The sequence below is a fragment of the Quercus robur genome, chromosome 10, assembly GCF_932294415.1.
Source record: "Quercus robur chromosome 10, dhQueRobu3.1, whole genome shotgun sequence".
NCBI lineage: Eukaryota > Viridiplantae > Streptophyta > Magnoliopsida > Fagales > Fagaceae > Quercus > Quercus robur.
The window spans coordinates 17390345-17462433 of NC_065543.1; the positions used below are offsets into that span (position 1 = coordinate 17390345).

The following is a 72089-nucleotide window of genomic DNA, read 5'->3' on the forward strand; positions in this document are numbered from 1 at the left end:
ATTAGATAAGTCTTTGGGTTTGGAACTCTGTAACTGAGTTTAGTAGTGTATTTTGACGATAATATTTTTTGAAGTGAGTTACATCTTCAATATTTTAAATAGCTATTAAAATGGTGATAATTAATTTGAATTTTTTTGAGTGGAAACTGAGCTATGGGTTTAAATTTGTTTAGTGGTAGTCTATGGTTGGTCTGCATTTATGCTTGCTTTCAATCAATTTAATGTTAGAATTATGACTTAGGATCTGATCTGCTTTTGTTTACTTCAAATTAATTTACTTCGAATTAGTTCACTACAATGTAGTTTACTTTGATTAAGTGCACTTTGAGTTAGTCTGTTTAGGAATAGTTCACTTTAAGTCAGTTTGTTTTGAATCAAGTTTTTTTCGAATCAATAGCATTGGAATATGAGTTAGACTTAGAAATTGAAAATTAGTCTCTTGAGGATTGTAGTCACTTTAGTTTCTTATCTATCCTTGTACTTACATTGCAACAAAAAGTCTTCTTAAGTGAGGTATTTTGAACTTCTGCAAAATCAAATTTTACTTTGAATTGGGTTTTCACTTCAATCCTAATGTTTAAATCTTCTTTAAAAAGTTATGTTCGCAAAATATTTGGATTGCTAAAATCTATGAATCTAATGATCATTTAATGCTCTCTTCTAAAAGTTATGTTTGGTATTCGTTTGCTGTTTTAAATCTGCTTTTATTCTTGGAGTTTTAATATCTTATTTTAACCTTATAAATATTTATCTATCTAATAATATAGTATTTTTTTCCCCTGTGTATGTTCAATAATTACAGCAAATATATGGTTGATGTTTTAAATCTGCTTTTATGCTTGGAGTTTTAATATCATTGAAAATTTTCTTATTCTTTGACATAGTTGATGTTAAGCTCTTTTGGAAAGTAAAAAAATCAAAACTTGATGATTTAAGATGCATTCACTAATCTTATGCATTTAATTGTAGGAAAAGGAAACTGGTAGCTGATTATTTCAAGAAACAACAAAGGATCCTTGAAGGTTGTTTGGGTATGCTATTTTCTAAACACACAACAAATATATGGTTGCTGTTTTGAATCAATATTCTGTTTTTATTGTTTGATTGAAGGAACATGAGAGAGCTTGAAAGTAATTTCTCTAGAAGTGAACATGAGCAGAAACGCAATTAGAATATATCACTAAAATCAATTACCTATTTAAATAATCTTACTTTTTTGGCGAGTTTTTTAATTCTTGGTAATTCATGTTGATAATGACACTGATTTTGGGTTTTGCTCATTTAATTGGATGTCTAATACCATCCTATCTTAGTAACTTGATTCATCAGAAAGTCAGGAATTGTTGGAACTACCTTGCTTGAGATGGTTTTGTAAAAATTATAGGGAAATTAAATCTGAATTTTCTATTTTTAGTGAGTTTAAATCTGGATTAGCATAAAATCTATGTTTTACATCTAAAATTTGCACTTTTTTACAACCAAAATTTGCTCTGCACTGCACTATTTCACAAAAATCTACACTACACTGTTTCATTGAAATCTGCACTACACTGCACTGTTTCAAACTTTCTGCACTACACTATTTCTCTTCTATTAATGTTTCTTGGCTGAAAATTGAATTCTTACTATTTTGTAGGTAGGGATTTTTAGTATTTTGATATCTGGCTTATTTGGTAATACAACTACAAGACGAGGAAATGAGTTGTATTGAAATTATATACAAACAAACAAAAGAAAACTATTAGATTATTAGATAGAAGCTAAGGATAAAACATAATGATGAGACATTTGAATTTAAATAAAATACAATAGTTTGAACCAAATCCACTGCAAGTTTATCTGAAAGTTGTAGAAGCATTTGAATTGGAATTTTGATTTGCAACATGATCTGTAGAGGCAACGTGAGCTGTAGATCAAAGGAATTTATCTTAACAAGGTCTAGAGCTTACAAGTAAATAAGTAATCAAATTCAAATAGCACATTATGCATTTCTGTATAAACAGAGAAATTGTATCCTCGAATCATGTACCTATGTAAAAATTAGAACACTGATCACACTCCAAACAGATTGAGTAATGAATTTTGCTTTTGATTTTGGTGAGTGAGTGATTCTACTCTAGGTTTTGATTTTTAGTTTTCTAAAATTTAGCCGCTGTTAATTATTAAACAAAGAGTTAGAGATGGAATTTGAGAAGTTGCTTAATTAATGCTTTGTTAGTGCTCTTTGATTCATCTTTTCTTTTTCTGCTCACAATTTGTACATGGTTTTTTTCCTTAATGATTTTGTATAGCTATTTAATTGATTGGTTTAGAATTGTTATGGTTTCAATGATGTCCAGTAGTTATTTGACTTATTTCTGACTATGATGTTGCTAACTAATTGTCATGTAAGCCAAATATAAGTTTAATGTTATAATTTTCATCTACCATTCAAAGATGTTGCATAATAAATATATTCAAGCCTAATTCATACACTGTCCAATCCTCTAACATAATTTTAACATGTTCTATTGACAGGCTTATATCGATGATAATTGAGATGTTATGGATTGGAATCCTATTTTAATTTAAATTTAATTTGATTGATATTTTCCATTCACTAATTTAATGTTTCCTATGAAGGATAGGAATTTTTAAGATTGAAATCCTAATGTACAATTAAAGAGCAAGAAACAAAGAATTGTTTAAATCTGTAGACAAAATAGTTTTTTAGTCGCTAACCCGTGCGATGCACAGGAAAGTTCATAGAAATACTAAAATTTTCCAATTAAGGTGTGGTCAATTCAGTGAGAAAATGAATGTCACTATTAATTTTTTTGGAGGGTTGAGAGAAATTTAGTTAAGGTAAATGGACCTTTTTGCTATGGATTTTAAGGAATAAGTCACAAAAATGGTTAATTACGACACTAATATTCAAAGGAATACACATAATTCATTAGAATGTAAAGGATTTGAGTTGGTCAACCAAGGTGTGTGTGTTTGTGTGTGTGTGTGTGTGTGTGTATGGTGATCTCATCTCATATTTCTTAGTCTACCGACAAAATTCTGAAAAATAATATGATGTTTAAACATTGGTTATTGCCTACACAACAAAAAGGGTAAAATTTCAAATCAAAATATTACATATCACATCTAAAAGAAACACTAACAAAAAGTAAAAATATACGACATGCACTAATAACAAAAATTTATAACATTTGAAGAGTTTTGCAAATCAACTCAACAAAATCTTATTAAATTGGTCAAGGGCAGCTTCACTAACTATATTTTATCAATATAAATAACCTTCTTCATAAGACTTTTGCTTAAATTATCATACTAAATATGAGAAAATAGGTGCAAGCATATTGTTGTTGACTCTACATTGTATCCCAAAGAGTTTCTCTTGGATTGCTTCATTTTTCTCTCTGGCTTTACAACTAAAGCTCCCCCATCATAACGTTGTTGGCTCTACATTGTATCCCAAAGAGTTTCTCTTGGATTGCTTTGTTCTTCTCTTTGGCTTTACAGCTAAAGCTCCCCCAACATAACTACACATTTCCAAAATTTTCTTTTTCTACTTTTGCAGCCCCCAAAAAAAGTTGTCCTGATTTTATCAAAAGCTTGCCTACCATTAGTATTAAAATTCTTAGTATATACACCATTAGCATAGATACAAATTAATTCAAGAGTAGCCTTGTTTTAAAAAGGCCATAAAGCTCAAATATCACCAGCAACCAAATAAATGAAATCATTGCTCAGTACTAACAGTAAAATTCTCATTAATCTAGTGCAATATAGAACAAATGTAGATTTTATAAAAAATATCCTATAATACATATACAATACATCTTACTCCCATATTCATGTGCTAAATGGTTTTGCTTTAATATATGACATAATAAGGATTTGTGTCAATACTAATATGCTACAAACCTAATGTAGATTTTGCTCTCATATATTTTGTGCCTTAGTGACAAAATTCACAAAAGTCTCATCCAGTAGTTTAGGCTATTATTTCTATGTTTTGAAAAAGGAATGAAATATAAAATAATTAAAAATCACAAAATGAAGAACCAAAAATCAAGAACATTGAGAGAGATTTTGGAAGCAGAATTAACGAACCTAGCATGAATTGTGAAGAGTCATATAAAACCGAAACCTCTGGAACTTCCACAATTTTCCACCTCACCACTATTTTCTTTTTCTTTTTATTTTAGGTTTTATATCTTGTATATTTATTATTTCTCTTGAACGTGTAATTATCTTCTTCTCCTATAATTTCTAAGTTGATAAAAATCTTAATTTGATTACAATCCAAATTCTATTACAATTTATTTGTTCATATCCTATCAAATTTTTTTTTTTTGGTTCTCCCTTTTTTTAAGCAAAAGCGAAAAGTCAGACTGGTGGGCCTTTATAGTGTTGAGCTTGGCCCATTTGAATCTGTATATTAAAATAAAGCCGGTTTCGTTCTTCATCTTCAACTATAAGTCTGTTTTGTATATAAAGCTTTTATCTTACAACATAGTCATGTGTGTTAAACAGAGTTGGTATCAAAGAAAAATAGTTCACTTTGCTACTTCATTATAGGTATGATCTCTCTCTTGCATAAAGTACTTTTGAATAATTTTCTTTTCTGGGTTTATTTTTTTGCTGAATGATATAGACATATAGTATATTGCTCAATACTTGGTTTTGTTCAAGGAAAAAAAGAAAAGAAAAGAAAAGTTCACAGATTAAAAACTAATATAGATATTAATTTACTGACATGATTACAATACTCTTGGAAGGAATTGTTAGAGTAGTTTGTTTGTTTTTTTTTTTTTTTTTTTTTTTTTGTTTGCTTTTGCTGAGTGCAAGAGTAGTTTTAGTTAGTGCTTGTCACTACTTGGTGTAATTTGTACTACTATGTATGTTATATATAAAACCCTCAATAAAAAAAAAAATTTGTCATCAATAACAAGAAGAAGAGCTTATTCCTGACCATCAAAACCACAAATTTCCTGTCATCAATAATCAATTTTATATTAATGTTGTGATATAGTCCATAGGAATTTTTTTTTTGTTTTTTTTTAAAGGAGAAGTATAGTCCATATGGGAATGGTTTAGATGTTTCATACTTGATTTTGGAATCTCAGATTGATTAGTAGAATAATATGGAGTGAGGAGGTGCATTATTCATATTAAAAGTGGCAATTCACATTGATAAGAAACTAAATAAGGGTGTGTAATAACCTCTATGCATATGGTGGTGGTATAGCGTTGGAGCATGTGAGAGTTAGAAGACAAAGTTTTGTCTTTTTTATTTATTTAAGATATGCATCCTACTTGGTTGATACCTATACAATACCTATGGGAAACTATTTTAAATTATAAAATAATTTTTCTATTAACTTTTAATTAATAGTTTTTTCATACAGGACTCTCTATTTGTTTTTTTAAAATATATGTGATTTTAAACTTAACTATCCCGTGAGATGCATGGGTTAGCGACTAGTATATATAAAACCGAAGCCTTTGACTTTTTATTGACCTCTCTAGAGCTTGCCACATCATTATCATTTTTTTTTTTAAATAAAATTATTTTTGTTTAGTCCAAATTTAACTAGGAGTGAGACTCTATCTTTCTAACAAGTCCAACTTAAACTCAAACTCAAACGTTGATAATTTATCTCCAAATTTGCGAGGTTAATCATGAACACTATAAAAGCAATGCTGATGATGCACAAAAATCGTTAGTGAATTAATGGTTCTTGATCGCATCGATGGGTACCTAGAGAATAAAAAAATAAGAACCAAACAGAAGGTATTGGTGGGATACCATCCAAAGGCACTCTGAAAGTTAAGTCAATGAATGAGAAATCTCCAAGAACTCTATAGTAAGAGAGCTAGGGATTTTCTACGTACCTGGGAAAGGAGAAGGCATGTTGCTTATATAGTGATGTGGAGGAGACCTAGATCCCAGGAATATAGGGATTTTCCTTATAGGGAGAAGGTGGAGTTAATGTCATCAAGATCTTGGGGATACTTTTCATTCTAGGAAGGTGAAAATCGCGTGGTAGGGTCTTTGTGCGTGGTGCGCAAGATGTTTCCATATAAGAATATGCGTGTAGATTACGTAAGGCCACGTAGGACCCGTCAGTATGCTTCTCCATCTATTAGGGTCATCTGTCGGCCTGGTAAGGAGATGCACCCGTCAACTTCATATGGATATGTCCATGTAGTCGTCGGCCTCTTACTAGTGTAAGGTACAAGGTTTCAGTCAGATTCTTTTGAGACCGAAGGTTCCTTTGGGGCTGACGATTCTTTTAAGGTCGTCGGCTTTGGTCGATATGATACCTTTGCATTGACAGGCTTGTCGTTTAAGGATCCTGATCTTATTACAGAAATACCCTTATCAACTGCCCCTACTCCGCAATTCCTTCGGCTATTCCTAAGGGGTCTTAGAGTAATAAGGGTTTTTATGGGCATTAATTGTGTCATTAATAGGGTAGGTAGTTTTTAAAATGAATGCTAAGTGACACATGGCTCTTATGGATTGGCCTCATTTCTAATCAGAAGCATTGCTTCATATACCACGCCCCTTCGCCCTATAAATAGTTCTTCTTCCTCAGTTTTTTATTTTTTACTTTATTTTCATCTCTTGAGAGCTGTGATCCTAAGTTGTTCCGTCACTGCTTCCGTGTTCATTTGTCGTCTTGACGAGCAAGTAACCATCGACTCCCTTTGTAAGTTTTCTTTTCTCTACTTCAATTTATTGCTTTTCTAGCTGGTCGTCGTTTTTAGAGACCCGTCACATGAATAGGTTCTTAGAATACATCTGTCGCTTGTAGGTGAATAAATGTCAGGTGATAGAGAAGTGACGAGTGAATAGTCGTCGTCAGTCTGTGAAGGTGCGGGCTACTATGAAGTCTATTAGTCGTGGCATGAGCCTGTGGAGGATTTGACATGGTCCCTAGAAAGGGAACCATCTGCCCATTCTCTTATTAAGGAGGAAGAGGAGGAATACGAAGGGGATGAGGAGGAAGGAGAAGAGGAGGATAAGGATGGGGAAAAGGGTGAGGGTGAAGAAGAAGAAGGTGACGGTGATGAGGGAGAAAATCATGGGGAAGGTGATGGGGCTATAGGCCAAGTAGACAGAGGCAGTCATAGACCCTTCATCCTTCCCTTGATACGGACGGTGAATGACTTCAACCCAACCATGTCCTTGAAGGTTTTCAACAATCTCCGCAACCGTTATCAAATTCCTGAACACATCCCCCTGCAGTTGCCAAGAAGTTTGAGAAATGTTACTCAGGTAGGATAGCGGACGTTGGCATGTACAATGCTATTCACCGCTGGATTGAGGTTGCCATTGACGGAGCTACACCATCAGCTCGCTAACTATTTAGGCCTATTCGTTAGCCAGATTGCTCTGAATACATGGAGGATCTTTATTAGGGTCGAAGTGATATGGGAGCAGTTAAGTGGTGGCAACCGTCGCCTCACTCCTGACGAGTTTTTCTACTACTATAAGCCTTAGCAAATACACTCATCCAAGGGTATTTATCACTTTCTGGCCAGGAAACCGTCATTTAGGTTGGTGTCAGACATGCCCGACTCTAATAGGAATTGGAAGAATAGATATTTCTTTATATAGGGTACGGACTAGGTATGTATACCTGAAGAGTGGGATAGTATGCCTGATGGGTTTGATAACACTTTGGGTTTTTTAATCAAGTCTGGTGAGTCGTCGGCGTCTGTTTTCTTTTATCCCATTAGTTTTGATTATGTAACTAACCTACTACCTTTGATTTGTTTTCATCTCTAGTCCGTCTGGAAATAAGTGAAGAACATAAGAGTTTTCTCAAGTGAGTTTGGGCAATTTTGCATGAGAAGAGAAAGTGGAAGGATTTGGTCACACTTAACACCCTTTACGCTTTCTGTGGTGGTCTAGAGTCAACGGTCGAAGCCAGACGAACACTTTTGCTCATTAATGTAAGTTCTTTTCCGTCCATTTGCTCATTTTTGACAATCTATTCTAGTCCATTCGTTTCCCTTGTTTCTTTCGTTATCTTTTTTTTTTAAGAGATGGATGCTGGTAGACGAAGGGCCATGGTGAGGAAGTCCATTGCTGCTCGCCTTTAGCAGCAAAGGGAAGCGTCAGCTTCTACTCCTAAGGCAACACTCCCTTCCAAAGCTACTCCCAAGAGGAAGGGCGCGGGCAAAGATGACCGTCCTACCAAGAAGGCGACGGGTCAATCCGCTGAGACAAACTAAGAGGATTAGCCACAAAAATCTCCTCCGCCTCCCTATCATGGCGCCGGCAAGGGCCTCATGTCGACCCATGGTCCCATCGTCTCTAGCCTCGTCCAAAGACTAGTGAACCACAAGGCGTATGTCGTTGAGATGGTTAACTCAATCATCAAGGACACAGACTTGGACGAATGTGGTGAGCATGCCACTAAGGACTTGGGGGTTTCTAGCCGTTTTAACCTAGCAAAGGTAAATTACGTCAGGTTGACTTTTCTTTTTTCTTTTCTTTTTCCCTATTATAATTGTCGTCTTCTTGTAGGCAATGGTGAGGATGAAGACTCTCCAGGACACATATGAGGCCAAGGAAGGGGTGGTCCGTCGGCAGTGCCAGCACCTGGAATACGAAGTGAAGTAGCTGGAGCAATACAAGGAAGCTTCCCGTATTCTCAACGTTAAGCTGATGGTGAAGATTGCCTTGCTAGAGAAGGAGACCCATTGCTATGAAGATTTCGCTAAGGCGAACACCAATTTGACGACGGAGTTAGCTGCCCTTTAGGAGCAAATGGAGCAAGTCAAGGCTGACGTTGGGGCGAGGTTTCGAACCTCTCAACTGTACTATGATAAGCGCGGCAACTTCTACGGTGATGGCTTCAACGACTACCTTAAACAGGTGGCTGCCCTTTACCCTCACCTGGACCTATCTCAGGTAGTCATTAAAGACACCATCCTACCAAATTTTAGTGGTGCCGAAGCTATCATGGACAAAGTTGGCGGCTCCTTCACATTGATGGCTCCATTCACATGGTTGAGGAAGAGGTGAAGGAGCCTGCTGATGTTGAGGCAGTCGACCAGACCGCTCTTAGGGGCCAAACCGTTCCTAATGGTTTGACTACTCTCGACAATTCGTCTGCCCCTAAAGGTTCGTCTACTCCTTAAGATTAGCCTTCTCCCGATGTTCCTCTATTTTAGCTCTACACCTTTTTTTTTTTTTTTTTTTACTATGACATTTTGTAAGAATAATTTTAAGACAATAAAATGCCCTATTTTGGGTTTTATGTATAAATGTTTATCCCCGTCAGGTTTGTCGGGTTTATATTTATTGCTCTCTTATCTATTGTAAAGACTTGACTATGCTTGTGTGTTTGCTTACCCATTGGCACTATATATTCTTTTTACATCCGTCCGCCTCGTAGGTAATACCTTGCGTTCCTTAGGACATAAAATAATTTAGGCCTGTGGGTAGGACTTAGTAATCTTTTGGACTCAGGCACCTGTCAGTGTCCTTAAGGAATCCATCCTTTAGGTACGACTCAAGTTTTATGTTACCAGGTACCCGTCGGTATCTGTTCACCTCATAGGTGGGACTCAGGTTTTTTGTGACCAGGTATCCGTCGGTATCCTTGTTCATTCGTCCATCCTGTAAGTAGGACTTTGTAATTTTTTATGACTAGATACTCGTCAGTATCCTTAGTCATCCGTCCATCCCGTAGGTAGGACTTAGGTTTTTTGTGACCAGGTACCCGTCGGTATCCTTGGTCATCCATCCACCCTATAGGTAGGACTTAGAATTTTTGTGAACAATCTCTTAAAGGATAGATCTGTAAAAAGTACAAATAATGTAGAAAAATTTAGATAGTGTGTCTGATAATCCTCAAGAGTCTTATTTCAATAATTGAAAAACTTAATATCTTACTTTAACAACATAAAGAAAAGAAAAGCAATAACATAGTTTGTAGTCATCCACTACTGGTAGTATCTACGTAGGTGTTTAGTGTTCCATGGGTGGTGGAGTCTTTGTTTGTCTAGGGTCTCTAGGTGGTAGGTTCCATTTATATGGCAATCGATTCTGTAGGGTCCTTCCCAGTTGGAGCCTAACTTGCCTTGTGTGGAGTCTTTAGTAGCTGTCATCACCTTCCATAAAACTAGGTCCTTGACCTGAAAGTGTCAAGGTTTGACCTTGGTATTATAGTGCTTTGCCATTAGGTCCTGATAACGTGTGATCTGTTGTTCAACCATCGTCCTAACTTCATCTAAAAGGTCCAATTATAGTTGCATTCCCTCTTTGTTCCTACACTCGTCATGGTGGGCCACCCTGTAGCAAGTTAACCTAATTTTCTGCCAAGATGACGGCTTCACCTCCGAATGCAAGGCGGAAGGGTGTTTCCCCTGTAGGTGTGCGAGCCATCGCCTGATATGCCCATAATACACTTGTTGTTAGGACGTATTTGTTTCAATTGTTAAGAACATATGTCATGATTTTATATAATTGACTTATCCTTTGACAAAACGCACTTTACTTATATTTGGGTAGATTTAGGATGTTTTAAATACTTCAAGAAATCTTGTTTCAAGATCAAGTATTAAACCTTTCAAGTCTGTTCAAGAAAACAAGTTCAGAGTGCAAAATCATTAAAGCTCGACAAATAGTCGACAGCTGCATCTATCGAGCTTAAGGAAGCTGTTCTTCATTCGGTGTGCTCGACACCTGATTGACACCTGCTCGACACCTGCTATCTGTCGAGGTTTAATATTTTCAGAATTTCAATCTGATTTTCTTGGGATCCATGAATATGTCTTTGGACCTTCTTTTCACCTAAACCTAGACATATAAAAGGATCAGTTTAAGAGCTGTCAAAGTGTTCACAAGTTGCACAAGCTTTGAGCAAACTTTGTTCAAGCAAATTGTGACCGGAGACGAAGTTCTTGCCCTAATTCATCTCTTTCTCTTGAAGAAGTTTCTGTGTATTTGCATGTAGGGTTTTATGACCAAGCATCTTCTTGATCTTCATCGTTTGGATGAACTAAAGAACTTTGTAACCAACAACCTTCTTAGTTGGTGATTGAAGTCGCATACTGAGATCCACACAATTGGTTAGTCACGTACTGAGAGTCGTGCATCTGAAAGGGGAACTGTCACTACAGAACAAGTCCAATTGGGTATTGGGGTAAGGGTTCAACTGTAGGTTGGTAAGGTACTTGGATTCCTTTACTTATAACCGCTTGTTGTGATAATAGTAGAGTTTCGGGAGTGGTGACCTGAAAATCACCCGGTGAGGTTTTTGCCGTTAGGTTTTCCCCATTCGTAAACAAATCACCGTGTTATTTATTTTCCGCTGCATTATTAGTTTATTGGTGATTTGTTTATGCTATCACGCGTTAGCATGATAAATTGATTAATTAATAACTTGGCTAATTAATTAATTAATTTCTATCACAAGGGGTCATTCAGTTTGTGGCCTATCAAGTGGTATTAGAGCAGGCACACTCAGATTAGGGTTTAATCTTTGCTGTGTTGATCCATTGACCCCTGTTTGTCATGGATAGAGGACAGTCATTAATCATACCTCCTTTATTTGATGGCACTAACTATGCATATTGGAAAGTACGCATGAGAGCTTTCTTGCAGTCTTTAGATGAGAAAGTGTGGCAAGCTGTGGAGATAAACTAGACTAAGCCTACAGAAGCGCCAGCCGATTGGGATGATGCCAAGATTAAGGCGGCAAACTTCAACAGTAGAGCTTTGAATGCATTGTTCAGTGCTGTCACCAATGAGGAGTTCAAGAAGATATCCTCCACTGAAACTGCCAAGGAGGCTTGGACCATTCTCCAGACAACCTATGAGGGTACTAAGGCTGTCAAGGACTCAAAGTTTCAGAGGCTTACTACAAGCTTTGAAGAGATAAAGATGGAGGAGGATGAGTCTTTCGATGAGTTCTATGCCAAGCTAAAGGACATAGTGAACTCAGCCTTCAATCTTGGGGAAACCATTCCTGAACCCAAGATTGTGAGGAAAGTGCTCAGATCTCTGCCCAAGAGATTTCATGCCAAGATTGCGGCAATAGAGGAATCAAAGGATATTGATAAGATTCGTCTGACTGAGCTGGTTAGAAACTTGCAGACCTACGAGCTAGGGTTGACAAGAATAGGTAAGTCGGGTAAAAGCAAGAGTATGGCACTGAAGGCCAAGAGCAGTGAAACAGATGAATCTTCTGATGATGAAGATTCCAAGATGAAGTCCTACATCACCAGGCCGTTCAAGAAGTTTATGAAGAACGCCAATGGAAAGGGTTTCGACAAGGACCGCAGGCAATCCAGTTCTTCTCAGTTTAAAGGCCAAGACAAAAGAAAGAAGGATGCTAAGGAAGGTGGTCAGTACACTGTTCCATCAGGACCTAAGTGCATTGGGTGTCAAGGCTTCAGTCACATGAAGCATAAGTGTCCTACATACCTCAAGAGCATTGGGAAGAGCAAGGCACCTGCTGTTACCTTAAGTGACACTAAGCCTGAGGATGATTCCGACAATGAGGATGACGGAATCTTAAATGCCTTCACGGCCACGGTCAATCCTACTGATGGGATTGTTGAGAAGATGGATGATCAAGATGACATCCATACAGCCTATGAGAAGCTGTATAAGCTTTCTGAGAAGCATGAGAAATTATATAGGCAAACCACCAAAAAGCTCAGTGATGTGGAACTTGATCGTGAGGAGCTTTCCACAAAGTTTGATGAAGTCAATCAGACTATTGGAGCACTGAGATTCGAGAATAATTTCTTGGCTGAGAAGACCAAAAAGCTTGAAGCGGAGTTGTTTCAAGTTAGAGCTCAATTGGAGAGGACTTCAAGCGCAAAGCTGGATGAGATGTTAAGCCTTCAGAAATCTGCTTCAGATCGAACAGGCTTAGGGTATGGTCTTTCTTCCTCTAATACTGCTTCTTCTAGTACTACTATTTTTGTTCCTCCTGCTAACAATGTTAAAACTGAATTAGCTAGTGAGAACTTAGACAAGGGTAAATCTATCTTAAGAGCACCCCCTAAGCTTGAGAAGAAAGATGTTAAAAACCCTAGGGCTAAGAAGGCTAACTCTCAAAAGCCTAAACAAAAGAAGCAGCATCTCTGTCATCATTGTGGAGCTGCCGGTCATACTCAACCAAATTGCTACAAATGGCTTGCCACTCAACAGAGCAACGGCTTGATAGCATCTGGGAACCAGAATCAGCTTCAATCCTCTCTCACTCCCCTTGGTGATCTTCTTAAAGCCCTCATGTTCCTTTCGAACTTGAATGGTTTTAATTCTTCCCCTTCATCACCGGTTCAAAGGTTTGCTAGACGGAAAGGTTTTTCCAAGGTGTGGAAGGAAAATGGCTCCAAGTGATTCTATCACTTCTCTCTCTCTCTCTCTCTTCTTGTTTTTGTGTGTGCATTACTTATGTGTTTTGCTTTCATGTTTTGAGTCAGTCTAGTTTTTATGCTTTGTTTGTTTAACATGTTTTTGTTTGGTTATTTTTCAGTTTTTGCTTTGTTTTTTTTTCTTTATAAAAATTTTTTAAAAAATTGAAAAATCAGAAAAATACAAAAACAGTGTATGTTTTGTACATTGGTCATTGAAACAAAGTCTTCTAAACTTTGTATCGTTTGTAGCTTAGATGAGCATCTCTATGCACAACTAAGCAAGTGAGTTTTGTGGCTCGTGTTTGTGATGAGTAGTTGTCTCTTAAACTTAACATGCATATCACTCTTTTTGACGGGAAGGACTAAAAAATCCTAAGAGAAAGGCATAAATAACCATCTCATCACTGTTGCCCGCCAATAATAATAAGACACCTGTATGCTTCGGCATAGCAAAAGTGCCGTGTCAATGACATTTGTGTGCTTAGTCATAGCAAAATTTGAATGTCAAATATCATTGGGTATTTCTTTTCTCTCTCTAATAAGCCCATGCATGATATGTTTAAAAGAAAAATATGCAAAGAAAGTTCAAAAGCAAAAAGATCAAAAATGCTTTAAACATGATTGCAAGCGTGTATTCTAGGAGATGTGGGAGTTATAGGATGTACCTCAAAGGTGATAGTCCCCATCAAGCAGTTATGATTGTGTGTGAGTTAAAGTGATTTTATTATATCTCAAATCGTCATAACATGTATACACTTATGCAATCTTGCAATATTTTTCGCACACAATACGCAATATTCTTTGCTACTCTTGATACATGTGCAGGTACAATGTGATTTGGCCATCACGAGGTTTTACATGTATTAATGTATGCTCACTAAACTGTCTAGACTTGTTTTTGAAATATAAAATTGGTTAGACTTGTTTAGTGTGTGTGTGTGTTTGTGGAGATCCATGTGCTTCAATTTTCATTTGAGAGATGATTTTAAGAGCTTAATATGCTGATTGGATCGTTGGTTGAGTTGCATGTTGGATTGCATTCATGTTTGTATTTTTCACATCTCGAAAAACTGTTTTTAAAAGCTAGCTCGACACCTCCTCGATACCTCCTCGATAGCTAGCTATCTATCGAGCTTCCTTAAGCTTTTTCTTATCGCAATCTCACCTACACCTCGATACCTGGTGGATCTATCGAGATTGGGTCTGTATGCTCGACAGCTTCTCGATACTTGGTGGATCGATCGAGCTTCTGTTCTAAAAACTGGTGTGTTGATCCTCGATACCTCCTTAACACCTCAGCTGTCGACGAATATTTTCTCGACACCTCCTCAACAGATCCCTCAATACCTGTCGATACCTTCATCTGTTGAGAATTACTGGCTTTCCTATATAAAGCCGCTGCGCGATCCGGATCTCATTTCCATCGATCTCTCTCTCGATACTTCTCTGTTTCTCTCCCAAAAACACTCCAATCTCACTCCTATCTTGGTTCTCAAGGGATTTCCAAGGCTTTTCAAGTTTTTCTTCACTTGGTAAGCTTTTAATCCTTTCTCATTCATGCATTTCATGTTTTGAAACCTAGGATTTGGGGTTTTTGGAAATTTTTGGGGTTTTTAAAAATTGATGAGATTTCATTGAAATTTTGGGTTGGGTTTTCACTTAAATGTGTTTAAAACCTCATACATTGCATCACATTAGCATTATAATGGTCTTGCCATGCATTTAGATGTGTGCTATATGGTTGTGTGCTGCTAGGTTTGGATTGGGCTAAATCCATGATGTAATTTCTTTTGCATGTCACATGTTCATGCATTTCCCATGCATACGTATTTTTTTCAATATATTTGATATATTTGAAAATGTTTGGGACTTTTCTGATTGTCTTTCTTTCTCTCCCTCTCTGTTGTTTACGTTAGTCGTGTCTATGGCACCTAAGCGTAAATCCACTCCAGCCCGGAACCCTCTTTGTTCCGGTGCTTCTTCTTCGTCTGATCCTACCTTATCTCATATCTGGTTCCGTGATGATGATGCCTTTAAGGCATTTTCGGAGAACTTTTCTAGATGAGGCATTCATTCGTAACGCCAAGTCATCTTGACAGATTTTGCAAATACCGACCTTCCCTCTGTCATTCACAGTAAGGGATGGGAGTCATTGTGTGACGCCCCGGTCACCTGTCCTCTCATGCTTATCCAGGAGTTCTACTCCAACATGCACGGGATTGATCAGTCAGTACCTCTTTTCTTCACTCGCGTTCGAGGTACGCGCATTCCTATCACACCGCAGTTAGTTGCAAATGTGCTTCGGGTTCCTAGGATAGAGTTTCCTAACTATCCTGATTGTGAGCATCTGAGGACTGTGTCTAGGGATGAGCTCATGTTTGCTTTTTGTGAGCGCCCTACTTCTTGGGGTGAGCGTCTTTTTACACCATGTCGACCTTTTGCTAAAGGTCCTAGATTCATGAACATGGTAATGACTTTTGTTTTGCATCCCCTCTCTCACTATAACTCCATCACAGAGCCTCGTGCTCGGTTTTTGTTGTCTCTTCTTGAGCATCTTACCATAAACTTCCCTTCTCATTTCATTCTGTCTATTATAGATGTTTATCTAGATTCGGCGACCTGTGATAAGCTCATCTTTCCTTCCGCTATCACGAGGATTCTATGCCAATTTTTTGTTCCTTTTCCCTCATTTGACCATTTTACCGTCATGTGTGCCATAGATTACGCTACCGTTAAACGTAGCAAGGCCCAGCTTCGGTCACGGCAGTCGGATTCAGCAGCTCCTTCCTCTCGTTCGGCTCCATCCCGTTCGGCTCCATCCACATCGGCTCCTCTTTCCTCTTCGAGCGATGTGTCTCTAGGAGATATTATGGCGCAGCTACAGCGCATGGATGCTTGCCTCGATACACTCTCTACGGAGTTGTATCAAGTGAACGTTCGTGTCGGTCGTATTGCACAAGGCGTCTATGAGTGGCTTTGCTCCTGAGGCTACTCCTTCACCACCTTCTCCTATGGCTTCTGCTTCTGAGGATGAGGTTGTTAATGATGGTGATAACGATGATGCTTCAGATGATGATGATGGAGATGCTAGCTCTGCCGATGAGATGTCTACTTGACACTCTTACCCTTTGTCATTCGTTACAAAAAGGGGGAGTAGTTTTGGTATGAGAGTAGTCTATCTTAAGGGGAGAGTTAGTATAGGATCATTTTGTTAGGGGGAGTGTTGATATATTTTTTTTAGGGATGTAGTGAGGATAGTATGTATCTTTTCTTTTCTTTCCTTTTAGATACATTACTCTTGTACATGAGGTCTTGTGATCGTTTCTAGACATATTGATTTATGTTTTTCTTTCACCTACCCCTTCATGTGTTGTTTCTTTTCGCTCTTTATACACATGTTTTTTATACTTGTATGCAATCTATTATTTCTATTTTACACAAAGATGTCTTGATGAGTTTTGTTTAAAGTGTTTCAGAAATACAGGTTGTCAAAGTCTACTTGCCATAAACTCTCTTCTTGCAAAGTTTTTCAAAAGTTTGTATTAGGATAGATTTTATTGTATTCAACATGTGAATATGAGTTGAGTGATTTATGACTTCTCTCATATGTTCATTTGTTTGTTGTGGTTTTGTCACGAATTGCCAAAGGGGGAGATTGTTAGGACATATGTGTTTCAATTGTTAAGAACATATGTCATGATTTTATGTAATTGGCTTATCCTTTGACAAAACGCACTTTACTTGTATTTGGGTAGATTTAGGATGTTTTAAATACTTCAAGAAACCTTATTTCAAGATCAAGTATTGAACCTTTCAAGTCTGTTCAAGAAAACAAGTTCAGAGTGCAAAATCATTAAAGCTCGACAGCTGGTCGACAGCCGCATCTATCGAGCTTAAGGAAGCTGTTCTTCATTCGGTGTGCTCGACACCTAATCGACAGTTGCTCGACACTTGCTATCTGTCGAGGTTTAAGATTTTCAGAATTTCAATCTGATTTTCTTGGGATCCTTGAATATGTCTTTGGGCCTTCTTTTCTCCTAAACCTAGACATATAAAAGGATCAGTTTAAGGGCTGTCAAAGTGTTCACAAGTTGCACAAGCTTTGAGCAAACTTTGTTCAAGCAAATTGTGACCGAAGACGAAGTTCTTGCCCTAATTCATCTCTTTCTCTTGAAGAAGTTGCTGTGTATGTGCACCGTAGGGTTTTGTGACCAAGCATCTTCTTGATCTTCATCGTTTGGATGAACTGAAGAACTTTGCAACCAACAACCTTCTTAGTTGGTTATTGAAGTCACATACTGGGATCCACGCAATTGGTTAGTCACGTACTGGGAGTCGTGCATCTGAAAGGGGTACTGTCACTACAGAACAAGTCTAATTGGGTATTGGGGTAAGGGTTCAACTGTAGGTTGGTAAGGTACTTGGATTCCTTTTCTTGTAACCGCTTGTTGTAATAATAGTGGAGTTTCAGGAGTGGTGACCTGAAAATCACCTGGTGGGGTTTTTGCCGTTAGGTTTTCCCCATTCGTAAACAAATCACCGTGTTATTTATTTTCCGCTGCATTATTAGTTTATTGGTGATTTGTTTGTGCTACCACGCGTTAGCATGATAAATTGATTAATTAATAACTTGGCTAATTAATTAATTAATTTCTATCACAAGGGGTCATTCAGTTTGTGGCCTATCAGTTGTATACATAAAAAAGTTTTGATCATTACCTAAGTCAAATCTTACAAAACTTTTGCCATTGTTCAGGCCAAATCATGAGTACTCACAAATCCCGAATATGGTTTTCACCTAACACCCCTTGACGAACAAAAGATCAAGTGGTAGGAATATTTGGCATTCCAACCACAGAGCATCTAGGCACCTATTTAGGGACCCCCATTTTCACCACCTGCCGGACGGCCAGTGCATACCAATATTTAGTTGACAAAATTCAAAAGAAAATTGAAGGGTGGCAGGCCAAATATCTTTCAATGGCTGACCGTGCCACACTACTCTATGTCATGCAAACAACGCAGCTTCCTTAAAAAGTTAGTCAGCAATTAGACAAAATTAAGTTGCCAATTCTTATAGGGAGATACAAACTAGCAGCAGAGCTGCCATATGGTTAGTTGGGACATAATAACCCTTCCGAAGGACACAGGGGGTTTGGGCATACAATCGATCCAACATAGAAATTGGGCAATCCTTATGAACTAGGCCTGGCACTTGTATCATTAGCCTAATATGCTCTGGGCCCAAGTCTTAAAAGCCAAATATTTCCCATGTACAAGCCTATTTGAGAGTGCTAGAACCCCTAGAGGGTCCCATATTTGGAAAGCCCTGTTTGACGGAATACAATGGTTACGAAATGGTATGAAATGGATAGTAGGGGATGGGCAAACTATCAGGGTATGGGATGACCACTGGATCCCTGGGGGCACCCTTTGAAATCGCATTGTAGGACCGTTAATGCAAAATGCAGAAAACCGCCGAGTTAGCTCATTGCGAAATAATAATACTTGGACTTTCAACTCTCTCCATGTTCCTCTCCCAGCACAACTTGAGCAACTTATTAGAGGTATTCCAGTGGCACGGATTACCAGGCTCCCAAATTCCTTTATATGGCCCTATAATAATGGTATTTGCTCGGTTAGTTCAGCATCAAAATTTTTATACCAACAAAAACAAGTGCCTCTGGATAAACAATTATGGAACTGGATATGGAAATTGCATTGCCCTAAAAAGATCCAACTATTCCTTTGGAAAGCCATGTGCAATCGGGTTCCCACAAGGCAGTATTTAGCCTTTTCTCGCCTAAATATTAATGAACAATGTCCTAGATGCAACAATATGGAAACAACAATTCATATATTACGTGATTGCCCCTAGGCTAAGGAGGTTCAGGATCAATCCCCGGGGATCCTGCCACTTTCCTTTTTTCACATGCCCTTACAAGCTTGACTATGGAGTAATGCTACTGTAGATAGTATAATTCTACACCAACAACTCCCTTGGAAAATATATTTTCCCTTCCTATGTTAGAACTTAGGGTGTGTTTGGTTGGGGTGAAAACAGGGAGGATGGAAAATAGGGAGAGGAAAATAGGGTGGAAAATGTTGTTTTCTACTATTTGATTGAGAAAAGAAAATAGGAGAGACAGAATGGGGGAGAAAGTTTTCCCTCCTAGGCCCACTTTTTTTATTCTCCCAAATTGAGAGAAAAATAAGGAGAGAAAAGTGATGAGAAATGCATTTTACACAAATACCCCCACTTTATTACACTCACCTACCCCTCTCACTTTCCCACTATTATATAACAAGGACATAATAGTTAATTTATATCAACTACATTTTCCATCCTCCCCTTTTTCTCTCCAACCAAACAAAAAAGTTTTCCACCCCTCCAACCAAACACACGAGGGAAAACCAAATCTTTTCTATTCTTTCACTTTTCCATCCTCCCACTTTTCCACTCCTCCAACCAAACGGACCCTTATAGTTAGCCAGAAATGAACGAATTTTTAAGAACCAATCTTGATCCCAGCATAGCTTAGTCTACACAACGATACAAGCAGCAACATAATATTTTTTCTTAGCTAGTTTTGATAGACCAGTACGAGTTAAGACCCTGCAAATTATTAGATGGGCCACACCAAATGAACCCTATATAAAGCTAAATATGGATGGTAGTTCCATAAGTAACCCAGGGATGGCCAACGCAAGGGGACTACTGCGTGATAGCTCAAGCTTATGGATAACATGATTCTCTCTAAATATGGGTTTAGCAACTAACAATATGGCAGAGTTGGAAGCAGTTAGGCAAGGTCTCTTGTTAGCATTGGAATTAGGATTCAAATTTATCCAGCTTGAGATTGATTCTGTAATAGTTTTATCCTAATTAACTGATACAAATTCTACTTACCCTCCTGATGTATTGTTTTTAATATGTGATTGTAGGCGCCTTTTGGGGTAGGCATGGGAGGTGCAAGCGCGCCACATATATCATGAAGGAAACAAATGCACAGATGGCCTAGCAAAACAGGGAACCCACCGACAACATCTTCTATCTATCTATAATACCTATCCCAGTTTTGTATATCATTGCTTAGTAAGAGATTTGGCTGGCCTCAGGAGTAGTAGACTATGTGCCCAAAAGTCAAAAAATGATGTTGTTGTATGAACTTTTGTTATAAGTAAATAATACCTCCTATTTCTACCAATATATATATATATATATATTAGGCAAGCTCTCAAATTAAGTTGGCTGACTAGTGAGATGGCTTGAGTGAAAATTATATATCTATATTTTACCTCGGCTGACCACGACCAAAATATATATATTTTTTATTTTTTATTTTTTATTTTGAGGGGATATATTTTTTTAGTTAAGTGGGAAACTTTATGGCATTGCTTTGTGGTCAGAATAAGTTCAATGACATTAATTCCCTAGCTTCTTTTCATATATAGGGTCCGTTTGGATTGAGCTTATTGTTACTGAAACTGAAAACTGAAAATACTGTAGCAAAATAATTTTTAAATGTGTGAAAAGTACCGTGAGACCCATTTTTAATATTTTTTAGTACGTGAACAGTGACAAACAGTGTTGCTACAGTACTGCTACAGTGCGCTACAGTTTTTATTGCCCCTGGAACACGTGAAGTGAGGAAAAAAGAAAAAAAAAGAAAAAAAAAAAAGGAAAAACGCAGCTTGGATTCAGCGGAAAACGTTGAATCCAAACGGCCTCCAAATACATTAAAACTTTTCCTTTCAAATGTCAATTTGCCATATAAGTCTAGTCATATTATGAGGCCGTTTGGATTCAGCGTTTTCCGCTGAATCCAAGCTGCGTTTTTCCTTTTTTTTTTTTTCTTTTTTCCTCACTTCATGTGTTCCAGGGACAATAAACACTGTAGCGCACTGTAGCAGTACTGTAGCAACACTGTTTGTCACTGTTCACGTACTAAAAAATATTAAAAATGGGTCCCACGGTATTTTTCACACATTTAAAAATTATTTTGCTACAGTGTTTTCAGTTTTCAGTTTTCAGTTTTCAGTTTCAGCAACAATAAGCTCAATCCAAACGGACCCTTGGTAAGGAAATATTGCCATATACATTAAGCCACTATCATTCATTTAGTCAATAGTATTTATATCAGCCAACTCATAATAGAAGGTTTTTATTTTCAAAAATAAAGTTTGTCATAAAGAGAATAAAACTGACAATTATTTGAATTTATTAGCATTATATTTAAATTTCAATTGTGTAACAAAGAAACTCATATAGCCATCAACGTAACAATTATGGTAAAAGAAAATTTAATATTTTTATCAAAATAATCCAAGTATCCAACACATAGTGTTTATCAAAATATATAAATTTTGGTAAATTTTTTTTTTTTAATGTGTGACAAAAAGACTAAAACCTAAGGTAAAAGTTAGATTATTTATTGAAAAACTGAGATAAAAAGTAAAAAAACAAGAGACTTTTGAACTCTTAAAGGGCGTTGGGTTCGCTATGATAAGCCATTGATGTGATGCACATTATGATAATATGATATTAAGGTTTTTGGTTTATTTTATTTTTTTAACATTGCCATAATCTAAAATTACAAAATATATAATATTACCTTAATCTCATCATCTTCCTAAATAATGTAATGTTGTATTCTTATATTGAAATTACATTAATGTAAGATTATAATTAATAATATAATATTACGATATAATATAATATCACGGAGAACCAAACGCAGCTTAATGCATCCTAACCACCTTCCTCCCTTCTAAGGCTGTTAAAAGTCAAATTGTTTGTGTCCTACTATGAACTGGTCAGTTCTATAATTTTTTTTTTTTTTTTTTTAATCCATCCCTCTGTGGCTAAAGTCAAATGTTGCTTTTATCTTACTAATTGGCCAATTTTGAAAATAAAGCTAAGTCGGCCCCAAGATAACAATTAAACTGGTTAGTTCTATAAATTTTTATGTTAACCGTGTCCACTAAATACTTCATAGTTTAAGGGGCAAATAACAATTAAACAAAATAAATCCTACTAGGCTACTTTGTAAAAAAGATGAGGGTTAATTTCACTTTTTCCTCAATTATTTCGTCCATTTCAATCCACCTTTTAAACTTTAAAATCGATCAATGTCCTCCTTAAACTTTTTAAAATAGTTAAATTACCTCTTGCCATTACTAAATTTTGCTAAAATTCCAAATTTTTTTAAACGACATGGAATAATTTGCTTACTTTCAATACAATAGGAAACACTACTTGGTTTTAAAGTTTAAGGAAAGATTGAAGTGTACCTAATAATTAAGGAGTATTTGATAATAGGTCCTAGTCATGACACTGTTTTTTTGAGGGGGGTGAGGGGGGAATAGAGGGAGTCGTTGGATTCAAACCAGAAAAGGCCATATACGTCATTGACAGTTTCAAAGGAGGTGAGCTCAGAGAAAGGGGATGAAAGAGAGGGACAACGGTAAAAAACATGGATGCCCTTTGTTTCCAAGGATGCTGAATTTTTGAGCAATCACCACCATCAGGATTCATAGGGTTAAATCATAGAGTACTTGCTGAATGGTTTTGAAGATATAGACACGATCGAGTTGTAAAGGTGTTTGGACTTTTTTGGGGGTTTTGATTTGTTAATTAGTGGGATTTCATAGTTATAATTAGGTTATGAATTGAAAATGTTTTATGAAGAGTATTTTTTTTTTTTTTTTTTTTTTTTTTTTTTTACTTTAAATGATGATTTTTTAGAATTGTTGTCATACTTTTGCTAATTATTCTTCCTCTTTAGGAACTAAGATAATGATTCACATATTTTATGAATTTTTCTTTTTTTTGAAACTGAAATCAGACTTTCATTTAAATCAAGGAAGCATCAAAGTTTACAAAATCCAAAGCAACTGATGGAACCTCTTCCATCCAAAATAAATCAGAACTAACGTGATGTGCATATCTAGCAAGTGCATGGGCCACCCTATTACCATTCCTCTTAATGCAACTCACAAAACTCCACTCCACAGCTCCCATCAAATGCCTAATGTCCCCAATGACATGCCCAAGAGCTGACTAGTTTTCCTTTCCTGATACAATACCCCTCATAGCGTTGACACTATCCCCTTCTATTATTAGCACCGTGAAGCCAGCATCAATTGCAAATTCCATCGCCTTTCGACATGCGAGCAGTTCCGCCTCATCACTGTCCCGGACTGCCGGACCCTTGACTGTCATTGCTACCATGACTTCACCACTTGAGTTTCTGATCACAGCACCAAACCCAGAGCTGGCAGAATCCGCAAACACAGCTGCATCGTAATTCAGCTTATACACGGATTCTGGTGGAGGTTGCCAACCCACCTCAGCGTTCTACAGCACCTGCCTATTCGCATTCAACACCGCCTCAGCTTGTAAACTGTTCTGTGACTGCTAGAATTCCTCAAGCAACTCAGCAGCACGCTTATTCAACCAACCCGGTTCTAGAAATTTGCCTTCATGCACCACTCTGTTTCGTTGATTCCAAATCAACCATGCTTGTACTAACATTAGCTCCACCTCTGTTTTGTCGATCCGATGCAGCAGATACTCCAATAGAGCTACAAAGTCAGGTTGCCCCGTTCCACACTTCTGCAAGGCCCTAACACTACCATGCCAAATATCCTGGGCTGCTGTACATTCCCATAACACATGAATGGTTGATTCCTGGAATAAGCCACAGAATGGACACGACTCATCCGCTAAAACCCTTTTCTTTTTGAGGTTCCTTCTGGTTGGGAGAATATCATGACATGCCCTCCACCCAAACACCTTTATCTTATTGGGGATCCGTAGCTTCCATAAAGCAGCCCACACCCTACTAACTCCACTTCCTGATGATGGTTCAGCCCAATCATCCTTCTTCAAGAGAGCCCGTGAACCTTGTAAGCCGACTTTACTGTGAAGATGCCATCCTTACTATGCTTCCAAAAAACAGAATCAGGGACTTGCCTTCGACTTAGAGGAATATCACAGATAGCCTCCCCCTCTTCCCGAGTGAATCTAGCCATAATAACATCTCTGCACCACACATGGAGGTCTTGGTTAATCAAACTTGACACCCATACTTCCTCTTCATCATCTCTTACCGACAAGAAAGGTTTATTTGTAGGGTACTTTGGAATCCACCTATCCCGATAGACATTAATAGATAGTCCATCACCCACCCGCCAACAATGTCCAGCTCTCAAAATAGATAAGGCTGCCATTAAGCTCCTCCATACAAACGAACAATTGGGTGATTCTGAAGCCTCAAGTATTGAAGTTCTAGGGAAATACCGTGCTTTAAAGCACTTATAGAGAAGGGAATTTTCATCCTTTAACAACCTCCACCCTTGCTTGGCCAACATGACTAAATTAAATGATCTAAGGTCCCGAAATCCCATTCCACCATCCTTCTTCGCCAAAGTCAGTTTATCCCAACTTTTCCAATGAATTTTCCGTTATTCCCAACTTGACCCCACCAAAACCTAGCACATAACCCTTCCAACTCCTCACATAATTTTGATGGGAGTTGAAAAACACTCATTGTATACGTTGGTATAGCCTGAGCAACCGCCTTGATGAGAACTTCTTTCCCATCTCTAGAGAGAAACATCCCCTTCCACCCCTGTAATTTTTTCCACACCCTATCTTTAATGAAAGAAAAAGTATGATACTTTGCCCTTCCAATCAAAGTGGGCAAACCCAAATATGATTCAAACCGAGACACTTCCTTCACTCCAAGAGTCCCCAAAACCTCCTGCTTCTGGCAGTCAGTGGTGTTATTACTGAAATACATTGAAGACTTTTCCAAATTTATGCACTGCCCAGAGGCTTTGGCATAAACTTGAAGGATCTCAACAATAGCATGAATTTTAGCAGATGAAGCCCTGCTAAAAATCAATGAATCATCGGCAAATAGAAGATTAGTAATCTTTGGTGCATTTCTACAAATAGACACCCCATGCAAAGTCCCTCCTATCTCTGCCCTGTCCAGTAAAGAAGTAAACCCTTCTGTGCATAACAGAAATAAATATGGTGAGAGAGGATCCCCCTGACGAATTCCCCTAAAAGGCAAAACATTACCATACGGTCTCCCATTCACAAGAATAGAGAAAGAAGTCGTAGTGACACAACTCATCACTCTTTCTATCCATGTTTTAGGAAAACCCAATCGTTGCATAACCCCCTGAAGGAAAGGCCACTCCACCCTATCATAAGCTTTACTAACATTGAGTTTCAAAGCCATAAACCCTTTCTTCCCTTTCTTCCTACAGTGCATAGTTTGCAATGTTTCATATGCTAGCAACACATTATCAGTAATAAGACGCCCAGGGACAAAAGCACTCTGAGTGGGAGATATGATACTAGGTAACACTTGCTTTAGTCTATTGGCTAACACTTTAGAAATTATTTTGTAAATCACATTACACAAGCTTATGGGCCTAAAATCAGACATTTTCTCTGGGTTCTTCACTTTAAGGATCAGCACAATGTAAGTATGATTAATATCAGGCAACAGATAACCATTATTCAGAAAATCCAACACAGCATCAACTACAGTATCACCCACAACATGCCAAAATCTTTGGAAAAATAGAGCATTCATACCATCAAGTCTAGGTGCCTTTGTTGGTCCCATTTGGAACAACGCCACTCTAACTTCTTCAGCAATAAACTCATTGGACAGGGTATCATGCATCTCAGGTGTCACCTTCCTTGGGACTGCATTAAGACATTCCTCCATCTGGTCACATGTACCTGCACAAAACAAATTGTCAAAATAACCAGTAGCCACATTAGCTATATCCTCCACCTCCTCCACCCAATTCCCTTGTGCACATTGGATCCCCTTAATAAGGTTCCGCCTTCTTCTCTGGGAAGCTTTTGAGTGAAAGAATTTAGTGTTCTTATCACCATGTTTAAGCCACGGGATCTGAGACCGTTGTGCCCAGTAAATTTTCTGCTTTAAAAGCAAGTTATCTAACTGTTTACTGACACACAAATATTCGGCCTTGGATTCTTCAGTCACCACTTCAGCACTGTTTAGCACCTCAAGCCGATTTTGAAGGGCTTTTATGGCTGCTTCATTCGGCTCTGATTTAGAACAACCCCATGCTTGCAACTCCTCCCCATAGAACTTAATCTTCTCCTTGATTAAAGCCAAACCGGACTCCCCTCCTCCCCCCATATCCCAAGCATCTTTAACCACTGCACCACAATCCTCCCATAATAACCAAGCTTCTTCAAATTTAAAACCCTTCTTAAACTTCTGCTAAAACCTCTGAACACTCTTCACATGCACCAAGATTGGCAAATGATCCGAAGCATGGGGTGGAAGATGAGATACTGTAGTTAACTGGAATTTAGCTCGCCACTCCATAGTTGCCACAGCCCTATCAAGTCTCAATTTAGTATTAGCATCACCAGGCCTCTTATTAGACCACGTGTAGGTATACCCTCTGTACCCCAAATCCTCAAAATTACAAGAGTCAAGCACACATCTAAAGGCATCAATCTCAGCTGAATTAGGTGGCCTCAGACTTAATTTCTCTGCACTATTTAGGATTGCATTGAAATCTCCCGCACAAAGCCATGCCCCATTAACAAAGCTTCTCAGATGTTCTAGTAGCCGCCAAGACTTTTCTTTATGCTGCGACTCAGGCCAACCATAAAATCCAGTAAAAAACCAGACAAAACCATCCTCTTCAGTCACCTTCATTAGTATGTGATTAGGCGAATAATTAATCAAGTCCATCACCACATCATTCTTCCATAATAAAGCCAAACCACCCCCTGCATTCGGTTGTTTAACTATAATTTTATTCTGAAACTGTAAATCCCCATACAAACTATCAAAACCTTCTTTATCCAGGCGTGTCTCCATAAGAAAACACACAGTGGGAGCTTGTTCCCTCACAAGTTTGCGAAGGCTTCGACCTGTCCAAGGGTTCCCAAGCCCTTGGCAGTTCCAACATAAAAGCCTCATTGCTCCCGGCAAGGGTGATCATCCACCCCCGCCGTTCTCTCAATAATAGTAGCTTCCTCATTCTCAAATTTCCCCCTCTTAATTCTTCCCTTCTCTTCCATACTACTTTGGTTACCTTCCAAATCTGATGGACATTGCCTTTTTCCTATAGACGGCAACAACACATTTTGCAATCCCCCCAACCCAAAATCCATCCTATTGAATCTAGTCCAAGATGACTTAGGCTTCATAGCATTCAGCCCAGCTGAAAAGGCTTCTGTAAAAGCATCAGAGACATTTAAGCCCATCACTTGACTCACATTCTCCCCACCATTCAGCCCATTATGTAACTCGTCCTTCTTTTGTGCTAAATTTTCATTCAACTCAGCTACTGACTTGTACACATCAGCATTGCAACTCACTCCAGAATCTGCATGGGCGAGATCATCTCCATCACGTTCCTGAACATGTGGAGTGGTTCCTGAAATTGCGGGCTGTCCTTCTGCATCATTCCTAGGGTTTCTACACTGCCCATCCTCTGCCGTCACAGCCCTATTCTGTTGCAGCAATGCTCCAGACCTGATCGGACTCCTCTCAGACCTGTAAGAACCCGCACCGGACTGTTCACCACCCTCCTCTGAACTATATTTCGACCTCCCTTGTTTCCCTACAAACGAATTCTCTTTTGGACGTCCCCCCATAGCTTTTAGGCAGTCACCATATTGATACACTACCGTACCACCATTATTTGTCTCAGCAAAGTAAGTAGCAGAGTTCTTGACATCATGGCCAAGCATGCCACAAAAATGGCAAAACAACGGTAGTTGTTCGTATTTAAACTTTACCTAATGTCTTTCTCCATCAGACCCCGCAATAAAACTTCCCCTATGAATGGGCTTCGAGATAGGTAAAGCAACCCTAACCCTCATAAAATAGTTTAACTCATCCTGCCCTCGTCTTTGCTCTACTTCCTCAACAGCCCCAAGTCTATTTCCGACTTCCTTAGCAACTTGCGGAGTAAACATGTCCAACGGTGCCCCCAGATCTGAACCCAGAGAGTGGCCGTCTCCATTCTAATATTCTCAACAGTCATCCCTTTCCTCCATCGCTTTAGTAGTAATAATTGATTATCAAAGGTCCACGGACCACCTCGTAAAATTCTGCTCAGATCAAATTCAGATGTGAATTTAAACTGAAAAAGATTCGGCCCTACCTCTGTGGTATGTAGGCTATTCTCTAAACCCCAAGCCCGTCTCATAGTATTCTTGGCTGCTCTCTTGTTAAAGGATTTGCACGTCAAAAACTTGCCCATCAAACTTAAAGTGCAATCCTCAATGGCTTCCAATCGTCCTTCATCAGAGATGGTAATCACTTCCTCCTCTTCCGTAGTCAGCTTCATGTTCTCCATACTATAAACAACATCATCAGCCATGGTAAACTAGTGATATACGCTCAGGTAGATACTGACAAGAGAAAAGGTGCCCTAGACCTAAGTCAAGGGAGGAAGAAACTCGTATGCACGAGAGCATATTTTATGATTATTCTCACTCTTCAAATTAAGAAATCGGGTTCAAGATTTTTTTTTTTTTTTTTTTTTTTTTTTTTTTTTAAATTGGGCATTTGATCCTAATAATTCTTAACATTTTTTTTTTTTTAACTCGGTTTGATCTATTTAGAAAAATTGGTATCTTTGTGCTTATGAAGGGTTTATTGGGCATTCTAATATATACAATGCACTAACTTTTTTTTTTAAAAAAAATTATCAATTAGTTAACTATGAGTACACTTCAATCCATTCTAGAATTTAAAATCGAGCAGTATCCATCATAAGTATTAAAAATTAGCAAATTACCCCATACTACTAAAAGAAAAAAAAAAATTTGAATTTAACCGAATTTATTAAAAACAGTGGATAATTTGATAGTTTCCAATTCTTTAGGACATTGGTCGATTTTAAAATTTTCGGGATTTAAGTGTAACCCATAGTGAAGTGGGGAAATGTTTGTGTGTGTGTGTGTAATGACTAATGAGACAGAGGTGAAATGCAATTAACCCAAAAGATAATGGCCTTCAAGCGGCCGAACCACTCAACAAGTTACAGTACTTGCGAAGTTCGCTATGAGCACATGGGAGTCATGACAACCCACGTGAAAATAGTAGATGCTTTTGCCGTTAAAACTTAAAAGATTAGATTATGGGTATAGCTGGACAGAGTTGAAAGTCCAACTGGCTTGTGGACGCACGCTATAATATGAATACAAAACAGCACAATAGCCAGCCCAACACACAAATAAAATAATCCGAAGCCGAGTCCACGATGGACAGCAACAAAGTAAGCAATTTTTCCACGATAAGCAACGTCAACGCCAAAAAGTCACCTTTTTTATTTTTTATTTATAAAGAGCTAGTTCTATCTAGCTGTACAAAACTGTGAATAACATTGAATCTCTTTTCTTCCTCATCTTCATTCTTAGTGTTACAGGTAATCGGACTCTCTCTCCCTCTCTGTTTCTCTTTTCATATTTTAGCTTTGTTATTCTTCTTCTTCTTCTTCTTATTATAGTCTTCTTGGTTTGACTACAATGAATTGCAATCAAAACTAGATATATGGACTCTGTTGTGCTTTTTTTTTTTTGTTCTTTTTGAAATTGTAGGTATCTTGAATTTGATATTGTGGAAAGGTGTGTAGATATGTTTTCTGGTAAATTAACAAACTTTTGGTATTCTGTTTCAATTTGGACATGGACCACCATTGAAAACCATGAATTCTAATATATGTGTGTTGTATATTGCATTAGTCTATCAACAAATGCTCTCTTTGATTGCAAAACATAGAACTTTCAAGTGCTACTATTTATTTTTAATGGGTATGCACTTATATGGTTGGAGAACTATGCTTGTTTAAGAATCCTAATATTGAGCAGTTGAATATGAAAGAAGTTATTTGTTATGCACTCTGTTTAGAAATTTGGAGGATGGTTTCTCTGAAATAAATTATCCATTTCCGTTTGGCATTTTGAGCTATGCAAAGTTTATCACCTCAGTATTACAGGTTGATTCTTATTGGCTTGGTTCATGTGCCTAAATTTGGGCCACAATATTGATTTTATGTATAGGACCCAGGTAAATCTTGTCTTCAAGACTAGCAGTAAATTTTGTTGTGTCTAATTTATTGACTCCCAGTGCTGTCGAGGTCTTCAGTGAGGAACGCAAGGGTAGAACTCACCCTTGAAAAGGGGCTTGCAAGGGGAGGTTGTCCAAGAGCTTATATCCATGTGGGTCACTATGATTTATGCCCAAGAGCTTATAAACACATTGTTAAGCTTATACTTAATCCACGTGGGACACTAAAATTATAACATAAATGTTACAAACTCAGCGGTAGATCTCACATTTGAAAACGTGCTTGCAAGAGGAGAGTCTCCAAGAGTTTATAAACACATGGTTAAGATGTGGGACGCTAGGATCATAACATACCGTCCATGACGGCTTACTCTAGCAACACTAACCCGATGGTAGCCCTTTCTCTTTTGGTAAAAATACTCACCTATCAGTTATTTTAATCTAGCCTCTAAGTTGCCCTCTCCAGGATCTGACTACAAAGTCGCAACTCATTTAATCCAATACTCAATGAGCTACAAAATGTTACAAACCCAGGGGTAGAACTCACCCTTGAAAACCAGCTTGCAAGGGGATGGTGTCCAAGAGCTTATAAACACATAGTTAAGCTTATATTTAATCCATGTGGGACACTAAGATCATAACAGGAAAGATAGTTCATGACAGAAGGTTTTATGCATAACTCATATCTGTTCCAATTGATAATGTTATTTTCCTTCTTCTTTTTTGTGTGTATTTTCTGATTTTATTTAAGAATTGAATGATTTGAAACAAAATTATGATTTGCACACTATGTTGAGGTATATTTTTCTTGAAATCAGTAGGTGATAATCAACATATGGGAAATGGGGAATCAACATCTGATGATCCCCCCACTGCTTTTCAGCATTATCCACCTTCTTATGCAGGAAGTTCAATGGATGCACACCATCAACATCAGCCACACACTTCATATATAGCCGATAATTTCACCTCTTTGGATCAGGTTTTCACTGTTACTTAGACTTGCTGATTGGATTTGTGAAGCCATTAAATATTAAATATTGCTGGACGCCAGTTCATTGTTAGCAAAATGTTTTTCAATGTTTTATTCATCTATTTTCACTAGACATTTAAGGTGCCCCTTCAGTAATTGAACAGCATGGAGCATCAGGAAGTGAGACCATACAATTCAAATAAAATGGCGATGATCATCCTGGAAGTTAGCGGTCATCTAAATTATCATCAATATTGACTTTCCATTTACATCTGAAAATCTTCTGAATTATACATATAGGTTCTTCTTTTCTTGATTAACAAGGAAAAACCTATGAGAGTTTTCCATTGTATGTTTTTGTGCGGAATTTATCTTAAAAGAAGAAATTAATTTTGTAATTTGGATATAAAAAACAACATGAGCATTACTCTTTTTAAATGACCCTACCCCACTTCTTGAATTTTCTCCAGTCTGTCCACATTTTCTTTGTCCTGTTCTCTCAACAAAATCTATAAGGCACATGTAGGTGTTTTCTAAGAGGCTACTGCCAAACTAAGCCAACAACCAACCAAGCTTTAGCTCAAAAGCATCAAATGAGTCCACCTTTGCATTCATTTTAATTGCTGTTGTAATTAACAGAATGCAACTTGTTTCAGGTTGGAGTGGTTTAAACCATAAAACCAAAATCGTTCCTTGTTTCTTGTGTGTTGTGAACCTGACCCTACTAAGCCTTAAACTGATTACTTCTACTAAACCTAGGCCTGAAGGTTTTTCTCCCTAGTTGAGGTTACCATATAGGGGAGATTGCTTTGAGTTTTACGAGAAATCAAACCTCGTCTGCCGGGATCTAGTCCATTTGTCTACACAACAAGCATTTAAAAAGCATTTAGTAATCATCATGCTATCACTATTCACCCCTAATTAATCTACTTTTAACCAATAACACTAGAGATTGATCAGTTAAGATTACTTCACTGAGGGGTGAGCAATTTTCAGTTCCATGCTTTCATCAATACAAGAAATCATTAATTTCTTGCAATATTCTCTTTCACTAATCGGGCTTCTGTTAGTCATCTTTCTTTTTAGAATATATGGTCTGAGCATTGGGTGGTAGGAAGTGATTCCATCTGGAGGAACATACTGTAATGTGATAGAGTTTTCAAAAGAAAGTATGCTCTCAGTAAGAGAGCGTATGAGTCTAACTAAGCTACAAAACAGTTGGTACAAAGAAGTTGATCCTCTTGATAATTTCTTGCGTTCTATCAGACCCCTGCTTTAATGGCATAATAGCTGGAATGGTCGATGTGAAAGACATTTGTAAGCAATCTGGGAAACTTATGTGTTATCCAGTGAAATGGAAAGTTGTTTTGTCATAAGATGACACTTTCCAATTTAAGCAGGTTTTGTCTGGAAATTGGATTGGTCTGAGCTTCAGGATGATACTTTAAGGATGGGGAGCTTTGGAACTGTTTGGAAGTTCTATTTGTTAGAATGGTCCATATATCTTGCAAACATTTGATTGATGAGTTTGTTAAGCTTGGCTATAGATTCTATAATGTGATAGGGAACTGCTTCATTTAGTATGGTTGGACTTACACATGCACATAGGGTTCTTGAACCCACGACCTCACTCTCCACCTTGCTCTTACATGAAGAGGACGTATCATTTTAGCGAGAGGTCATTGGCATGGTTGGACTGCTATTCTTTGAATATGTTTGAGTCTTGAGACATTGGTGGAAGAAAAACATCATAAGGTCTGCAAGAATTTTATTTTGAAGCACCTTTAGAGTAAATGGCATGTCCCATATCAATGAGGACTGTCCCCCCAAATATCAATAATCAAATTTTTTTTTTAAGTACTGTATATGGTACTCTAGTTACCTAGTAGGTACTCTATTTATATGAATCAATGGAAGAATGATTGTGCCCGAGTCCATTACTAAAGGAAATGTATATGACAGATCTAGTAATGATAAGGTTGAAACTATAATTATAGCCATACGGTCCATCTTCATGGTGCACGTCCAATTATATGTTAAATAGGTAATTTAGAGCCTGAAGATATTTTTAGAGAAAACTGGAATTCTGGAAAGTTAAAACAGGCAAAAACCTGGATAAGACTGTAAATAAATTTTGTGAAGACTATGCGTAGTGATTGTAGTCATAATATATAGTCCTTGATTTGCCTCCTGTATTTGTAGACTCAAATCTTCCAAGGAACTGTTATGAAATTAGTATTACAATGTACATCATATTAAGAGATTCCCTCTGGTTCAATTATATATCTAGTAATTTAAAAAGTTTGCAATTTCATTATCTTCCAAGACGAACAGTGCTAGATATTTTAATTGATATTTTTTTAAGTATAGAAAAGATATAGAACCAAGTATAAAGAAAAGTACAGTAGAGGAATTACCTTTTTAAATAACAGCTGCGTGTGTTTTTTCAAATAGATAATCATGAGACTTGGTTATATATATATATATATATATATAGGGAAAAAACTTAGATATAGTTCTTTAGGTGTTGTACCTAAAGTTCACCAATTGAATTTGAACACATGGCTACATTGACCAATGCAATACAAATAATATTCTCTTTGCGAAGGACAATTAACTTCAATAAAGTCATGTATTTGAATATAATTGGGAACCTAAGATAACATCTATAAACTATACCTATGTTTTATCCAATATATATGCATGCTATTTATCATAATTATTTTTTTTGTTTTAATGGAACAAGCATAGTAACCAGGAGTGGCACCAAAATTTTCAGGTAATCTCTGCATTAAGAGAAGCTGGTCTTGAATCATCAAATTTGATACTTGGTATTGACTTCACAAAGAGCAATGAGTGGACAGGTGTTTCTTTTTCTCAAAAATATGAAGGTATCTGTTAATATTATGAATTTCCAAAGTGAATATTAAAGCCACATTCAATTATTGTAGGCAAGCATTCATTTGGCAGGAAAAGCCTTCACACAATTGGCAACGAACCTAATCCGTATGAGCAAGCAATTTCTATCATCGGTCGCACTTTGTCTCCTTTCGATGAAGATAATTTGATACCTTGTTTTGGATTTGGCGATTGTTAGTATCTATTTATGCCTCTGCTTTTTTTAGAAGATATTAAAAAATACATATATTCCATGGAAAAATTAACTAATTGTCTTCTTTTTTTTTTTTTGTAGCAACAACGCATGATCAAAATGTATTCAGCTTTTATCCTAATCACCGATGTTGTAATGGTTTTGAGGAAGCTCTTGCACGTTATAGGGAGATTGTTCCACGCTTAAAGCTGTCAGGTTTTCATGAGTTTCCCTTCTTACTTTATATTTATGTTCTGCTTTTTCTTATCAGCTGCTGAATGTGGTTCATATAATGGTTCATATATTATGTATGGTAAGATAGACAAACATTTTATAAAATTTATAAAAAAAAAAACTATAGATATACATATATAAAATGTATATTTATTATAAATTTGGGAATGTTTATTATATATTTGGAAACATTCATCTAATGACTAATTCAATCATCACTCATGTAATAATTTTTGAAAGCTCAATAGTGCAAAACACTAAAGCTTGTTTAGACCCCCAATTTTAAACTTACGGCTAAATTGCTTTTAAACTACTTAATTTAGTGCAGAACAAGAGTAAATAAAACGCAATTAACCAAAACTACACTCTAGTGCATAGGCATACATAGTAAATAATAAATGTAAAGCACAAAGAGTACGGGAAGAGAGATGCAAACACGAGATAACACCGAAACATATTATTGAAAAAGAAAACCGAAGTACCCAGTATAAAAACCTCTCTGCGGCCCTCCAAATCGAAATGATCTACTAGTGAATAACGTTGAACTACAAGGATATCAAAAAGACCCTCCAAGCCTACCATCCACTGTACTTGAACCTTCCGAGTTCCAACTCCCAACGGACTTCACTGAGTCTTGTTTTCACTAGTTACTTGGATCCCACAATTAACTCCAAATTGCATCCACCAAAGAATGGCTTCATCCAATGCTTCTCATAGGCACCAAAACAACTCACAACACTTAGATTGGGTGAGGTATGTGCTTAGGCTAAGAACCTCTTAAGAATATGTAATTGGAGAGGTAAGAGTAAAGGAAATATAAGAGAAATGTGTAGATAATTGTGGGTTTACAATCTCTAACTCTCAAGTGTATTTGTAGGGTTTTTTTTATGAGATTCTCCGTACAATTTTGTGGGTAATGTGGGCTTTTATAGTGTGGCTAAAGAAATAAGGAAAGTTCACTTAACAGGGCAGTGCATCTCGCGAGTCATCTCATGAGTTGGCCTAGTCGCGAGATGAGTCGCGAGATGCCTCCTGGCACTGGACTCTTCAACTTCTGATATGTGCTCCCCACATGACCTTTCGCGAGTTGTCCACTTGCGAGCCAGTCGCGAAATGCTTTGTTCTTCACAGTTGTTCACTAATCTCTCACACTAACCCTTATATTAAATCCCACAAATATACTGGGAAATGATTGACTAAATACAATCAAATTTGACACGAAATTAAGCCAACAAAACATAATTGAAAATTACAACTTTACAATTTTAACAAAGCTAACCAAATAAATCAAACAAAAATATATTTATAGCATCCACAATCAAGTTGGTCCAATTTTGATATATATAAGTCAAAATAATAACTTCTCTCTCATCATATTTATCGTCTTTCTTAATCAACTTCATCTCCATAGTCCAAGTCAATAGTATAAGGATTTTCATCATCTTGTAAAATTATTGATATCTTCTTCATCCTCTCCTACATGTACTATATCGTCTTGTTCTTCTAATTCAATAACCTTTTTTCTTTATAATTCTTCGTGGCACTTGTTTCTTAAACTTATAACAATGATAACAAAAATAAAAAATAATTTTTTTTTTTTTTTTCAATCTAGTTTCTGGGGTAAACGCCTTTGGATTACACAACAATTAGTTCTAGCGAGTGGAGCTAGTTGCTTGTAGGTTTTATTGGCTAAAGACTAGTTCAAAAAGGCTCTTCTATAGAAGATTCCCTACATTATTAAAAATGAAAAGAAAAAAAATGCAAATGCGAAACTGAAGTGTCACATGTGTGATCCAAATTTTGAAGAGAGAGAGAGAGAGAGAATCTCAGGGACATGCTTTATTTGACTCAATCAAGTACCCAATAAATTTGTGTTAAAAACAAGTCTAATGATTTGTTAGACCCAAGTCAAAGCACAAATTATAAACCCCCCATACTCACATACATACAATTCATACAATATGATATGCATCTATTTATTGTATAGTATGATGGTCAATACATATTTAAGATACAATACTTATTTCATTAGATACACTACGTATCATGTATACAACAATATTAACAACTATGATTGTTTGTACATGCATGCATGTGTGCGCTTGTGTGCATGTGTTGCTCTACTTCTACAAACAACTCAACTAAGCCTTATCCTCAATTAATAAGGGTTAGCTTCATTAATCGGAGTTAACAAAAATGTAACTTTTTTGTCTTCTTTGTATCTTTATTTATCTTGTCCTCCATTTCTTTTGTCCATGTGATTATTTAGCAGTGTCATCATTCTTCAACCCAGTGTTCATGATAAGCTTGTCATGAAAATTTGCACTCTTATGCATTGCTATATATATGTGAAAATTTTGATATGATCTTTATGATGGCTGCTAGTCAAATATGCTCCCTTTTTTGTGATGGAGGGGGAGGGGGGATGAATAAATTAGAGATTGATCATTTTTCCTAACCTTATTTGTAGGTCCAACCTCATTTGCCCCGATAATTGATGCGGCAATTGACATTGTGGAGAAAAACAATGGGCAATATCATGTTCTTGTCATTATTGCAGATGGACAGGTTCATGGAACATGTTTTACCCCATGCTTTATTTTATTCTCATCCAGGGTTCACTTCTTCTAAGTTTCTCCTTATGTTCTGGGATTTTACATAGCTTCCCTCGAGTTCTGATAAAGCACCTGGAAGGCTCAGTCCACAAGAACAAGCAACTGTAAACTCCTTAGTTACTGCTAGGTAATGAAATTCCATTCATATTCCTGATTTGTTACATTGTGTTAATGCTTTGTTCACATTGGCATTTTAATAAATAGCCAATATCCTCTCTCAATAATTTTGGTTGGAGTGGGAGATGGACCATGGGATGCAATGCAGCAATTTGATGATAACATCCCCCAGCGCTTATTTGACAATTTCCAGGTATTTAGTAAATGTTTGATTACAAATTATTTCTACCTTTCTTTTCCATTTGAACTTCATCAGAGTCTAGATAAAGTCACATAATTTTTTCTTTTAATAAGTAAATACTTCTATTAAAAAAGTGCTAGATAGGGTTCCAACCTTAATAAATGGGAAGTACACAAAGGAAGAGCGGAACAAAAGGGTAAATTACACTGACAGCCCCGAAGTTTGATGATACTAGACTTGTTATACCCAATTCTCCATGAATGAAATTTTCCTCCAAATTCCAAAAATAATTCACATTCTTCCCCCTAATCCCCCCCCCCCCCCCCCCCCCAAGGTTGAAGGTTGTTGAAACTTGATGTGGAATATTCCTTTTCTAAAGAATATCCCTAATAAAACAAGCCAAGTATCCCAAACACCATCTTTAATGTAACCAAACACACCACTTTTTTTTTTAATTACAACCTTGAAAATCAAATAAAAAGGTCAAAATTGATTGGAATTGGACTTTTTCTTGAACATCTTCCATAGGATTGGGAAAATTAATGTCGCCGAATGGTCAGCAACAACAAAATCCCCACTCTAGTATGTGATGAACTAGTTGATGATGATCACAAAGAAAAGCAGCCATTGCAATCTTGATCTCTCACCATGACAGGACTATAATCTCTAGCAATGTTCAATCATCATCACAAAAGTTTTTTTTTTTTTTTAAACATTATTATAAAACTCAAATTAGAGAAAATTATTCTCAGAAAAGCAAAAGCCAGTACAGAATATCTCCTAGGTTTGTGGAAACAAAGATCAAGAATTATTAGAGAATTTTCTAAAATGATGCACAAAACCCAACTGGTCATGAATCAAATATTCCTATAACCGCTCCCAATTGCATTACCAAGCACCTCTAAAACTCTCAAATCAACCACAATCCACTGCCAGTGGCAAGCAAGCCAAATCCCCGTCTGCTTGTTGTCAAACCTCTTCATGCAGCTGCCAATCAAAATGCAGCCATCACCACCACTATGAACCCCAACCCAACCCAAAATTGCCGCCCCAAGCCGTCTTTAACCCCGTTCCTACCATCGTTGGCTGTCTTGGATGTCTATCATTTCTCTTACACATTTTGCTCTTCTGTTTTTTTCTACTTGTTGGTTGCTGAGAAAAGGAAAGTAGCATTAGTCTTTCTTCAGATTTTAAAATTTTGAACTCTAGTCTTCCAAATAAAGAGAGGTTATAGAGGCAGACAAATATCATTAAACTTTAGGTTTGGGATTCTCAGAAAGCAGTGAAAATATGTGAGGTTCAAGCTGAAGAAATTTGGTGTCATCCATTGGAATTAAATATTCATCTAGAGATGTTCTTGGATAAGAAGTGAGATATTGTAATGTAGCCAAAGAAGTGTCAGCTACCTTGGGAGTGTCCTTCCTGTAGGATAGTTACTACATGGAGGCATAGAATGCTTTCTAAACAAGTTTTTTGTTTTTTTGCTATGAGATAGATTGACATTATCTATTATTTTATCAATCAAATCAAAAAAAAAAAAAAAAAAATTATCTATTATTTTTTTCTTCACGTCTTCTCTATTTTCTTCCTATCCTTGTTAAATTATAAATATATCTTTTAAAAAAAGAACAGAATCTGTTTTAATTTTTTTTTTTTTGATAAGAAATGAGTTATTTTATTGCTGCGAAAACTAAGAGATTACATCAATGTGAACCAAATAAGCTATGTCTGGTGGCACCGACTCCATCCAAACCAAGAGGGGGAAAGACTTCCTTGCTCTTTTGGCTAAGGCATGGGCTACTGCATTGCCCTGCCGCCTAGTATGAGAGAAGGAATGAGTTTGAAACAAACCCGAAATAGATTTGCAGTCTTTGATGATGTGGCCAATACAAGAGCAATCTGAACGGACTTCGGATACTGCCTTAAATACAATTTCAGAATCTCCCTCAATGATGACCCGTTGTAGCCCCAATTCTGTTGCAAAGAGTATTGCTCTCCTAGCTGCCAAGGCCTCCAGAACTTCAACACTATCTGGTTTTTTAATTTTTTCTGCTAGAGATCCCATGACTTCCCCTTTCTCATTTCTAATCACCACACCGATTCCTGCTTCACCCGAATCCTTCAACACAGCCCCATCATAATTTACTTTGTAAAAGTCTGACCTTGTTGGTTTCCACTTCACAGTAACAGAGGGAGCCATGGGTTGCCTTGGTGTTGTCTTGGTCTGATACTCAGAGAGAGTTAAATGAGCTGCTTCGAAAATCTTGTCTAAAGGTGTGCATGGTTCATTAACTCTGCTTTTGTTTCTTGTAAGCCAAATGGACCATGCCACCACCACGAAGAGCTCCAAATTTTCCTGGTGCAGTTCAACCAAGCCTACCAGATCCGACAAAGATGAAATACCATGAGAATCATTTTGAATGGCCTTAAAATTAAGGCCCCATACTGACTAGATGGCAGTGCAGTCCCATAGGGCGTGAAGAGTAGTTTCTTCATGCTGTCCACATGTACTACATACTGGTGAACCAATCACTTTGCATCGGTATAGATTCTGCAAGGTAGGTAAGGCTTCAGAGCAGGTCCTCCAACAGAACAATCTCATTTTGTTTGGAATATTTAACTTCCAAATATGGTTCCAAGAGGCCTTCTTACTTGCTGTGTTGGAGCTCAACGCATCTTCAGCTTTTTCTAACTCACATAGGAGTTGATAGCCTGTTTTGACCGTGTAGGATCCATCCTTGCTGTGTGGCCAGAATAGTATGTCATCTTGGTTTGTTCTGCAGATCGGAATGGCCAGGATTTTTTGTATCAAAAATGGGGCAACACAATTTTCCAGCGACTCCACATTCCATTCTCTTGAGTCCGGATCAATCATGGAGGAGACTTTGGCTTCACTGATGGCTTCTAATCTGTTAGGGACTGCTTTTGTTGGAAACTGTCCAGGGATCCAGTTATCATGAAACAACCGAACGTGATTCCCATCCCCAATTCTCCATTGCATACCTTTCTCTATAACATTCCTTGCCTTCCATATACTCTGCCATGCATAAGATCCTTGTGATTTTTTTGCATTGAACACCGAACCAGATGGAAAGTATTTGGTGCTGAACACTATAAAAAATAATGAGGATCTGTCAGTATGTAGCCTCCACACTTGTTTGGCCAACATCACCTCATTGAACTTGACCAATTCTTTGAAACCCAATCCTCCCTCAAATTTGTGTTTGCATAAGTCTCCCAATTTTTCCAATGTATTTTTCTGCGATCACCACACTCCCCCCACCAGAATTTCTAGATAAGCTTTTCAATATCCTCACATAATCCCATCGGCAACTTGAAGCGACTCATTTCATAAGTGGGTGGGTATGGCCTACACTACTGCTTTTAAAAGGACTTCTCTCCCGGCTTGGGAAAGTAATCTCTCTTTCCATCCTTGAAGCTGGTTCCACACCCTTTCTTTTATGTAATTAAGGCTAGCTTTCTTCTTTCTTCCCACAACTGCAGGAAGTCCAAGATATTTTTCATACTCATTTACCTCCAGCACACCTAGAAGATTAATGATCTCCTCCTTTGTCTCTTCGGCAACAGCCTTGCTAAAAAAGAGAGTGGTTTTTCCTCGGTTGATTTGCTGCCCCGAGGCTTGTTCATACACCGCCAAGATGTCTTGAACTACTTCCAACTCCGTCAATCTTGCCCGGCAAAATAACAAGCTGTCGTCTGCAAAAAAGAGGTGAGTAACCTTGGGACCATTTTTGCACAAGGAATATCCTCGAATCTGGTTGCCTTGGGCTGCCCTTTGCAACAATCTATTCAGCCCTTCAAAACACAATAAGAATAAGTATGGAGAAAGAGGGTCTCCCTGTCTGATTCCGCGTGATGGAACTATGTTGCCTCTTGGTTCACTATTCATCAAGATTGAATAGGAGGCTGAACTGGTGCAATTAAAGATGAGTTTTATCCATGTCTCACAAAATCCCATCTTGTTCATGATTTCCGTCAAGAAACGCCACTCCACTCTGTCATGTGCTTTGCTCATGTCCAATTTTAGCGTCATGAAGTTTGCTTTCTTTGACTTCCGATTCTTCATGTGGTGAAGCATCTCAAATGCTATCAAAATATTATCTATGATAGCCTTGTTAGTTTGAAATGTGCTTTGAGATTTGGAGATGATATGGGGAAGTTTTGAACCTGTTAGCAATGACTTTTGACACAAGCTTATAAATAGTATTGCATAAAGCAATGGGTCTAAATTCAGAGACTTTAGATGGACTTTTAACTTTAGGAATCAATGTGATAAAAGTGTGATTTATTGAGGGTGGGATAGAACTTGTATTCAAGCAGGTCAGCATTGCTTGAGAAATTTCCTCCCCCATATTCGGCCAGAATTTTTAAAAGAACAATGGAGGTAAACCATCGGGCCCAAGTGATTTAAGAGACTCCATATGCTTTAGTGCTTCATCAACTTCGTCTTGCACATATTCTGCCATGAGCATGGAGTTCATCTCATCCGTGATTACCTTCGGTATAGTTGCTAAGACTTCCTCCAAGTGTTGAGGTGTGACCGAAGTGAACAATGTTTGGTAGTACTGAATCAGTATATTGGTGATTTCTTCCTCACCCGTGCAAACCACTCCCTCAAAATTTTCCAACTCTACAATCCGATTTCATCTAAATCTTTGAGAAGCACGGCTATGGAAGAATCTAGTGTTTTGGTCACCCTCATGCAACCATAGGGTCCTAGATCTCTGTTTCCGCATCTTCTCTTCCTTGATCAGCAGCCTCTTTATTTCCCATTTCAAATTTCACACTCTACCCATTGGACCTCCCTGCATTGCCCTTTCCTCCGCCAACTTTAATTGGTTTTTTTTCTTTGTCAAAGCCCTTGTAATATTACCAAAGGCAAGCCGGCTCCACCTACTCAATCTTGCTTGGCAAATTTTGAATTTTTCTTCCACTTGATCCATCGGTCTGCCACTTGCTGCCTCCAAACCGAGTCTACAATGTCTTTACACCCATCATCGTCTAACCACATTTGTTCGAATCTCCATGGCTTTCTTCTTTTCTTAGGCACCCCCATATGTAGGATGACCAAAGGTTTGTGATCGAACAACCTGCATTCTAAGTGAAGGACTTTTGTTGCTGGAAACCTTGCCACCCAATTTGTAGTTGCAACAGCTCTGTCCAACCTTTCCCATATCATGTACCCCTCCTTGTGACCATTGCACCATGTAAATTTATTCCCTATAAACCCTAGATCTTGGAACCCACATTCATCCAACACTTCTTTGAAATCCTCGATTTGTTTGAGTGGCCTTAACCTGCCTCCCAATTTTTCATGAGCTCTACAAATCTTGTTGAAATCTCCTACGCATAGCCATGGCATCGAATATTTATTTTTCAAACATCGCAGCTTCGCCCATGATTCATGACACTTAGCTATGTCCAGCTCTCCATAAGAACATGTAAACCTCCATTCGCCTTCCTTACCTTTGTTAACTATTGCATCAATATGGTTTATTGAGTATGTTTCAACGGAAAGATCATAGTCTGCTTTCCAAAAAATTGCTACACCACCACCTCAACTCTCCTTTGAGACTTCAATCAAACCACCAAATTTGTATTGAACCCTAATTTCTTCTAACCTCGCTTTATCAAGCCATGTTTCGGTCAAGAACACGACTGAGGGATCTTGTGCATGGATCAAATCTCCAAGCTCCTGATCTGTCTGTGGGTTCCCAAGCCCACAACAGTTCCAGCACAGGAGACTCATTGTTCCTGGCCGGGCTGGAATGCAGCCTCTGCCAATTCATAAAATTTTTCTTGATCATCATGGTACACCTGCCTCCATTTATAATATTTTCCTTCTCCTTCAATTTCAGGGCCTGATCGTTTTAGTGAAGTAGAATGCAATACCTCCTGGTCTTTGTGATTTTGTTTTCTCTCCAATCTCTTCCACTTTGGTGCGGTGTAACTTTCAGTCTCACTGGATACCTGTTTTTGATTTTTTCCTTTGCCCATGTGACTGGCATGCTCCTCGTCCTTTCCTTGTGGAGTTAATAGGTTGGGTGGACTTTGGCTGACCACTTCAATTGTTTCCGTTATTTGGATTGGATGCGTTTTCCTTATCTGTTTCTGCCCCTTGATTTCCTCCCTCACCTATTTCATACCGCAATAACTCCTAATCAATCTCCATGATTTTCGCATTAAAATACTCTTCCTGAAATATCATGTCCTTCCTTATTGGGTTTGCATTATCATTATCACCAATAATATGCGTATCCGTTACCCCATTTGTAATGCTTCCCACTGGCTGCATTGCATTCAATTTTTGTGGCTGCGTTTCAGAGGTGCTTGCACCGTGAGCTCCACCCTATTTCGGCGGTGTTGATTTCCCCCGATGCATGTTCCCAGCAGCTCACTCCTTTCTTTTGGATTCATAATATCCAGGAACCACCATAACTGAATCATTCTTGCTAAGCAATGGGGCTGCCCGAATCTAGGGGCCATAGTGTTGGTCTGCTTGAGTCAATGAAGCATTACTTTCTATCCATAGATCGCAATCCTTATCGAAGTGATTCAGGCATCCACTCCAGTAGCAAATATTGGGGAGGTGTTCGTACCTGAAGGAAACCCACCCCTTGGAACCATTCTCTAATGAAATAACTCTGCCTCTACATAAGGGGAGAGATACGTCCACCCTGGCTCAGACTCTCATGACACATCCCTTGTCAACCTCTACATCACTCGAATTTTTGTTCACTGTCCCCACGGCTGCACACAGATCTTCAGCCACCCTACGACTTAGGTAGCAAAAGGGAATGTCATGCACTTGCACCCACAAGGATACTTGATCAAAAACTAACTCACATGCCGGGATGCTATAATCATATCTTTGGATTAACACCAAATGTTTGTCGAAACTCCATGGTTCGCCTTCAAAGATTTTTTCCACTTCCTCCTTGTTGTCGAAAGTAAACAGTATGATGTGATTTCCAGCAATACATACCTTAAAGCCATTGACTGATCTCCAAATGGCATTGAAAGTTCTGACAACAGACTCAGTGTTTAGTGCCCTTTTTGTAAGAAATTTTGCTGCAATGGTATACTCCGCTACACTTTTGTCTTCACTAGTTGAAAGTCTCCACCTTCCCTATCATTCAGTGATAATTCGCCCCAATGTTTCATTAGGTTCTCCATGGTGAAGGAATGAAAATCTAAAATAAACTATAAGTATTTCCCAGACCCCATGAAATAATCCCCACTAGCCTCCAAGTAACACTGTTACTTGAGGAATGACAACGCCTTACTGGAAGGAACAGAATCTAAATGACCTGAATGACTCTGTGCTCTTTTTTCTTTATCTCATGGTTTACAATATATGGTGGTACATATCTAGATATATAGAAGTACTATATACCTGAAGTTCTCAAAACATATTAGCTGCATCCTTCAGGAAATTATTTTTCCACCTTGCTTTTAATATACTCAATTTTTTTCTAAGCATCTGATCATGGTATGTTTGTACCTTGCATATATGTTACTGTAAAAGCTTGATTGTTATGGATAATAATATAAACAGTGACAAGATTGGCCTAGGAAATTCGACTAGCAAATAGTCTTTCTCAATGAAGAATTTGTTTTGGGATAATCTCTTTAAGGGTTGAGAGGATGACTGACTTTCATTTTCATGTCAGCTTGTTCTTACTTCTCACTAGTTCAATCCTAACTAGTATGAAACCAACACCTTGAAAGATTTTCCTATGCAGAGTACTAATGCAGGCAACCAGAACGATTCAAGGATAAAATTGAAAGACAGGAAAATAAAAGGATAGGAACCTAGAAGTCAGCACTTAGGCTTGCTTGGAGTAAACACCAAATGTGAAAACCACTAGGAATCAACACCTAGGGTTGGTTGCAGTCAGCACCAGGCCAAAGAAACTGAGAGAAACTTTTCAATTTTCATTTATCAAAATCATCTCCAAAAGTAGTACAATTTTTTGCTTATATAGGAACTAAACCCTAATTCTAATTGGTGTAGGAAACCCTACTTATTGAATGACAGAAATACCCTATTCTTTAAATAAAAATTCTAATTAACCTAATTAAATGCTAGGGCCAAAAATAAAAATACAATCGATGTCCAAAAATAAATAAAACTAAATTATAAACAAATACTCCTTGTGCATCCCATATCAAGTACTCTCTTTGGATAATGGATATCACTGTCCATTTTAGATAATCCCTGTCAATTAATGGACAACAATATGATACCATTTTTCCCCCTTTTTTACTCCCTCCTGCAGTTTGTCAACTTTACAAAAATCATGTCTGATAACATAGAGGCATCAAAGAAGGAAACAGCCTTTGCACTTGCTGCCCTCATGGAAATCCCATTTCAGTACAGGGCTACCCAAACTCTTGTCAAGTAAGGCCAGCAGTTGCAGTTCTCAGTAAATATTTGATTTCAGTTTAAAGTTTTCTGAACATGAAACACTTCCACCTGGCAGTAGAGAAATAGTAGGTGTTCCACGTACAAGACCTCTTCCGCCACCACGGGAAGTGATTGATCATGATAATGCACTCAGATCAATCCCACTTGTGACAAACATCAAAACAGTTGAGCCAACAGCTGCAGTGGAACCAGTAATTACCTTTTCCCTTAATACTTCATCTTTACATTTATGTTGAAATCAGAATGGTTTTGAGATATGTCTTTTCTTTTTCAAGGTCTGCCCCATTTGCCTGACAAATCCTAAGGACATGGCTTTTGGATGCGGTCATACGGTAAGTTCAAGCAAATTGAGTTTTCATGTAGATTAATATCCTAATATGGTCTAGTGGATGGATATGCTATTGTACCCGAAATTAAAAATCCAAACAAAACCTTTCAAAAGAAAGAAGTTATATTCACTGTCACCCTACTGGCTTATCCTATTTTAGAACAATAACTTAAAGCGGGTACTACCTAATCTTGATCAGTGAAAAAGGAATCATTAAGATGGTTCATCAAAATATTGTTAGGTATTGCTGCGATTTATTTTTGTCTTCACAAAAGCCTCCCTTATTCTCCAGGTTTTTATGTTTTAGATGAAAAAAAATTTCAAAGATGGGTACTTTTTGGACCATTTCAATGCTTTTTTTTTTTTTTTTCCCCAAGAGATTGCTTTCTAAAGCAACTCAAAGTACACAAACAAACTGCAGATATGCCACATATATTTGTTGCTCGGACTGCTCAGCTTCACAATGATGTTATGCTTGCTTCCTTAATTAGTAAATTGATGGATGGCTTATGAGTGTTGGATAAGTAATTGATAGGCAGTTAATCCGCTACATATTTAATGTATATTGAAAATGTCAATTCATGTAACGGTTTCAATGTCCCATCATTATCTGTTCATGGTAAAACCTAGAGTGCCTCTCTCGGAAGACCACTCAAATTCCATTGTTGAGGATTAAAACATTTCTGATTACCCTGCTGTAACTTTTTGAAGCTTATATGGGCACCACATTTGGTTTCTTAGCATTTGGTCGTCACATAATGTTTCTTCCATGCTATTTCCTTTACTTAACTGGAAAAGAAAGTTCAAAGAAGGGAAAATGGATAAGGTAATCAACCCCCGTTTTCACCAAAACACAGATAAATAAATAAATAAAATGGAGAAGAGATGTCATACATTATCTTTGCATATTGCAAATAATTTTATGCATGCAAAATCCTTGGTAAATCAAACTCTAGCATGTATAGTTCTACAATCAACAAAATAGACTGATCCTCAATGGTGTTTTCTCATTTCTTTCACTTAGTCTGACTTGCCTTCCTATATGTGCCTCTCATACTTTATCATTTTGTTTTCTTGTTCAAGACTTGCAAGAATTGTGGTGAGAACATTTCGACATGCCCTATGTGCCGGGAGCCCATAACAGTACGCCTAAAACTCTATACTTGATTGCTTCCCCAATGCCAAATGCTTGAAAGTTTATGAGGACATCATGAGGCTGTGGCATGTTAAGATATATAGAAGAGGTTGGGCACGTTTTGTCACAAAATCATGTATTTATCCTCGTCATAACACAGACACACACTGAAAATTATTGTCCTCATAATTTATGTCCACACGTTCACTTTGCATGTTAAGTTCTTGGTTGGTAATGTTACATTGAAAGCTTGGCTTAATTTTTTGAGAGTTTCAATTTATGGTGGAAGCTTGAATTAATTTGAGTGTAATGTTACATACACAACTCTTTTTGCAGAATAAGAGATAGCAAGTTATTATTGATTTTCATGTTCACCCACAATTGAAATCATTTTATTGTCTATCATTCACAACATTTATGAAAAATCCGTGTATGTAGCAGACTTATTGTTAATTTCATAGGATAATTATTGAGTACTCCCGGAGTACCATAAATGCGTGTTTCTCTTTCTCACATAATCGTGGGTCCCACTAATTAAATTTATGATAGACCCACGATTCATGTGAGAGAGAGAAGTACACATTTATAGTACTCTTAGAGTATTCAATAATTTTCCTTTAGAGGGGAAAAATGAAAAGATTCTCTTTTGTTTTGAAGTGTTACGTTGTGTTGAACTTGTAACATGGTGCGTTGCAATCATTGCAATGGCCTTTTCAGCACTGCACTGCATAAGGTTGGTTTGTCCAAATTCTAGAAGGGGTATCTTGACCAATTGCTGTCGATCAAGTTTTGTGGTGTTAGTGGGTCGATTCAAGCGATTTTAGCATCATCATCAAGAAAACATAGTAATTTTCAAGTTCCACATCATAATCAACATGGCATCATTTTGAGCAAACCGATCAATACAATCAATCAAACCCATCCTAATCTGCCAAAACTCTAGAATTCAAAAACAATGGATTTGTCCAATGTGAACAATGACTGTGCTTGATCATGGCAAAGAGAATGGCGAGTGGTAACTGGTAAGTGGCTAAGCTGAATGTCCATATCAAAGCTAAGCTTTGTTCAAATGTCCCTTAAATTTCAAAATTGAGGAATATTCCCCTTTAATCTTGTAATGAGCACTTTTTTTTTCTTTTTTTTTTTTTATTTTATTTTATGGGAAGATTAAACTTTCATTAAATTAATGGAGAGAAGTTATATCATGAATAAGAGCTTGTTATAGAAAACAAGGATTCTCTTCAATTCACGTACAGTAATCATCAATGCCCTTGGTATATTTTGCTAACAAATGGGCTGGTCTACTTCCTTGGCGACGAACATGAGAAAACCCAATCTGTTGAAACTTCGCAATTGAATCTTGCATGCCCATAATCACAATGTCCATTGGGGGGGGGGATGCCAATTCAAGTAAAGCTCGTTGTACTGTGAGGGAGTCCCCTTCCATAATGAGGTCTCGTATACCCACATCCTTTGCAAACTACAACCCCACCTTGATAGCCTTGGCTTCTACTTCAATTGCACGTAAAGGTGCCTGGATTTTCTTGCTCAAAGCCGCTATGACACTCCATCTGTTATCCTTGATGACCACACCCACGCCCACAGCTTTCAGGTCAGAAAATACCGCTCCATCTATGCTAGCCTTGTACATGGGATATTGAGGAGGGACCCATGTGACTTCTTGTGTGCCCGAAGGTGTAGTGTATAGTCTGGAGTTCGTCGCTGCATAATACTCCTCCAAATATTGTGCTACCCATTGAACCAGTGCCTGCCCCGATTTTCGTTGTCCACCCACCCGAATCTCATTCCTATTGCCCTATAGTGCCCACGCACAAGTTACCACCATCACAATCGTCTTGGGGGAACTCTCCACTTCCATAAGTAAGCACCATAGTAAATCCTTAAAGGTACATTCCTGATCTAGTTTCAGCGACAACACCACCATCGAACATTCCCACATCTCTCAAGCACGCTTGCATGTCTAGAACATGTGGCTCGAATTTTCCACAACTACGTTGCACACTTCACACTTATCATCCTGCACCACCTGTCGTCCCCTCAAGTTGGTCTTTGATGGGAGAATATCATGACATGCCCGCCAAGTGAAATGCCTGATTTTATGAAGGACTAAAATCTTCCATATCTTCGTTCAAAATCTCCTATTGCTAACTCTCATCTGAACAAGACCCGGCTACCTTCACCCTCACCAATTCCTTCGCAACCCCGTACGCACTACGCACCGTAAACAGACCATTTAGACTGCATGCCCAAACTTGCCTGTCAGCGGGAAGATGAGCACTTAGTAGGATGCGTGTTATCTCCTCTACTTCATGTGGTAAAAACAAAGCCTCAACTGCCTCCTTGTTCCAGCTAGCATTTTCTTTGTCGATCAATTTGCTCACCATTGTCTTAAGTGTGCATGAACAACCTTAGAGACTTAACTCTATAAGTAGAGGGAGTAGGCTACCATTTGTTACCCTAGACCCACACCTTCTCACCATTGCCAATCCTCCAACGCAACCCATGGTTCACTACTACCTGAGCCAACATTATACTTCTCCACGTGAATGATGAGTTACTACCTAGTGTGGCTTGAGAAAACTTGCAAGTAGGAAAATATTTAGCCTTTAGCACACAGTAAGCCAGTGAATTTTGCTCTTGTTGCAACCTCCACTTCTGCTTTGCTAATAGGGCCATATTAAACTCTTTTAAACTCTTAAAACCCATACCTCCGCAAGCTTTGGGAGAACATAATTTCTCCCAACTCAGCCACACCACCTTCTTTTCTTCCTGCTTCTAACCCCACCAAAAATTCCTGATCATACTTGTTAATTCCTCACAAAGAGTATCAGGCAGTTTAAAGCAACTCATAGTGTAAATTAGGATTGCTTGGGCCATTGCTTTGATGAAAATCTCTTTACTTGCTTTGGACAGCAACTTCTTTTTCCAAACAACTAACTTCTTCCTCAATTTATCCTTGATGTCATTAAATGTATAACGTTTGTTCTTACCTACCAAAGAAGGCAAGCCTAGGTACTTCTCATGCTACTTAATTACTTGAGCCCCAAACATGTTCTTTATCTCCTCCTAGATCACCCTAGAAGTATTACTACTGAAAAGTAGCGAAGTCTTGGCTCGGTTCAATTGTTGACCCAATGCATCCTTATAGACTTGTAAAATCTTTTGGAGCTCACTACATTCTTTGGTGAAAGCTTTACAAAAGATCAAACTATCATTAGCAAAGAACAGATGAGATAGCTTGGGGCCTCCCCAACTGACTGCAATACCACCCATCTTTCCATCCTCCACTGCCTTCTTTATAAAAGCTATCTTTCCATCCTCCACTGCCTTCTTTATAAAAGCTTAAAGGCCTTCAGCACACAACAAAAAAAGATATGGAGACAATGGGTCACCTTGTCGGATTCCCCTACTAGGGATAATACTACCCCATGGCTTACCATTAACTTTTATGGAATAGGAGACAGTGGTGATACACCTCATTATCAGAGCCCTCCATTTGTTGTCAAAACCCAATTTCTGCATTATTTTTTCCAAACATATCCACTCCACCCTGTCATAAGCCTTACTCATATCCAATTTTAAAGTCATCTCCCCAACTTTGCCCTTCTTCTTCTTACTGATGTGGTGCATCATCTCAAAAGCTACGAGTACATTATTAGTGATCAACTTTCCGTGCACAAATGCACTTTGGGTATCACTAATAATAGAGGGAAGAATCTTTTTTAACCTATTAGCAATGACTTTAGAAGCAATCTTTTATACCACATTACATAGACTGATTGGTCTATATTCAGTTATCTTTTTTGGCTCTTTACATTTTGGAATAAGCATAATATGGGTTTCATTAAAATTTGGAGGAGAGATACCTAAGTTTAGGAAATCAAGGACGGTCTTCATGACCACATCACCTATCTTTGGCCAAAAGTGCTAGAAGAACAAGGGAGGCATACCATCTGGACTTGGAGCTTTCAATGGGTACATCTGCTTAAGCGCCACCTTAACTTCTATGGGAGTAAAATCCTTTATAAGATTTTGATTCATTGCTAGGCTCACTTTATGCTGAATGGCATCCAATAACTCTGTGAAAGTCGTGGGATTGCTGGACTTAAAGAGGCTGCTATAGTAATTAAATGCAATATCTTCAATTCTGTCGTCCTCCTCTTACCATTTCTCGTCAGCATCCAACAGACCGTTAATGTAATTCTTTTTGAAACAGGCCAAAGCTTTCTCATGAAAAAAACCTCGTGTTCCTATCCCCAGATTGCAACCAATTAATGTGAAACCTCTGCCGCCACATCTCATCCTCCTTCTCAAGCCAACAATTCGAATCAATCTAAGTAGTCTTCATAGCCTAGCGTTGTTCTGTTGAGAAAGGTTGTCCCTCCAGCCATTCTAATCATTTTTGTAAATCAGCAATGGTATGACTCACATGATAAACTCCATTTTATTCCACGCATCAAGCTTAACCCTGTAACGCTCCAAGCAGCTAGTAAGCGTGGAATTCGAACCCATAGACAAACATTCATCCCAAGCTTCATTAACTACCTCCTCACATATGGGATCTTTTAACCACATTAACTCGAATCTAAAAATTTTTCCCAACTTTCTCTTTCTAGGCCTTCTTTCAAAGTGCAGTGATAATGGGGAGTGATTGGATGCTGATGAAGTGAGGTGGAATAGTTTGGTTGATGGGAGTAAATTCAACCAATTCGTCATTGCTAGGGCTCTATCCAGTCTCTCATGAATCTGTACTCCATCTTCCCTTTGGTACAACCAAGTGAACTTTGGTCCAACAAACCCCACATCCCGAAGCCCACACCAGTTGATAGTGTCCACAAAACTCCCCATCTGTTGTCGTGGCCTACTACTTCCTCCCTCTTTCTCATGTGATCCTTTTATTCATTAAAATCTCTAATGGCAATCTAAGGTAGATCAAAAGTACCGCTCAAATACTTGAGGTTTTGCCACGATTCAGGTCTTTTAGATGTTTCTAGTTCCCCAAAAATCCAATCAGATGCCACCATCCCACAATGGCTCCTCCATCTACCAGAGCATCTATATGTGACTGAGAGTAGGATCGAATATCTAGTTTCACCTCTTCTTTCCAAAACATAACTAAACCACTTTTCCCTACTAGGAACAATTAGACCATTTTTAAATTTACACTAGTCCCTCACCTTAACCATCCAGTCCAAATTTGATTGTCTCCATGAGAAATACGATTGTGAGATCTTCTCTAGTAACGACCCTTTGTAAGGCCTTAACTATCCAAAGGTTCCCAAGCTCTCGGTAGTTCCAACTTAATAGACTCATTGTTCCTAGTGGGGTTGCTTTGCAAACTCCGCTGATATAACATAAGAACACATATTGACTTCGACTCATCATTCACTTTAATTTTCTTGCCATGCACCAACCTATCCTTTGCATTCCGTGGTTGAGAGCTATTCTTCATTTTCGAACCCACCACATCAAGCATGTGACACTTAGGCTGGTTGGGCCTCTGTACTATTCTGGTCCACGTACCTTTATTCGGCCCATTCCACTTTATTATAGTCTTGGACAGGTACAACTTCAGCATGAACCTGCTTGTTTTTACCACGACCTCTTTCCCTTTTCTTATTGCTTCCACCTTTCCCTCCTTTCTTATCTCTATCACCATCTGTCCATCCCATTTGAAATCCACCATCTGTGATACTTTCACTGTGAATAACCAATTTCAGCTTATCCTTAACCAGGTCACTCTTATCTGGCGTAACATCAGCTATTGATACCAAAACATCTAAAAGCATCGTTATCTCCCCATTAAACTCATTGAGATTATCCGAGATCAAACACAAGTTTGAATCCCTTTGAAACCCTTGACGGACTCATCGATATCCCGAATTATCTCCTTAAAATCTGGGGTAGCTTGTTCAGTGGCCAAAATTCCAACAATCAGCATCTCCGTACTTCTGTCATGCACCTTCCGAAACTAGCTAATTTAGGAGACTACTACTCTCTATCGTTGCCTTCCCTGCCACTGTTCCCGATGTCGACGTGACCACATCTATGGAGGCCTAAGTTTTATACCTCGATCCCTCGTACCCTTGCATTTCCTCCGCTGTTTTCCTCAACTGAATATACTATGCTGCTCTTATCCACGGCCTAAACTGACGTTTCTCCTCTACCAATGTACCATTGCTTTGTAACCACAGTACACAGTCCTTATCATCGTGACAAAGCTGGCCGCACCAATAACATATGTTGGGTAGGCGCTCGTACTTAAAAGATACCCACCCCTCCAAGTCCTAGTCCCATGTGACGCATCTCCCCCTACACAACGATTTAGTGATGTCAATAGCCACACGAATACGCATGAAGTTACCCCTTCTCAATTCCGAGGTTTCCTTTGGGATCGTCATAGCCCCTAGCGTCTCACCAATGTTGAGGGCAACCTCATTCATCATGGAAGAGAAGGGGAGATCATGTATTTGAACCCAAAAAGATGTTGTATTGAACTGCAAGTTCTAGACTGGAATGGATCTGTCATATCGCTCCATGACAACCAAATGTCTGTCAAAAGTCCATGGTTCCCCCATAAAGACTTTTTCTACATCGACATTAAGCTCAAAATCAAATAACACCATGTTTTTTCCGACATCATTAACCTCAAAGTTGCCTCATGTCCTCCAAAGGGGCCTGAACATACGCGCCACTACTTCAACATTGATGTTCCTACGAGTAAGGAACTTCGTAGCCAGAACATGTTCCCCACTTTTCTTTTTCTTCGAAAGATCCTCCTTATTTCCCTCCACTTCAGACAATGAAAGCCTTTTCCACCTCTTCGTGAGTCGTCCATCAAGTAGCACCTGAGAACTACCCCACTAAAACACATTAAAGCCCTACTAGTAAGCACCTTTACTATAGGGAACGTATATACCTTCCGCAGGAAGGAACAATCTATGCTACAGTAAGAAGAGAGGGAAGTCCACTCCTCTTACTAAGAACACTCTGCCCCAATAATGAGCACTTTTTGGTGTCAAAGAAAACCTTAGAAAAAGAGTGGTAATAGATATAGTGTGTATGGATCATTGCTGAAATCATAATTTCAGTTGAAGTTAAAATTGTCTAAACCTTGTTTTGAAAACACGATTATACCATTTCACAATTATAACTAAAATCGTGTTGAAAATATGATTTCAATTGTAGTGTTTACGACAATGTATTAATTTAGTGTATGCAACAATTATTAGCATTAGAAAAATAAGCACATCCTGGCGTGAAACTCAAAAAGATCAACAATGGTTTCGTTTATGTTAGATATTTGAGGGTTGAGATCCTTGGGATAATGCACTATGCAAATGTCCTTCAAGGATTGATATTGAAAATTTAAAAAATCAATTTCAATCTCAATCTCAACCCTTGGATCAATTTCTTTTTTACCTCTTAAAATTTTTACATTTTTAACTTTTACTTCTCACATCAAATGGTCATTGCACTAGATTCAAATCCGATATTCGAAGTTAAAAAAATAATGCCATGTTGGACTTTTAAAAAATAAAAAATTTAAAAGTAATCCTTCAAATTAAGGATAAAGGGAAAATTTTTTTTTGAATTTTCCATTTAGCATAAAGCTAAAAGTTTGTTTATTGCATAAGTGCAAATCAAGGCAATTTTCAATCCTAAAACCCATCCCTGTCCTATCGCCTCTTTAGGGTGAGGTGTTTTTGGTATGCACCAGCCATTATACCAATGAGGCAAAACTTGAATTTTCCCAACCATATATCCGAGGAGTTAGCACTCAGTATGCGTTTAGCTCCAACTTAAAAAATTAGTTTATTTTACTATTCAACTTATTTTTGCTACTATTCATAAGCTCTATTGTACTTTTTGATACTATTTATGAATTTCACTGTACTATTTCAGCTAACGTTTACCTTTATCTACAGTGCTTTCAACAACAACAAAATTCAGTTTTAGAAAAATAAATGGATCCCAAATATACTCTGTCTTAAGAAAAAATAGTCGCCTAAAAGGTAAATTTTATATCACCTAAAAACCAAGCAAAATAGAGTTGCATCAAGTATACAGCCTTTCATATGATAATAATAATTAAAAAAAACAAAACAAAACAAAACTCTAACCAGAGCCTACATCCATCACAACCTTCTCTTCATTCCCTTCAACAAGTTCCTCAGAATCAATGATCAATTTGATCTCACAAAAAATTAGATAGTTATTAAGGATATGTTTAGTAATTGTTTTTTCCCCTTATTTTCTGTTTCCAAAAATAATTTTCTATTTTTGAGACTAAAAAACTTGTTTGGCAACCCAAAATGGATAAAAAAAACAAAAACTGTTCTTAAAACTCAGTTTGTAAAAGAAACTGAAAACATTTAAAAAATTGTTTTGAGTTTCTAATTTTCAAAAGTAAATGAAAACACATTTAATTTAATGAATCTATCTCATTTCATGAGTTAACATTAGAATTCAAATCCTAGTAACAACACATTTTAGTATTTTTTTTTTTTTTCCTTCAAAAAACTATCTTTTTAATTTCAACTAACCAAACATGTTTTTTATTTCAAAAATACAAGAAAATTGTTTTTCTTTATATTCCCAAAAACAGGATTTTGAAAACAGAAAATAAAAACCATTACCAAACATAACCTAAGATTTTATATAGCTTCCAAATCATAGCTGCTTAAGACAATGTTTACATTTTAGCCAAGAAAAAAGAAGAGAGAGATAACATTACATAATGTTAGTCTTGATTTTAAGACAAAATGGCAAAAAAGGTAAATCATGTTACAAAACTCATCCACATTTTTGGGAATTCAACTACAAATTAGCACTTCTACGAATCTATCAGCATGCCTTCCAATGCATTGAGCTAGTATAAACAGTAGCTGGCATAAATGAACAGCATGCTGGGAAAGGCTGTATCTACACATCAGTCAGTCTTCTCAACTGCCAGAACCACCAGATCCAGTTCACCTAGCCAATTTAGAGTTTGTCTTTCCTGGTCTCTTCCTTCTAGCAGAATGGAATCGGCAAGAAAATGACTCCAGAAATTTAATTAGTCCTAAACTCCTATAGCCAATGCTTGACACACCATTAAAAGAGGTCGACACTATCACAAGAAATTGTGCCTTTCCATTTCACATTACTCAGAACTTCCACTCTCTTCAGTTACTCATGAGAAAAACATCCAGGTTCAACTCAAATCGGCCCTATTTAGAAAATAACCCTTTTCAGGAACCAATAGATAGGAGGGGAGCAATATACCAACCTTGGAACAATCCTAGAAGCTCCACCGGTCTAATTGCAGCTTGGCTTCAGCCATGTCTTTCTGTGCCTTCTTTCTCCGATAAAATATTGGACAATCCCGACTGAATAAATAAGTAAAACACAAAAACAAGCTGAGAAACATAGGCAATTAGTAAAATATGTGAGGCCAATGCAACAATAAAAGAATGTCACACCAGGATAGCCCACTGACAAATATGCAGAGCACAGACAAATTCCAAGAAAAAGAGAGTTAAAGGAGGGGGGGGGTGTTTATCATGCTTTTTCAAAAATTGCATACTCCAAAATTGGAAATAATTTATTGCAATAACTGCCAACTCATAAGCAAATATTTCCAGGAAATCCCACTGGAAAAAAATAAGAGATTACTACCACATACAAGTGAGGAAACAATAATACCTTGTGCAGAGCACATCCTGGTGAAGAGAGCCTTGGCACTCTTGGCACTGTGTCCACAGCCTCCCAAAAAGCATCTCCTGCTCAGATACTGCGAGCACTCAATAATTCATTGTTGCCAGTAGTAAGTCACTTGTTTCTTCCAGTATTTACAAAAATATAAAAATAAAAATTCATTTAACAGCAGAACATGATTAAAACATCCAAATGCATACCATTGACCACTGTTTTGCAGTAAAGTTCGGCTTCTCGACCCTTACAGTGTGAACAGAGCGTTCGGTCTTTATCACTGGTCCAGAACAACCCAATAAAATAGTATGAGGCTCTTTATACAATAAGATGTGTACAGACTATACCAAGCATTATTTAGACATTGAGCGTCCCGTTTGAGAACAGTTTATTTAGCTGAAATTGAAAACTTTTTGCTAAAAGTACTGTAGGTAAAATTAAAAGTTAGCTAAAATAGTACAATAAGACTCATAAATAGTAACAAAAAGTGCAATGAGACTCAACTTCTTTTACTATTTAGCAAAAATAAACTAAATAATAAAAGAAACTGCCCAATATAAGCTTATCCCAAACGCAACCTAAATGTTACCAAATTTTCCTACCATTCAACCACTACAAACCTAGTGCCCTACGGCCCTTACGTTCTTTGATTGGTAAGTTATGTATGCACCCTGTGGGACTTAAACCCATAACCTCACCCTCCACCTTGCACTTATATGGGGAGGAGATTCCATTTGAGCTAGAGCTCATTGGCAAACCCAATGTCGTACTTTTTGATAGGTTTATATGGTCAACAAAATATTGCACATTCTCATTTCTCAATGATTGATTATCTTCTATGTATGTGAGCATTAGAAAAGCCATAACAACTGAGCTAAACACCTCATTCTATACTCAAATTTTCTCAAAGTTGGTTCTTCTTACAAAATCTAAGATCTCTTAGGTAATCCTACCCAGACATTGTTTTACTTCTATGTTCTTTAGATATAACAATAACTCAAACTTGTTTTCCTTCTTTTTTGAGTTGTGGTGACTGACGCCCTGTATCTTTGTCAAAACACAAAACTCATGTTTGTGCCCATAAATCACAGCTTTCATGGCCCTGCCAACCATCCCAACAATCTGCACTAATCATTCCCAGCAGAAAATTTTCTATTATTGGCAAATTTTCCCTATAATTTCTATCTAAAAGAAGCTTCCATGATTACCATTTGTTTCTAATTAAATTTTTCACACAACTTGTAGGCTTACTAATCAGCAATCAGCATGAGTACAGGAAATAACTCTTACGGAAAAATCTCCAGTGCAACAATCAATACAAGCACTTAAAAAAAAAAAAAAAAATCCTGTATAGTCAGTATGTTGAATTCACCAATAAAACTTTCAACCTAGCACTAGCAGAACCATGATAACACATAAACAGTGAAGCAACAGAAATTATACCTAATTAGAGCTTTGCAGCCAATGCAAGTGAGTTGCTTCTTTGCAAATCTCATTATGCCACTGTTTGAGGGAGTAGAGATAGATATAGATCTTGTGTGACTTCCATGGAGAAGTTCTCTGCTAGCATTCTTCAAAATGGGCTCAAAAATTCTTAGAAGTGGCTGTAACATGAACCTTAGTTTTATTAGGTATGTAAACCAAAGCATCATAAACTGTAAACTACATGCAAAGTACAACAAAGAAAACTAACCTTGCTAATTTGATTTTCAAGATAGTATTGAGGGTCTATTGGTATGTTATTCTCTAGGACATAGATAGGATCCTCTGACTTCTCATAAGCCTGATTATCAATTATTAGTTAATGTTGATAAACCATGTAAAGTATAACCATCTCCACCCCCCCCCCCCCCCCCTCCCCACCCCCCACCCCCCAAAAAAAAATAAACAAATGAGGCACCAAAAAAATACCTTGGCTCCTTTTGCGGCTTTAACAATGACATAAGGTACTCGATCCCCAACATTTGGAGCAGTGGCAGCATCTCGCTATTAGCAAAAATGTCAAATAGAAATTTTAATGGCCAGATGAACTATGAAGTGGGCGATAAAGTCAATAAGGCACCACAAACCTTGCGCATGCGCTCAGCAAGTTCAACATGAGCTGCCTTTACTTCATAATCATCTCCAGTCTTTGTCAGACCCTGACAAAAAAAAAATGTTAGTACAGGTACAAAGTAATTATGCCCTAAAAAACTTTTTATTGGCTGAGTATTTTGACAAACCCATCTCACCGATGGATTTGATACTACCTATAATGTGAATGAAATCTGATTAACATGAAGTGAAAAAACTTCTATGCTTGCCACGATTGCATCTATTAAGTGAATGAAATCTTTTACCCTCTTTATGATAATAGTCCCGCTTCAAAATGCACAAGTTTTATGAAATTTTTTTTTTTTCAAAGGCTCCCCCCACCTCAACATTTTAACTTTCCACCATTACCCTTTACTTTCACATTGAAAATTGAAAAAAATAATCATATATTTTGTAACAAACAGTTGACAAAGTTTATAATTGGAATTGTAAAAAAAATTATTCATTACAATTTTTTAACAATGGAATGTTATTTAGAGACAACCAAAAAAAATAAAAATAGATTATTATTTAGAGACAAAGTGCATTTTTAAAATATACCAAGTATATGGATTTATGCAAATTTGATAGTAAATGACATCTGATTAACATGAAGTTGATGTATATATTTAACACAGAAAACATGTAATCTATCAGTGGGATTGCCAAAATATGAATTCTATCGTTAAGTGATAACATTTACAAAAAGTTACACTAGGCATAACAGAAACCTGATCCTTTTGAAAATAATCCAAAAAGAATCAAAGAGCACTACCTTAGTGATAACCAAAAGTGACAAATCCATGCGGTTCATAAGAAGATCTGAAATGGTATTCTTGACATACTGGACTGCCCCAGGGATGTCTCGGTCAATGAGTATTTTATGCAGGCACTCAGTTACCAGGTTTTTGACCAACAAACAATTGTCTCTTCGGACAGTTTCAATGCCTGTCCAAAAGAAAAATCAGCAGTGAAAAATAGACATGTATGATATATGAAAAAATGTAGAGAAGCAAATATAGATAATGAACTCCTATTTTTACCTTTAGTATCCATTTTGTCAAACTTTTCCGGTTTTGTCCACAGCAAACCAGCATATCTCTTCTTGCTAATCAGAAGATATGGATAATAAACCTTTTCAAACTCTAGCTTGATCGGCTTCATGAACCCAAACACCAAAGATAAAAAAAGAATTCGTCACAAATATAATCATACAAGAAAATTGGACCATAAAGTCATTTACTTTCTCTTTCCCAAAAATGAGTATCTCACTTTACATTTTTGTCCTTAGAAAGTCAAAGCATTGTTTTTTTAATACCCCAAGTAACCCCTTGTTTGCCATGAAACTTGCTTTGTTATTTTTAAAAGAGGGCAATTCTAGAAGTTCATAACTAAAAAGGCATATATGGATTATACTAATTAAATATAAAAAAATTTCTGCTACATTAATTTATCTCATTGAAGTTTTATCAGATATCTTCTCATCGTTAACGATTCCACTTAGTTCTTTCAATGAACCAATTATTTCTTTGAACATTGTACTTATTAGTTATTAATAAAGTACATTAAAAATACCATATTTCGATAATTTATAATTTTGTAGTGAGTGTTACAATTTTTTAATTAATAAATTTGTTCACAATAGCTACTTAACTATTTAGTATTTAATATATTATTTTGAGATAGAAATTGAGAATCTATTAGAACAAACTAGAAGCAAAATAAGATATACATATATGAGTATAGAATAAAAGAAGATTCAAGATCTAGTACAGTAATTATAAAGCCTTACCTTTATGAAAGTTCCACTAATATATTCAGCAGCTTCTCTCCCCAAGTTCATGGCTGCTTCTATATTGTCAACACCGAATTGTACCATAACTGAATCTGTGTCCCCATATATAACCTGATACAATAAAATTACTATTACTTCAATCAATTTTTGAAGATAACAAGGTATGACAAAAAACCAACAATAATAATAGTAATAATAATATATGCAAATAATGGATAGGAAATAATTTTAGCCAAAAAAAAATATGGATAGGAAATAATAACTATCTAATAAAATTAGGGATAGTAGAAATTCATATCCATATTATAAAAATGATGTCAATCATGCATTCAAACTGTAAAACTTCAGATCCCAAAATAAATACAGTGAGGCAATTAGTTGATGTTCATTATGAATTTAGCCAAAAAAAATATGGATAGGAAATAATAACTATCTAATAAAATTAGGGATCGTAGAAATTCATATCCATATTATAAAAATGATGTCAATCATGCATTCAAACTGTAAAACTTCAGATCCCAAAATAAATACAGTGAGGCAATTAGTTGATGTTCATTATGAACCATATGAAGTCAGGAGCACGACAAGACAACCACCCCCCCCCCCCCCCCCCCTCTCTCTCTCTCTCCCACACAGTGTATAAATAGCAAGCACTAGCAAAGACCGAGAAAGACAAAAAGTTGCTCCAAGCTAAGATGGATTCTACAGCCTTCTATGGTCCACATAATCATTTAAAACCAAGAAGAGCAGCATTTTCATAAATCAAAACCTTAATGTTATCATAATCATTTCACTCAAATATTTGTTGAGTTCCTATCTCAGATACACCATTAAAGAACCAAAAAATCAAGAGCATCTTCTTCCCTCCTGGAACAAGGATGCCTAACACCAGCTCTGGAGCAGCTCATCTGACAAGGGCTGAGAAAACTCTTGAACCCCCCACCCCCCCACACCAACACACACACCAAAAAAATAAATAAATAAAAAAAATAAGACATGATTCCAGACAAAAAGGCACAATACCATTTGATTATCCTAGAGTTCCTAAATCAAAAGGGAATATGAAAGAGCACTACTAGAAAATGGCAATCGATTAAGGCAACTATAAAATTTTGGTAAGAACATACTAAATAGCTAACATAGATACTGCACTTGATAAGGCCATGGAAGCCATAACCTTAAGCTGATTATCATTTCCTACAAAGTTTTTTTATTTTGGCTAACTCTATCCTACAAAAAAATTGAATTAGCTTATATAGGAGACACCAGGAACCTAAGCTGCGTCATCTACAGCCATACCATGCAAAGCCTTGTTTAGCATTTATACACCACTTGAAAAGAGAATTCTGCATGACATACCTCAGCATTGTGTTCATAACCCCCAAGCATCTTAAATTTATCTTCCACTAGTTTTTTGGTGTGCTCGATCATTTCTCGACCTTTATACAGAAGTAAACACATGCAATCAATAGGAACCCAAAACAAAGAATGTTTCAACTCATCTAAAGAAAATTTATCATACAGCAAGAACAATGAATCATAACTACTTTTGCAGAACTGTACCATAGCTTGTGACACTTGAAGATATCTCTAAGCAAGGTAACTGACCAATAGTAGCTCCTGTAAATCCATACACAGAATTTGCACTTATCTGAAAAACAATGAAAAAAATAAATAAGGAACCAATGTAATTCCATCCTTGAATAGTCAGCACTTGAACATACCCTAGAGAACCAAAGCTAATAAATTTTTAGTGCAAAGCTTACCTTCAAGGCCAGCTGTCTACCATCAAGTACAGCCTTCACAAGTGGATCTTTTGCTTCCTAGGAGAAAGAAAACATTATTAATATAAATGCACAAAAGGCCAAGAAGTATTAAAGTAAACTGGAAACTAGATGATTTCACAGCTATTATAAAACTGACGGCAGAAACAAACATTAAGAATGTGATTACCTTCAGATCTGCTTTTGCTCTCTTACGAGCTGTTATTAGTTCTTCAAGAATTTCAGGAAGTATTCCCTGAGATTATATCAGGATACATTCTCATTATTCCATAATTATGGGCATGAAATGATATAGAAATTCATCAACTTCTATAAGTTAGTTATGTCTACCATTATATATATGCAAATGATAAAATAAAATTATTTAAAATAAATAAAACTCCTAACCTTCTGCAAGTTTGATTTAACAAATGTTTCACCAGATGGGGTTTTGTTGACGCATTCTGGGGGAAGATTGAGTTTGCGAGCATCCTCAGGTGTCACCTTCACAAAGACCATAAAAGATAAAATTTTGCTCCTTAAAGCTTCTACATTAGAGCTAATTTTATATCAAATAGGCTAGTTTTCAAACAAAAAGAATATGGTGGAAAATAAAAACAATGGCTGAGAATCACCAGAGTGCAGTAACATAAGTTATAGGCCATCATAATAGATGGATACAATGATGCAAAATCCAATGTTGCAATCGGTTTTTCATAAAATCCTGCCTTTGCCTCCAAAACCTGCATTTTGAAGAGAATAATTACGCTAAAAAAGAAAGCCTAAAGTTTATGACTAGAGTTTTATCATTATCAAAATGCACAAAGAAAACGAAGCCAATAAAAACATTGTGAGACAACAAATCAAAATTTTGTAGTCCACTAAACATGCAATATGCATATCAATTCCATATTGACATAATCTAGAGCTTCAGACATGCACTTAAGATTTATCATTTTGTGAAGCTCTAAAGCAAGTTAATATGATTACTACTTTACAATACCCATACACAAAATTCCATTTTAAAACCTAAACATGACCAGTCAAGTTCAAAAGAGATAAAACCTGCAACTCACTGCCTAATTGTTGTTTAATAGTGCACATACGATGATACAGTACACTGCTACTAATAATTGCAGATCATAAAACAACTCAAACATAAAGGTTAGAATTTCAAACTTACAGTAGCACCTTCATATGTTCCTTGTTCAGATCCTGCCTGTTTGACATTTGGAATAACAAGGCCTCTCTGTTTTGACTTCCTAAGAAGTTGAGAAAGTACCTGAAAAAGAATGGGTTAATATTTGAGAAATTTTTATTTATCGACAATTCATAAGCTAGAGAGTATTATATTAACCTTGATGCTTTGCCCTCTGGAAAGAAGAAAAGATATAGGAACACCTGTTACTCGAGCCATCTCCACATAATTGTAGATGAACATCAATTTGTCTAAAAGCCGCTGTGGGAGATAAGCATCCTGCAGTCAAAAGAGAGACTCATTGCATGAATGATATTCAATTGATGTTTCTTTCAGGGAAGCTTTTTAGTTCAAATATGCAAACTGTATATTGGATCTGATTGGCTCATATAAGTTTTTACCCAAAATTAGATGAAATAATTGACAGAAAGAAAATTCTAAGAGAAAGAGGGAGGCACCCTTTATCAATTCTATGAACTTTTAGGGTGTCTTCTCCAGTTTCTTCAAGGAAAAATATACAGGCTTTGCATCACAAATTGGGGAGGTTCTGACATAAGTTTGAGCAAATAGAATTTTACCTTGAAATACTATTCCTCATATAAGAAGCAATTCATGTATTAAGAAGTCAAAAAAAGCCATACTGAAATATTGTTAAAGTCTATCAGAATATGTAGCAAAGCAAGGACATCTATGAGCAGATCCATTAGCAATGCAAATGCAGCAGTCACCCCCTGAAGGAAAGTATAAGTCATAATAATTACAGATATACCAGTTTCTTTTTTTTTAGGGGGAGGGGGGAGTGGTTTCAGATACCAATGCACTAAATTGTGAGTACTTGTTAAAAGAAAATATGAATCTATATATATCTAAAAGTTGAAGCGTAGCATCATCGACCTATTTCTAATATTTTCTCTCCTTTTTAACTACTTTTCTCTTTATTAATTTCTCATCTTATAATTATACTTCCTCCAACATTTGCTCCTCATTTTTACATTTTTATCTCCACATTACTCTAAACCTTAATGTTACAATTCCTTCATCCCTTCATCTTCTTTTTATTTTGACTCTTCTCCACATTTTATTTACTATAAAAATTTGCTATTCTCTCTTTCATTCAATTCATGTTTTTCCCACACAAAAAGGTGAATACTCTCTCTCTCTCTCTCTCTCTCTCTCTCTCTCTCTTTTATTCTTTCTTGCAACTCTACTTTAATTGATAAATTTGTGTTTTTTTTTTTAATCTCTATTTTGGGCTGATACATTTTGGTGGTGTGTTTTTGTGTTCCCCATCACATGTACGCTCTTTCCATCTTATAGTTTTGGTTTCAATTGATTCTTACATATTTTCAAAGTGCAAATTTGAGTTTATATAAAAATATAATCTACATGGCTATGTATTTGTATATGTCTATCAATTATTTGAGCAATATCAATAGTAAATTTGTGATGAGGTTTGATTATCATGATAATATTCTTAAGAGAATGAGAAAAATTTGAAACTTAAAAAAGTTTAGTTGTACAAAAAAAATGGGAAATCGTAACACACTATGACAAAAATTTGAAGAATATAGACCACTTCAAAAAATAAAATAAAAAGAATAATATCACTCATACACACCCAAGTTACTACAAAAAACAAAAACAAAACAAAATAATAGAATGATATATTTGTAGAGATAAAAGATGGAAAATACTTTAGAAATAATTCCATTTTGTGGAGAACAAATTATCTTCAATAAATTTTAGAAAATAAATTATATATTATACTACATTACAAAATAATTATATATTCTCATGCATCGCATGGGTCTGCGACTAGTTACAAGCTCAAATAAAAGTGTTTGAGATGCCTAAAAAAACATCTTCCACTCACAGAATATAAATTATTAGCAAACCTTATTGAATATAGAGTAAAAGAGGATCAAGCATGATAATAAAAGATGCTTAAGGAGACTTTTTATCTGCATAACCAGGCACCTCATCCTGCTATTTTTGCAGCTTATTCTTGGTGAACCTCTCTACAAAAGGACAAGGAACAAATCATGCCTCACTTTAATCATACCACCAAAATTTACCTTCATAAATCTACAGAGAACTAAATTAGCTTAGGTCCAGTTGATAATCTCCCTAAAAATTTCACATAATCCCTCACTTCAAGAAAACCCATATAGATCTAGACAAACTTATTGATAACAGTGATTGACACATGGTGGTATGACATTTCTTCACTTTGGTAAAACACACAACTTTCTTCTTCTTCTTTTTCCGATAAGTAATAACTTTACTGAGAAGAGAAAAGTATAAGTACAGAAGGAATAGTCAAGCTCTCCTTAAAATTACGCTCTAAAAGAGAGACTATGAATTCTACAATCGAATGCTCTACACTATTTCCAAGAGTACAAGACCACTCAAACAGCACTGTCAAGAAAAAAATTCTTCAACCCCATAACTGAAAGCACCACACCATCGAAAGTGTGGTAATTCCTCTACCCCCATATCAAGCCTACAGAACTAATGAAGTACTTGTATGCATTCCATCAACAACCTAGCACCCTTAATGTTAAAAGTGAGTAAAATTAAACACTATCAAGGAAGATGTTTACAATGAGGATCAAGATATTCTTAAATACTTGAAGCTATCCAATACATCTTAGATTCTTTAAATAAGGCAAATAAGAGTAGATGATGCAAGAGGTAGGAAGAAAAAAATCAAGATATAGAAAAGCTAGAGTATGCACCTTCAAACAATATACAGCAAGACGTCTCCTGGTCTCAGAATTCCCATTCTGAAGATCAGATATTATTGAATGGTGTACATCCTCTTTCTGCACGAGGAAAATGGTGTCACCATGTCAGCATAATCAAACACTATACATAAATTATTAATTCCAGAAAAGGAAAAAAAACCAAGCAACAGGAAACAACAGAGGTGAAAGAAGAATTAGATGATTCAGACTTCAATGACAGAAACAAGGAATGAGCTAAGCAAAACAGACCAAAAACATGCATACATTTGCATGTGCATGCACATACACACGCACAAGTCACAACACAAGCAAGATGAACAGAAAAGTTGTTTCCCATATCAATCCATGCTTTTAATGCAATAATATTAGACATTAGCACAACATGCAGCAGCAAGAAGCAAAGATCAACTGGTAGGTTGTGTAACATATAGATTCATACTTTCAGCGGCACAATCTCATGTATAAGCACAAGAAGCAGAAAGCAATCTATCCAAAAACCAGAGAAGAGAGTCCAACATGAGAAAATGAATAAAAGGATCCTAACCCAACCTTTCCTTTATAAAGAGAATATGTTTGGGCATGTAAAAATCTCAATTAACCATTCAGAATTTAAAAGCATGGAGCCATACTCACAGTGCATCAATGAAAAATGGAGAATAAGATTAAAACCTAAAAGGTGAATGAGAGATAGAGATTTTGAAAAAAGGGCATTACTACAGTTCATTCACTAATGAACTCAAAGCCCTCATAAAAAGATGATAAAAGCATCCAGAGGAATGAATGGATCTAGATTAAATTCAAAATGTTCAAACTTCAACAGAAAGAATATCACAGAATTTGAATTTAGACCTCTCTTGACCTTCAGAAAATAAAATATAAACTATATTAAAGAGAAATTTTTTTCCTTATCCCCATAAGAAAGTAGATCAACTAAATACAACAATTCATGTACCAAGAATGGAATAGAAAATACTAGGAAAAATAGTGTGCAAGATAAATACGATGCTAAGAAAGCATTCGGGTTCATACAATCATCTAGTAAAAGTTGTTTAGGATTACACAATAACTGCACTAGAGCATGTAATGTTATCCTCAAAGCAAGAAAGTGCATGATACTCTTCCCATATATGGCATCACTCAAATCCTTCAAAATCTTAATGGATTTATTGCAATGACAATTAATACAAACAAATAATAGAGAATATACTTGATATTAAGTCAAAATAGAAAAGTAAACCTTACCTGCTCAGAAAGAAAGTGTGCTGAGACAGAATTCAATGAGTAAGAGCTTAGCTTATAATCCCGTTGCATAGCCTGTGGTAAAAGACAACATAATAAGTTATTTGTCATTAATCTAAATTATATCTCATAAACCAAGTAAAGCATATTAAGCAAACAGATGCTACGGACGAAACCTGGAGCAAGTCAAATTGAACTCTCCCTTCTATAGTTACTTCTTTGCTTTCCCTGGTCCCCATCTGTCTGCAAAACCATTAAGTATCAGTAAAATATTCATACAGGTTAATGAGATTTGAATGGATAGAAAGTTGTACATAAAGAATTAGATTGGTATGGGCAAAAATTTATATCACCATAAAAAGACAATACAGCAAATGAAACAAAAGCTTTGGCAAAACATAACAACCCAAAACTAGGGTGACAGTAATAAGTTCCTAATTTTTTTTGTTCACAATAATAATAATAATAATAATGATAAAAACAATTGTAATATGTTTACCTTGATGAAAAGGTTGTATCTTTGACCCGAACTCTGCTATTCCTGATGCGACCTAGTATTGGGAATTCAGCAATTCCCAAAGTCTCAGCCCTCTATAAGCCAAGAAAACATGATGTGAAATTAGCTGTAATGCAGATATGGTCATGTACACCTTAACCTCAGCACCATATAAAATTGTAACAAAAGAAACAAAGAAATGATTAAAAAAAAAAAAAACAGAACAAAGCAATACAAAGGTAGGACTAATATAACCAAAGAGAAGAAATTTACTATGAAATTCTGCATTGACGATAAGAAAGTTAAATATTTCAATTACCTCAATAAGATAAGGCAAATCAAATTTGCAAATATTATATCCAATTATGATATCTGGGTCTACTTCACGGAGAAAATCCTGCAAGAGAGCCTATTTATTAGACTATAAACAGGCACAAAAGGCTGTAAATTAGATTCAAATGCCACTTGAGATTGGTTACATTTTTATGTACTTAAGTTTCAAAAAAAAAACATGAATAAAAAAGAACAAGACATCTTATATGTCCATTACCCACTACTATAGAGAGCCCCATTCAAACTATATATATGCTAGTGTTAGTACAGCCTCGCATGTGGAGCCTTTTCAAACATAATTATAAATGTTCATTTAAGAAGTCTTCAATTGTTTTGCATAAGATTTACATATTGACATTTTATTTATTTAATTTTTAAGCAAGTATGTTACCATGTGATTCTGTCAACAGGTTTCCATGGCAATATAAAATCTATCAATTTTTTTTTTTTTTTATAGGTAATAACAAACTTTATTGATAATAAAAGCATAATGAATTTATGATAGTAAACTCACTACACTGAAAAGAATACAAACCAATCAAAAAGAAAGACTAACAGAATTAAGAAATTCAAACAAAGAATGACAATGCGTGAACCCCCAAATACGGCACCACTCAAACAAAGTTCTAAGTAGCAAAGACTTCACACAGTCTACAAGTCTCTCAGTTTTCTCAAAAGTTCAGGCATTGCACTCCTTCCAAATTAACCATATACGACATGCTGAAACCATATTCCACACATTTGAAGTGTGCCTCCCCAACCAATTCCACCATGCAAAGAGAAGAGAAACAACATTCTTCGGCATCACCCATTGAACCCCAAACAAACGAAGGACTTCACTCCACAAGGTATGAGCATAGTTACAATGGATCAATAAGTGATCCACAGTTTCCTCTTCACATTGACAAAGGCAGCACCAATTAACAAGAGGTAAATTCCTCTTAACAAGGTTGTCTATAGTAAGAATCCCACCCTGAGCAGCTGTCCATAAGAAGAAAGCCACCCTTTTAGGTACCTTTACACACCAAATGCTCTTCCAAGGAAAAGACACCAACGGGGCTGTTGGCAATGAAAAATAGAAAGAGCGCACATCAAAAACACCACTACGATTCAATTGCCATATCATGGTATCATCACCCCCTCTAGGTAACTTGGATGAGATATGCGCAAAAAAATCATAAAAGATCCCTATCTCCCAATCTTGAAAAGCACGACGGAAGCGTAAGTTCCAGCTTCTACCACCCCCATCTGATGCAAATTCAACCATATCAAAAATCATAGCCGCCTTATCCACAGCAATAGCAAACATTGCCGGATATAAATCTTTCAAGGCAATAGGGCTACTCCAAGGGTCATACCAAAATCTAATATGAAAACCCTTACCCACCGCATACACCACATGACCAAAGAAGCTCTCAGCCCCCTTCCTAATGTACTTCCACATACCACATCCATGTGTCCCTCTAACAACTCTAGTACACCATCCCCCACTGGCCTCCCCATATTTGGAAGCTATAACTTGCCTCCATAAACGTGTGACCTCATTCCCAAATCGCCAAAGCCACTTCCCAAGCAAAGCTTGGTTAAACAGCCCAATCTTCCGGATCCCTAAGCCATCTACCTCCATTGGCCACACAACTTTCTCCCAAGCAACAAGTGAGAATTTAAAAACATCATTAGATCTCCCCCAAAGGAAATTCCTCTAAATCCTCTCTAATCTGTCCGCCACATGTTGTGGAATAGTGAACAAAGATAAATAATAAGTAGGGAGGCTTGATAAGGTACTCCTCAATAAAGTAAGTCTACCCCCTTTTGACAAATATAACTGCTTCCAACCTACGAGCCTTTTTTCCATCCGTTCAATGATAGGGTTCCATATTGAGGAATCCTTATAATGTGCCCCCAAAGGCATACCCAAATAAGACATGGGTAAACAGTCTACCTTACAACATAAAATACGAGCTAAGGCATCCAAATTCCCAACCTCATCAACCGGCACAAACTATGGGAAATATATTGAAACCATTATCAATAGTAGTTGTTTCATTCATAAACAACTAACATACACTCTTGATCAAATTTAAGAGGGTTCTATGAACTTGTTTTAGAGTAACTCAAGTTAGCTTGATCTCATGGCTTCCATCATAAATTATTATTATTTTGGATTTAGCTGCTATAAGGGAATCCTCTTTTTAAGTAGAATAATAAAACTTTCTAAAAGCTTTGATTCCTTTGAAGTTATTAAGGATATTTGAATGCATCAATTTTTGACTTTAGGAGTTTCTTCTTTTCCACACACATGCATTAGTAATGTGTGTGTGTTTGTGTGTGTGTGTATATATGCATGCATGTAATTACATGAGAGACAACTATAAGAAGAATGTGTCCTTCAATGTGAGTCAAAAGTATTCAAAATTTATATATATTTATCCATATTACAATCCCATGTCTTCCTAGAAGGGAGAAACACTGAAACATATATTTGGGGGAGGGGGCGGGGGGTGGAATCCTTGGCAATGCTATGAGAAGTTGAAGGTACGTTACAAATTGTTCCTACATAGAAGCATTTACTCAAGAAAAAGAGACTATTTTCTTCTTTCCAAAAATAAAGGGTCAAATCTAAAATAGAACAACAAAATACAAGGAGAGATATTCAAATTTTCAATCACAAAGTCAAAGATGGACTAATAACTTAAAGAATGTAACTCCCACAAAAATAAAATTAAAAATTAGATGATAATGAAAAAGCCACAAAGTACGCATCGACAACACAGGACACAGCACAATATGGTCATTACAAGCACACACACATATACACATAATTCAAATAATCACCATAATTCCTAGTTGAAACAACAAAACTAAAGATGAGCATGAAACCCATAGGCTTTCACTTACATACAACAATATCTTAGTTGAAAATTACAGATTGAAACAGGTTAATCCTACTTTCTGCTCTTGAGAGAAAGAGAGAGGGGAGACAAAATAAAATGCCCTCCCTCACCTATTTAAAATTCTACTTGGCATTTCTTAACTTTGTCCAAACCATGTCCAAAAATTGTAGAAAAAACATATCTGACATTAAAATTGTTACTGTAAGAGTGCCAAGCACATACC

The 72089-nt window shown here is 36.9% G+C and overlaps 3 protein-coding genes across 7 annotated transcripts in view; 1 reads left to right on the plus strand and 2 right to left on the minus strand.

Annotated features, from left to right (window-relative positions):
- Positions 1-28329: 28329 nt before the first annotated feature.
- LOC126703909 (uncharacterized) lies at positions 28330-28797 on the minus strand. The gene has a single exon (XM_050402962.1). It carries the CDS (start codon positions 28795-28797, stop codon positions 28330-28332), a length of 468 nt encoding a protein of 155 aa, XP_050258919.1.
- Positions 28798-29697: 900 nt separating this feature from the next.
- Positions 29698-47976, plus strand: LOC126702598 (E3 ubiquitin-protein ligase RGLG3). Of its 4 annotated transcripts, none has more exons than XM_050401341.1 (12): positions 29698-29847; positions 31307-31470; positions 34241-34325; positions 34413-34553; positions 34655-34768; positions 37257-37354; positions 37449-37528; positions 37606-37711; positions 46003-46124; positions 46207-46342; positions 46427-46483; positions 47563-47976. In XM_050401341.1, exons 2-12 carry the CDS (start codon positions 31324-31326, stop codon positions 47644-47646), a joined length of 1170 nt encoding a protein of 389 aa, XP_050257298.1. In that variant the 5' UTR covers positions 29698-29847; positions 31307-31323; the 3' UTR covers positions 47647-47976. The 4 variants fall into 4 exon arrangements, with proteins under 4 accessions (XP_050257298.1, XP_050257299.1, XP_050257297.1 ...); XM_050401342.1 differs by having other exon boundaries at positions 29716-29847; positions 31310-31470; XM_050401340.1 differs by lacking the exon at positions 29698-29847 and adding an exon at positions 30042-30066.
- Positions 47977-56270: 8294 nt separating this feature from the next.
- Positions 56271-72089, minus strand: part of LOC126702597 (DNA polymerase delta catalytic subunit) — an 18715-nt gene continuing 2896 nt past the window's right edge. Inside the window, exons 8-31 of one of the 2 annotated variants that reach the window (XM_050401339.1) lie at positions 68959-69036; positions 68643-68734; positions 68320-68386; positions 68147-68218; positions 66896-66982; positions 64317-64436; positions 64143-64241; positions 63595-63702; positions 63368-63463; positions 63150-63215; positions 62963-63019; positions 62760-62847; positions 62556-62635; positions 61194-61307; positions 60445-60559; positions 60177-60349; positions 59398-59469; positions 59240-59314; positions 59022-59111; positions 58772-58932; positions 57535-57608; positions 57323-57410; positions 56907-57006; positions 56271-56650 (exon numbers count right to left, since the gene is read on the minus strand). In XM_050401339.1, coding sequence (XP_050257296.1) covers positions 56919-57006; positions 57323-57410; positions 57535-57608; positions 58772-58932; positions 59022-59111; positions 59240-59314; positions 59398-59469; positions 60177-60349; positions 60445-60559; positions 61194-61307; positions 62556-62635; positions 62760-62847; positions 62963-63019; positions 63150-63215; positions 63368-63463; positions 63595-63702; positions 64143-64241; positions 64317-64436; positions 66896-66982; positions 68147-68218; positions 68320-68386; positions 68643-68734; positions 68959-69036 — 2160 coding nt within the window. In that variant the 3' untranslated portion in view covers positions 56271-56650; positions 56907-56918. Of the gene's footprint in view, positions 57007-57322; positions 57411-57534; positions 57609-58771; positions 58933-59021; positions 59112-59239; positions 59315-59397; positions 59470-60176; positions 60350-60444; positions 60560-61193; positions 61308-62555; positions 62636-62759; positions 62848-62962; positions 63020-63149; positions 63216-63367; positions 63464-63594; positions 63703-64142; positions 64242-64316; positions 64437-66895; positions 66983-68146; positions 68219-68319; positions 68387-68642; positions 68735-68958; positions 69037-72089 lie in introns of both variants that reach the window. The other variant, XM_050401338.1, reaches the window with a different exon arrangement.

What these genes read in the sequence shown, in the direction of transcription:
- LOC126702598 (XM_050401340.1), top strand. An exon ending in TCCACGCTTAAAGCTGTCAG is followed by an intron (nt 34,769 to 37,256) that starts GTTTTCATGAGT and finishes CCTTATTTGTAG; the next exon opens with GTCCAACCTCATTTGCCCCG. An exon ending in AACTCCTTAGTTACTGCTAG is followed by an intron (nt 37,529 to 37,605) that starts GTAATGAAATTC and finishes TTTAATAAATAG; the next exon opens with CCAATATCCTCTCTCAATAA.
- LOC126703909 (XM_050402962.1), bottom strand. Translation starts at nt 28,797, where the DNA reads ATGGCTGATGATGTTGTTTATAGTATGGAGAACATGAAGCTGACTACG.